The sequence below is a fragment of the Lynx canadensis genome, chromosome F1, assembly GCF_007474595.2.
Source record: "Lynx canadensis isolate LIC74 chromosome F1, mLynCan4.pri.v2, whole genome shotgun sequence".
NCBI classification, from domain to species: domain Eukaryota; kingdom Metazoa; phylum Chordata; class Mammalia; order Carnivora; family Felidae; genus Lynx; species Lynx canadensis.
Window position 1 is genome coordinate 65,268,384 of NC_044319.2, and position 71,439 is coordinate 65,339,822.

A 71,439-nucleotide genomic window follows, 5' to 3' on the forward strand; every position below is an offset into this window, starting at 1 on the left:
TATCTCTGTCTATCTATCTCTATATATACTTTTGTTGTACTTATATTTTATCTCCATAAACATCATTGTTAATGGCATCCAGGTTTTTAAAGGACAGCCTAGTGTGGTTTCCATGTACAAGTAAGGATTGAGTGGTTGTTTCTTGCTCTTCCTGGGCTTGATGACCTTGAAGAAGAAAGAGGTGAATAGAGGACACTTGAGTTGCAGCTGATTTTACCTTTCTCCTTGCACTGACACGGTCTCCCAGCCACCAGCCACCTCCCCATGAGCACTCTATTGTCACTGCCATCTCACATATGAGATTACTGAAGCTCATAGGGTTTAAGTCTTCCTCAAGACCACAAACTTAGTGAGAGAGCCCTTAAAACCCAGCCTCGATGACCTCTAAAACATGAGCATTTGGTGGGCATACAACGCTTCAGCACCAAAGTTGCAATTGTTACAAGGGCTGCAAGTTGTTCTGAAAACAATTCACAGTCCAATGATCTGGTTGTTTTCCTTTTTTGATTTTCCTTAGCTCGGTGTCTGCAAGTCTAAAGAGGAAGACGTGCTTGACGTGGTTCACAGATATTTTAATCATTCCACCCACAGGGATTTCCAGTAGCCACCTCCTATCTCTCTGTCAATAGGTGGCATTATATGAATTAGATTACTGAACGCCAGATGGTAACTCAGTGGCAAATTAACCTCAAAATACGAATGTTAGAGAAAGGCTTTCATTAGTGATATTGAAGGTAATCGATACAATATGAGATTGCTCACACGTGGTATAAAAATCAATGTAATGGCAATGACCTTGAATTGTGTTGACTATAGTTGACACAGCTAAAGGATTCTATCTGTTGGATGCAGACTGCAAGGACCCCAGAATCTTTTCTCTGAAATTTTGGCTTCTAGCAAATTCCTCCAACAGGGTGATGATAAGATCGCACCAAAGATTGGGGAGCTATTATTTCCTGATAACTGAAGATCAGAGGACAGAACTAATTTGAGCATTTGGTTAATGGGCAATATATAGTTAATGAATGTCCATGAGTGTGGAAGTTTGTGTTCTGAGACTTTTTCTTTATAACCTGGGAGGACTGTCAACTAAATAATACCCTTGAGAATTCTGTCTGTCCCAGTAGCTCAGGCCACTTTTAATCTCAAGTAGAGCAGGACCCATCTCAGACCAATGAAGTTTCAATCATGTGGTCCTTTGACACCTCGGAGGGAAGTATTCGATAATGGGGGAGGGGGTGAGAGCGGAGGAGACGGTGAGTGCATCTGAAAACGTGCTATTATTGCTGAGAAAACGGCAGAGTTAAGATTCTGTTTTCATTTTCATTTTTTTAATGTTTATTTCTTTTTGAGACGGAAGGAGACAGAGTGCGAGTGGGGGAGGGGCAGAGAGCGAGAGGGAGACACAGAATCCGAGGCAGGCTCCAGGCTCCGAGTCGTCGGCACAGAGCCCGACGCGGGACTTGAACTCACGGACCGCGAGATCGTGACCTGAGCCGAAGTCGGACCCTCCACTGACTGAGCCACCCGGGCGCCCCCGAAATATTTTTTTACTTGACCACCAGACGTGAGGTTAGATAAAAAAAATTTTCTAATACTTAGGAAATTCTCAAACCTACGTTGAAATCTTCACATTCCTCTGGAGCGCATGACATGTGCTTGTATACCAGGCTCTGTAGAAAGACTAAAGCATTTCACAAGGTAGGTAACCGATTAGACTCCAGCCCTTCCTTCCTAGAAACGTTCATCACCAAATTTGCCTGAGCCTTTGATTAAGGCGGGCAGGGGGACCAGGAAAGCCTGGGATGCAGTCGTGCCCCCATAGTGGCACAGAGCTAGGACACTTAGGGATGTGCTAAGGTGCCCTGTACCCTTGGAGTGCCCTTGTGACCCTGAGAAATGTTCTACTCCCTGTGTGTGTGTCCTCATGTTTCGTGAGGTGGGGCTAATACCATAGAATACGGTTCTATGTCCAGATGCGTGTTGTTTTTATCTTTTTATTATCAGTGCATAATGCTTTTTCCCTCCCACTGTCCTGTCTCCTACCCAGGCCCCCACCACAGCCACCAAGCCTCCAGGCAAGAAAGCCAAAGCCTTCGTCTAACTATACTCCTGTTGTAAACGCCCCCCGAGTGAATTTTAGAAGCTGCAACAGTCAAATGCTGTGTTCAGGCCTCAGTTTTAGGAGAATACAAGATGTCTACTCTCTCCCCAGGTAAGTGAAGGATTAGAGGCCACTGAGGGTTTCAGGTTTCTTAGCACAGTTGATTCCGGCTTCCCTTCCCCATCCTCGCACCCCCACCTCGCACTCGGCTGATTCCGCATGAGGCTTGGTTTGGGCCTTGTTAGGATGCGTCTAGAGCTGTCCTCAGTCCACTCGTCGTCCCATATGGACTCCTAACGTGCAGCCTCCCTGCTTCGTCAGGGCGTTGTCCGGGTCGGGAAGATGCGTCTCTATTTCAGCAGCCTCCACCTTGCCAGCTCCCTGCGCTCTCTCGCACTTCTGCCCTGCGCTCGACCCCCGGCAGCTGGAGGCCTCACTGGTCTCACCCCCAAGTGCGAGCCAGGACTCAGCCAGTGAATGCCGCCCCCCCACCACCCGGATCGCTCTCTTCTCTCTACGTTCCCGCTATCGAGACGCCGTGAAAACTGATGTTTACCGTCCTGGGCAGTGCGACTGCCAGGCTCTGCACGGACACCTGCTCCCTAGGCGCCGTCGGGAAACCCTCCCAGGGGAGACCCGGGCGACTGTGGAACCTGCCTGCGGAGTCTGCTTTCTGGCAGGGATCCTACCCTTGTGCTGCCTATTGTTCAAAGCCTGAAACTGTCATGTCCTGATTGCGTCCTAGCATGGCCTATGGGGGGAGGCTACTCTGCTCTCTCCGGGAACGGAAGTCACCCGGTATGCCTCAAATACTGACTTTAGAGATTTCATCTCGTTAAGTGTTATTTCCCGTCATTTGGAGTAGATTTCATTCACTATTCGTGACTCTGTGCTCTTGACATGTCCCTCCGTGGGTAACACGGCTCAGGAATCTGCACATTTGAGATATGACAACAGGAAAATACAGTTGAAGAATAAATCATGCGATGTACCAGTAAATCAGAGGATGGGACTAAATATTTCATAGCACTAAGGGTAGGGATCCTTCCTGAGAGTATTTGTACCTTTGCATAAACCCCCAATTGTGCTTCCTCCAGAGACCCCAGTTAAACAAATGCTCCCCTTTGGTGGGGGGGTTCATTGCAGAAAAGGGTTATTTTTGTGGACCGAATAAACCTTTTCCCAGGGCACAGGACCCACTGAGTTTTATATTGTTGTAGGACTAACGTACATAACCTGAGACTGACTCCAGTTAGGGCCTTGCCCTCTGGAAGTCACAGAAGGTAGCCCCCCATATTGGTGAGGCCCGGTGTACCCCATCCTGTGTGGCTCACAGTGCACAAGTCAACCGCCCCCATGCAGCTCACTCCTGGATGAAAGAGACCACATCTGGCACTTTGGCAGAGGATGCCTTTTGAAAAAGCAAATTTTAGGGGCGCCTGGGTGGCGCAGTCGGTTAAGCGTCCGACTTCAGCCAGGTCACGATCTCGCGGTCGGTGAGTTCGAGCCCCGCGTCAGGCTCTGGGCTGATGGCTCAGAGCCTGGAGCCTGTTTCCGATTCTGCGTCTCCCTCTCTCTCTGCCCCTCCCCCGTTCGTGCTCTGTCTCTCTCTGTCCCCAAAATAAATAAACGTTGAAAAAAAAATTTTTTTTAAAAGAAAAAGCAAATTTTATTTTATTTTTTTTTGTCCTACAAATGTGTTAGACGTGAAATCTAATCTGTTTGGTAAGTGCATAAAAACATGTTAATCTAACGCTTTTTTGAAGGAAGTAATGAAATCTATCATGCAGATAGAAGGAGCTCTTAATGTGCTGGACCACTTTCCACCGAGACTATTCTTCATTGATATTCTCCACTTTGACAATACAATTAACGCCACTCGATGGATTCAGAGGAGAGTTCTTCACTGCAATGTCCAGCTTGAAAGTTACACTGCGTGGTTGCTGTTTGCGTCTGTTCCTCTTGACGACCTTCAAGGAGAGATAAGAAAGACACGATGAGACCCTAAGGGTCTACAAGAGGGTCTCCTGTGTGGCCCACCCCCAGCCCCCTGCAGCCATTGTCTCCTGCTCCCTAGCATCCCCTGTCCTGTCTCAGAGGCTGCTCATTCTCTGTTTCCCATCTCCCCCAGCGCATGTTCTCTCTCCTCATGCCCTGGCGCCCGAATCTTTCCTGGTGCCCCGCCTAAGTGTCCACCGGGGTGGGGAGGAGGAACCAGGAAAGAAAGGGTGGAGCTGGTGCTCGCAGTGCTGAGTGCCGAGTCCTCAGGGAGCACAGAAGCGACGGGAAGCTTCCGCGGGTAAGTATGTTTCTCTGTGCAGTTGCTCTAGAGGAGAGGAACGTTGATGAGCGCATCCACAATTCCTACGTGGACTTTGTGAGTATGTGTGTATGTTCCTATGTGCATGGGAAAGAGTGTGGTGTCATATGGGTCAGGATGTGCACTGCACGACAGTGTGGTACCTTTGTCTCTAAGATACAGTTAGTGATTCAAGATCTTGGGGCTCCATGGGTCATTAGTGTCTGGTGTGAGTTCTATTGACCCTCTTTCTCCTTACACTTCTCTGTGACGCTTATTAGACACACTTTCTGTTTTCCCCTTGACCCCTGTGCTCACTTGTTTTCCTTCTCAGGTGTGAAGTATTTCACCCCCAAGAATCAGTTCTTCTCAACGCTTCACCCTTATGTGTCTGGGCTTTTCAGTGAGCGTGCCCGCGAATCTGACTCTGGAACCCAAGCACTGGGGCCAGTGTAGGAATGGCGGGTCGACCACAGACAGGCAGTGCCAATTAGGGCAAGGGCCTACCTTTCTCTGATGATGATCATCAGTATGTCTATTAATGACGGTGTCTGCATCCCTGTTTCAGTTCCCAGCACACAAGAAGCACTCAGGGTTTTCTTATTGGGCCGCCTGGGTGGCTCAGTCGGTTAAGCGTCCGACTTCGGCTCAGGTCACGATCTCACAGTTCGTGGGCCTGAGCCCCGCATCAGGTTCTGTGCTGATAGCTCAGAGCCTTGAGCCTGCTTTGGATTCTGTGTCCTCTCTCTCTCTCTCTCTGCCTCTCCCCCGCTCATGCTCTGTCTCTCTCTCTCAAGAATAAACATTAAAAAAATTTTTTTAAAAAGTTTTCTTATTATATCAATATACATGTTATCACCTTGAGATTTCTCACAAGCAGCATCGTTACACCCATGACTTTAAGGAAGATCTCTAACTGACAAATATTGCCGCTTCTGCTTTGGTATCTTTGTCCCTGAACCTCGCCCCTCTCCCTAATGCATCTGTCCAGGTAGTCACTACAATATGTTTTGCTAAAATCTCAAAGAGATCAAGCATTCTTCTGCTCCCCCAACAATTTTTCAAGTTGTCACCTATCTTCACAGGGATTTTTCCACTGGTTTCTCAAACAACGCTATACTACCTGCTCGGCTGACTCCTCCGTGTACCTTTCTGGCCTCCTCTTCCCACTGTGTTGACACCTGCTGTATTTTTCGCTTGTACAGAAGTCATGTTGTCTCTCACACTCTTGAGGAAATGCCTGAATCATTTCCTCTGCCTGGAGCGCTTTCCAACGTCCTCTTTGCTAAGAAAAATACTGCCGACTACAGTTTGATTTCCCTTTTCTGCCAGGCAGTGAGATAACGTATATGTACGTTTTCACTGAACCAGGCAGGGTCTTCCGTTCACCCGTGAGGCAGAGACTTTGACCATTTCAGACGACTGATCAGGGCAGATTGCCAACATCAGGCAAGCGGTGAGTGCTGGAACCAGGACTCAAAGCACGACTGTCCTATTCAAAGCCTTGCTCTCAGCCACCATGAGAAATTCCTTTCTTTCCCGCCTTCCTAATTTCTCCCAGTGTTTGCTTGTTTCACGTATCGTATCCTTTTGAAATCTGTGTGAATGTCATTTCCTCAGAGCCTCTTGAAACTCCTCCACTTAGACATGAATGCCAGGTATGGTTCTGTTCTCCTCCCACCGGCTGCACCCCGTGTGTAAGAAGACAGGAGTCTGGTGCTCTCAAAACCCAGGCCAAACGAATTGCCTCCTGGGCAAACGAATGTTGTTCTACCAAGGTCTCACCTCCATGAAGCTGTACTTTCCACTTGTCAGTTTTAGCTTCTCCTTAATTTTTTTCAGATAAAAGCAGAAGAGTCGAACTGTGTCTCCTTCCGCACACTCGATGCCGTAGCATATTTCACTCCCCACGACCTCCATGGCTCCTGTATCGTCTTGTATTATATAGACTGTTGTCTTCTTGTTATCTTTTTTCTGTAACAGAAATTGAACATCCCGTTTCTCTTTCGGCTTTGTTCAATGTTTTATTATTTATTTTTGAGAGAGAGAGAGAGAGACAGAGACAGAGCACGAGCAATGGAGGATCAGAGAGAGAGGGTGACACAGAATCCGAAGCAGGCTCCGAGCTCTGAGCCGTCAGCACAGCGCCTGACGCGGGGCTCGATCTCACGAACCGTGAGGTGGTGACCTGAGCCGAAGTCGGACGCTTAACCAACTGAGCCACCCAGCCGCCCCCAACATCCTGTTTCTGAAGACATCATAACGTTGATATTTGAAGGAAGACCCCGGGGACACAGTGAATACAAGACATAAAAAAGCAATTAGAGGAACAGATACACATACAGCTTCGGCAAGGTCTTCTCCAAGAACTTTCGGCTTATGATCTTGCTTTGATAGTTTCCCCTTTCTTGTTCTAGATATTTTCTATCTGGCAGTCCTAGAACAATGAATTTTCTTCCTATTTCCTACTGCTTCACCACCAGGGAAGCTTTGATTCCTTCAAACACTGGAATCAGAGGAACCCGAGGGCTTTCACGGACTCCTTTACCTCCTGTCGTTCTGCAGAATGGAATGGACATGACTGCAAGTCTTGATTCAGTAGATTATACAGAACCAACAGAACAAGTAAGGTTCCAGTAACTCACTCTTCTCCAAGTCTTATCTCCACTGACCTGGATCTTGCAGTTCACAAACGACAGTTCTCACTTCCTTAAGTTGTAACTCATCCATTCTAGAAATGCATTTCTCTTAAAGACAGAGTTGGAGGGTAATGTAGGTAACTTAAGGGGCTCTCCCAGAAGACAGATGTGTAAGATTATGAAGCAGTCAATCCTACAAGATGCCAGGTAAGTTCATGAAAGTTTGTGAATTCTGGGGAGACCTGAACACATCATACTAACTATTAACCTGAATTTGGACGTGCCGTACAAGTAAACTTCTCTGACACACGCACCCCCTTTTGGGGGATATAATGGAGTTGGACTGCCGTGTTTTCAACATATCTTGCGATGTCAAACCTTAGTCTTCAATAAACTGTTTAAATAACGTGTTAAATAAATAAGCTAGAGGAGACAGCCTTGCCCATGTCTATCGTTTGCCTATGTGGTAAAGGTATTCATATTCAGGAGGACATGAGCCGATATATTTATTACTCCGATTATGTGTCCCAACCAGAATGAACCTTTGGGAGGCTGATGGATTATTCAAAGATTTAAAAAAAGAGAAAGATAGATTTATACAGTTTTGGAGGAGCTCAGAGATAAGCACATGCATACTGATTCATGCCCTGATAACAGAGGCTGAAAATAATCCTGACCGGGGACACGACAAGATTTCTGGTGACATTTTTTCAAAGAACTTGCATGAAGGTATCTTGAGTACAAGACTACCAGGTCACTAGTCCCATTTCCTGTCACGTGGCTCTCTTGACCACCTGCCCGTGGTCAAGAGACAGGCCTGAGAACTGGGCTCACCCGTCAGTCACCACACACAGAACCTGGCGATCAAAAACAGTTAATTTCAGGTGTGGGTGGAGAACATGAAAACGAATGTGAAGAGATTACCTTCTGCAGGAGAAACAATCCAGACACGATTGTTGGAAGATTACCCGGATCTTCCTGGCAAAGATCTCTGATCTTGGGAGGGGTTTTTGCTCTTATCCAGATGTCGTCTGGGACCGCAATCCTCCGGTCATCAGGAGCGTTCTGCACAACCGACCTTTCGTTTATCTCCAGGACATTTTTGTATCGAATGTATCCTGACATGGTAATGACATTCTTTTGTTTGAATTCCTTTTTCAGCTTGATGTTTAAAACCTTCACTTGGAAAACTTGATTGGAAGTAGCCACCGTAGCAAGAAACACTTTTTTTTTCCTCTGCCCTGGGAATTCATACTCAATTGGATCTGTTGCCTTCAGCACCACCACTGTTATGGGGTCCTTTTGAAGGGTAGGCCTCCTAGGAGCCACCTGATTTGGGGCTTGCATAGCTGGGTTCTGTGTTGGACAGAAATAGGAGAACAAAGGTAGAAGTTTGAGCATGGAATACCAGGTCATTTACTCGTGAGTGACACTTCGCTTATGACACTGGGGCCACAACAACCCTCGAAGATCGTTGGAGCTGGGGCCAGGTGAAAGGAGTCGCCTAACAGAAAGGAAAGGCTAATGAACTGAGAGCTTAGATAGTAAAAGTGTAAGGCAGCAGACTGGGATGAGAGTCCAAACACCCTCAGTTGAACAGAAGAGCCTTTCCGAATTCAAGCACGATCCTGAGCCCGAGACATGCACAGAACTGTGGATGATAAGAGCATTGGCCTGAGCTAATGAGGGACAGATTCAAATATTTCTTTGACAGAGCAGATTCAGAACGAGCAAATAGAAAATGAATGTCAGGCATGTCTGGGCACAGCTCAGACTGCCAATGTGCACATGCTGTCAGTGGTAAAAAAGAAAAAAATTGACATGTAGCGTGAAAAGGAGAAAACATTTGAGGAAATAATGAGAAATGTTGAGACCCCGGAAAATACCTAAAACAGCCAGGAAAGTTTGATTCCCAGAGAAAAAGTACAGATCACTTAACAAAGTTGCAGAACCAGATTCTCAACAGCAAAACTACACTGCAGGACCTTTGTACAGCATTCTACCCAAATTCCATATCTGCGGTTTGGAAATCCCCCAAAAAAGGGAATCCAAAAGGGGTGTGTGTGTGTGTGTGTGTGCGCGCGCGTGTGCGCGTGTTAGTTAGGTGACAAAACTTATTAGGAAAATATCTGATGTGAGGTCTCAGGAGCCTATGTATATATTTTTTAAAAATCCACATTAGTGTGAGGGCACATACGTCTTGCTACATAAACATGACTGCATGTGAGCTGAGAGACAGGACTCAGATCTTCCTAGATCGTCAGTATAGTACATGATAGATAGTGTGTGCATTTGTTAACCTTTCCTAGGTCACTCAAATTCTGAATTCCACAACATATGTGAACCCAAAGGCCTCAGAGCGAGGTTGTGAACAGGTATTGAAGGGAAAAACTAATTCTGAGACAAAAATTTTGTAGCAAACTGAAAATGGCATTTAAATGTGATGTCCTATAGGTGAATCTCTGATGTTGACCAACATGATGAACAGTCAGAAGATTTAGCAACACAAAGATACCTATCAAGCACTCTTTTGGAGATAATATTCCCCAAGAGATTAAAGGAGGTTAACATAAAAACTAAAAAGGAAGTGAGGACAAGACCTCGGTTGAGTCTTTCAAAGTTGTAAAAATCAATAAAGCCCCAACAGAAGAGAAAGAAAACAGAAAGTAGGTCAACACAGTGGGATGAATAGAGGAAGGAGAGATGGTATCTGTTCACTGAGCTGCTTGCCCGGGAAGAGGAGTCAGAGACATTAACTTAAAACTATTGTTGAGGGGCGCCTGGGGGGCTCAGTCCGCTGAGCATCCGACTTGGGCTCAGGTCATGATCCCATGATCTCGCAGTCTGTGAGTTCGAGCCCCGTGTCGGGCTCTGTGCTGACAGCTCAGAGCCTGGAGCCTGCTTCCGATTCTGTGTCTCCCTCTCTCTCTGCCCCTCCCCCACTCATTCTCTCTCTCTCTCTCTCTCTCTCTCTCTCTCTCTCTCTCCCCCCTCTCTCTCCCTCCCTCTCTCTCTCTCTCAAAGGCAAATAAACACTAAAAAAAAAAAAAACCTGTTGGTGAAGAAGACAGCAAGACAACATAGAATAAGCACTCCAGAAAAGTGCTCTGAATTAATCAAAATGGAGTATTTCACCGAATGGACATAAAGTGATAAACCCATTAAAAGACAAGATTTCAATGTTCAAGTAGCTTTACTATTTTTTTTCTTTTTTTTAAATTTATTTTTCAATATATGAATTTTATTGTCAAATTGGTTTCCATATAACACCCAGTGCTCATCCCAAAAGGTGCCCTCCTCAATACCCATCACCCACCCTCCCCTCCCTCCCACCCCCCATCAACCCTCAGTTTGTTCTCAGTTTTTAAGAGTCTCTTATGCTTTGGCTCTCTTCCACTCTAACTTCTTTTCAAGTAGCTTTAGATGGTCCTTAAGTCAAAGACTAATCTGAACTGAGCTTCACTGCCCAATGATAAAAGTTTTCAATTCCAGACAGATGCAACAGTTTAATTACATATTTGCCTAATAGTTATAGGTACAGATTATTTATTATTAGTTTATATTATCCTCATTATTATGAATAGTGTTATGACACGAGCACATTCCCCTCTCTCTCACTGTATATTCATATATGTGTTAACAGCTGAGAGAACCACAGGGAAAAATGGACAAAATCATGATTATACGTTGGTGCTCCCCTATGTCAACTACTGAAAAAAGCAAGAAAAAAAACCACTTAGAAAAGTTGACCATCACTGTTCAACTTAAGTAAAAGCTTGATGTAATATTTAGAAATTTCTGAAACCAATATTTGAAACATAACATTTCTCTCAAAAGCACACGACATGTTTGAGTACCAGGCTCTACAGAAGGACAAGCATTCCCCAGATTTGTCTCCAACCACCTCTTTTCTGCAAACTGCACTACCCCATTTGCCTGAGCCTTGGAGGGAGGCTCGGAGGGGGTCCTGGGGGACCCGGATGCAGCCCCGCCCCTAGAAGTGGCAGGGGACTAGGACAGGTAGGAAAGTGCTAAGGTGCCTTGTACCCCTGTGAGTGCCCTGATGAACCCGATCGATGCTCTATTCCGTGTGTGCGCGCGCGTGTGTGTGTGTGTGTGTGTGTGTGTGTGTGTTTGTTCCCAGGTTTTGTGAAACATATCCAGACATGGTTTCTATTGAGTATCATCGCATACTACTTTTTCCCCACCCTGTCCTGTGTCCTGTCTCCTCTACCCCGGCCCCCACCGCAGCCGCGAAGCTTCCAGGCAAGAAAGCCAAGGCCGTCTTCTGAATAGTTACTTTTGTTAGGAACAACCGCAGCATGGATTTTAGAATCTACAACAGTCAACATGTATTTCCCTTCCTTCAGGCCTCAGTCAGATGGAACGAAAGATGTCTGGCATCTTCCCCTAGCAGAGAAGGCTTAGAAGGAGCCACTATGGTTTTCAGTCTTCAGAACACAGCTGATGGCAACCCCCCTCCCCTGCGCACTACACACGAGGCTCAGACACTCACCCTTCCCCCGTACCTTGTGGTATCATCGAGCTGCCCAGACGTCCCCCACAGAAGTCCTGGCCAGACTCACCTCACTGACGACTCGCCACAGTCGTCCAGCTATGGAGATTTTCTTCCGAAATACAGCGATCGATGTAGGTTTGGTTTGAGTAGGAAGATATCACAGCAAAGCTCTCACAAACTGAACTGCAGGATTCTGCAATCTGAAATGCTCTAAAAAAAATGGAATCCTTCCAAGATAACTTGGGAAATTGCCATTGGTAAACGTCACAGAAGAGCTAAAGCCTGGAGCCCGCCCAGTGTTAGGAAACTTTTCCTGAGGCTCCTCCCATCCATGCCTTTAGCTTTGTCTTTTCTTAGTGAGAGAATGTGAGTCAGAGAAGCTTTCTCTTAAACATTTCAGTGACCATGAAAAGAGCTAAATTATCACTTTTTTATTTTATTTTATTTTGTAAGAATGTCTGAAAGGAGTTTCAACTTAGAACTTTCTTATCCTAGCGGACTTTACTGTTGGTCAGTGGACCCTGGAGCCCCTTCAGTGAGGCTCAACTGTCAAAGAGGAGAAGTGAGTCACCCACCCACAACTTCCTGTTTTCCTGCTTACATGGCACTCGATGGGAGGGAGGAGATCTTAGGGAAATTATTTCCAAATAAACCTAAGTGACTAACAGGTTCATATCCTTGCTGCAATGAATCATCAAATCCCGGCAGATCAGGAAGATTCTAGAAGAGAGGAGGGCCTACTAAAAAGGTTGTCTGCAATGTTGTGATCTGTATAGGACTGCGGGTACAATTTGGAAAATTGTAACCCTGAGAGGTCAACTAGATGGAACCAGGCAGCATCATTGTATGGCGATTACACACCATCTGACTTGCAGGAAGGCAGAGTCAGTGAAATGTAAAGGGGTCCCAAAAGCAGGGCACGTGAAGGGAGGGAGAAGAAAACTGATGGAGACAATTGAGGCAATTGGAACTAGGTTTGTGGAGGAGAGAGTTGTAGTCTGTGTCTGAAAAACATCTGCAATCAGTGAGTGAGGCAGGGATGCAGGGTGGGGGCTGGCAGGAGTCCCCAAGGCTCTAGTGGGTTGTCACAATTCTTTATTCCAGACTTAAGTGCTGCTTATATGGATGCATTGAGCTCTCTTCACATTAAGAGTGGAGGGACTTCAGGGAGACCAGAGGGTCCCCGACCAGAGACCAGGAGGCAGAGGACAGGAATATGGACGACTCAGGACATTTTCTTCCTGTTGAACTGGAAACTACCTTATGTGGAGCGATGCCCTCTGATGCTTCCCCCTAAGAGAACACACACATTACTGGCCCACACAACGGGGAGTCAGGACAATGCTCCGACATGCATGTGTGCGCTTAGGGTCGTAGAAGATGAACCAAAGCGACCAAAAACAAATGTGCCTTTTCCCTGACTCTTAATCAGTGGTCAAACATCAGCGACCGGGGCCATTACAGAGATAGATACAAGGTGATCGATCTGGCCCTCCACCCACTAAAAGATCAGTGTTCCCTAATTCGCAAAGCTTCATCAATGTAATGATAAGAGCCACCTGGGAACGGAGAGAACCTTCAACATGGGGCAAAAGCCTGGAAAACGCTTGTGGACCTGCTGTCATCTCTAGTTCTGGTCTCACGTACTATTTTAGAAGATCGCTGAAAACCCCCAGTCAAGAGTCACCACCAGGTTGATGTGCTAAGTAGGTCTCGCTGTTAGGAGATGCTTCCTACGGAGAGGAGCTCGAGCAGACGCAAGAGCACCCGCCCCAAGAAATCACGGGAAGGTCCTTAAAATTCCATATTCAATCTTGGGTTAAAGGTATAGGGTAAGTGCTGTACCTCAGAGAAGAATATGGGAGGGGACGATGTGCTGGATGTAGTCCAACCACCTCCTACTCTTCAGGGCCAGAATAAACCCTTTTACTGTGTGAGCCTGAGCCGGCCAACGTGATTCACCCATTTACCAAGTTGTCAGCCACCTGAATTTATATTCTGTAAGAACCTACCCTTGCCTGTATTAAAGTTATGTATGGTTTTTGTTTATTTTCCTGTTCGTTTGCTGTTTACTCTTCTTTTTTGTCTGTGTAGCTGCATTTTACAATATACAAAATCAATTCATGTATCGATCTCTTCTTATAGCTCTGTTATTTCTAAATACCATTTATTGTTTGCTTTGCTCCATTTTTTTCCTAGTGGTAGGAGACATAAATTTATATGAATTATATTAGTACTCTCCTCTTTTAAATGAAAACACTTAAAGTAACATTCTTTTCTGGTCAGGACTACTTTTGCTTTGTTCCCTAGGTCCTATGGAGTCTGGTCGTATTGCCCCTCGTGATCCTTGGCATGTATTAAGAAATGGCTTATTTTAAAATTTGTTATGTCATTTGAAGAAAGTTGTACCTTTTCTAGATATCTTATTGTTAACTTCCAATTGGGGTGGTCATTAAAGACACTGTAAGATTTCAGATGTGAATTTTACTGAGGCCAACTTAAGTCCCTGCACGTACTTACTTTGGTGAGCATTCCATGTACACTTGAAGAGACAATGCGGAGAATTCAGTTGTTTTTACGGCGTCCTTTAAATGAAAATTAGATCACACTGGTTGAATTTGGGGCTACATTTTGCAGTATGATCCTGGTGTTTTTCTTCTTCTTCTATCACATATTGCATTGGAGGCTTAAATACCTATCTGTGATTGTCGATTTATCTTGGACCACATCAGTGCTGTTAGGTTTTATTTTGCAATGTGAAGGTTTCATTAAATGGGTTGCTAACATTGTTACGCCTTTCGGAAAAGTTCGCCAAGCTCTTTCCCGAGCTTCTCTTCTTACCACACCTGTAACCAGCTTTCTCTGTATTGCGTCAGAGTTTGGCTCAGGCTTTATTTAGGTGGATTTGCGTGAATCTCACCATGTTTCCCTCGTCCTTCTGATTCGTTAGAACTCAAAGTCTGAGTCAAGTCAGGGATCCGTTTTGGGCTTTGCTAGTGTGTGTTTCATACCCGTCCCTTTTCTGGTAGTTGGGCCTTCTTCCTAGGATTCAGTCTTACTGGTGTCAAGCTGGATGGCAATGGCAGTGAGCTTACATCTCTACCTAAGCAATCGGCACAGGCCCCAGCGCTGTGTGCTCTCTTGCCCCTATGTTGTTTTTCAGCCTTGTTGAGATAGAATTGACATATAACACTGGGTACCTTTAGGGCATGTGTGTTGATTTGTTACCCTTATATGTCGCAAAGAGCAAGATTTCCTTCTTTCTTATGGTTGATTAAACTTCTATTGTGTATTTACATTGCGTTTTCTTCATCCATGCATCCCTTGACGGACACTTAAGTTGTTTCATATCTTGGGTACTGTGACTGGGTCTGCATTCACGTGGAGATACAAGCATAGCCCTTTGATATCCTGTTAATACTTTCGGACGTACACCCAAAAGCGCGATTGCTGGATCATACCGTAATTCTATTTTTAATTTTTTGAGGAATTTCCAATCTGTTTTCCAAAATGGATCACCTGTTTGCATTCCCGCCAACAGTGCATGAGGGTTCTCTTCTTTTCCACATCTTCACCAGCTTTGGTTATCTCTTGCATTTTTAAAGAAAATTCTCTGTATTTATTTTGAGAGAGAGAGAGAGAGAGTGAGAGCACACTAGCAGGGGAAGGGGCAGACAGAGGGAGACGGAGGGAGTGGGAGAATCCCACGTGGGCTTCACACTGTCAGTGTAGACAAGCCTGACGTGGGGCTTGATCTCAATCTTGACCTGAGCTGAAATCAAAAGATACGTGCTTAATGGAATGAACCACCCAGGCCCCCTTGTTTCTTGATCATGGCCGTTCTAACAGGTGTGAGGTGATATCTCACTGTGGTTTTGATTTGCATCTTCCTGAGGATGACTGATGTTGGGCACCTTTTCATATACCTGTTGGCCATTTGTATGTCTTCCTTGGAAACAGTCAGGTTAGTTCCTCTGCCTGTTTTTTTTTTTAATTGGATGGTCTATCGTGGGGTTTTTGTTTTTGTATTGCTGTTGATTTGTATGAGTCTGCATACATTTTGGATACCAATTCCTCATCAGACATACGGCTTCAAATATTTCCTCCAATCCCCTAGGTTACTTTTTCGTTATGCTGATTGTTTCTTTTGCTGTGTTTTCATTGGAGGCAGTCCCGCTTACTGAGTTTCTGCTTTTGCCGCATATTCTTTGGTGTCATATCAAAAATTATTAAGGGTCTCTTCTGTGTTTTCATCTTGGATTTTCATGGTTTCAGGTCTCTTGTTTAAGTCGATACTCCTTTTCAAGTTCTTTTTTTTTTTTTTTTTTTTTTTTTGAGTGGAGTAAGATAGGAGTCTAGTTTCATTCTTCTGCATGTGGTGATCCAGTTTTCCCACAGCTGGGTTTTTTTTTTTTTTTCTTTTTTTACTTGTGAAGTTTTATTTTTCTTTTTTGTTCCTTTGTGACCTTCTGGCAGACAAAGATTTCTTTTCTTTTTTTTTAAATATGAAATTGAGGGGCGCCTGGGTGGCGCAGTCGGTTAAGCGTCCGACTTCAGCCAGGTCACGATCTCGCGGTCCGTGAGTTCGAGCCCCGCGTCAGGCTCTGGGCTGATGGCTCAGAGCCTGGAGCCTGCTTCCGATTCTGTGTCTCCCTCTCTCTCTGCCCCTCCCCCGTTCATGCTCTGTCTCTCTCTGTCCCAAAAATAAATAAATGTTGAAAAAAAAAATTAAATATGAAATTGATTGTCAAATTGGTTTCCATACAACACCCAGTGCTCATCCCAACAGGTGCCCCCCTCAATACCCATCACCCACCCTACAGCTGTTTATTGAAAAGACTACCCTTTCTCCAATCAGACAAGGTACCCTTGCCTCTCTTGCCAAATATTCGTTAACAGGGGTTTATTATTGGGTCTTGATTCTGTCCCATTGATTTCTGTGTCTATTTTTACGCCAGTTCCATACTATTTTGGTTACTACAGTGTTGTAGTATAGTTTGATCGGGAAGTGTGATCCTCCAGCTTTGTTCTCCCAACTCAAGATTACTTTGGCTATTTGGGGTCTTTGTGGTTCCATTAAAAAAATTAGGGTTTCAAAAATTTTATCTGTGTGAAAACACCATTGTAATGTTGATAGGAATCTATAAATCGCCTTGGGTGGTATGGACGCACTAAAACTATCGATTCTCCTGCTCCATGAACACTGAGTTTCTTCCCATTGGCCTGTGTCTTCAATTTCTTTCACCAAAGTCACAATCATGTACAGGTCTTTCACCTTCTGGATTACATTTATCCCTAAATATTTTGGTATTGGATACTATTTGAATGGGATTGTTTTCTTTATTTCTCATTTAGATAGTTTGTTGGTAGCATAGAGAAATGTGACTAATTTCTGTGTTAATAGTGTAACCTGCGATCTTACTGAATTCCTTGATTAGTTCTAATAAGTTTTTGGTGAAGTTTTTAGGATTTTTCTCTAGAAGACCATTCTTTGCAAAAAAGACAAGTTTACTTCTTTCGTTCTGATTTGCACGTCTTTTATTTCTTTGTCTTGCCCGCTCACTCTGGCTGGGAGTCCCAGGACTGTATGAATAAAAGTGGACACCCTTGTCCTGTCCTCATCTTAGAGCAAGGTTTTCAACTTTTGACCAGTGAGTGTTTGTTACAGGATACAAACTTGTGGGTCGAAGACAAATAAGTTCCGGGATCTAATGCACAGCATGGCCACTGTAGTTAACAGTACTGCATTGTATACTTGAGAGTCGCTAAGAGAGTAAATATTTAATGTTATCAACACACACACACACACACACACACACACAGAATTATGGGAGGTGATGGAGGAGTTAACTAATCTTATTTTGGTAATAAATTCCCACTATACACATGTATCAAATACTTGTATCAAACACTTCAAAATTACATAATGCTGGGGCACCTGGGTGGCTCAGTCGGTTGAGCGTCCGACTTCAGCTCAGGTCACGATCTCACGGTTTGTGGGTTCGAGCCCCGCGGCGGGCTCTGTGCTGACAGCTCAGAGCCTGGAGCCTGAATTGGATTCTGTGTCTCCCTCTCTCTCTGCCCCTCCCCCCACTCATGCTCTGTCTCTCTCTCTCTGTCTAAAATAAACATTAAAAAAATTTAAAATTAAATAATGTCATATATCAATTATATCCAGAGGGAAGTGGAAACCCCTCCCCACAATTCAGACTCATTTCTTTTTTGTGATTCCGCATGAGGCTTGGTTTGGGCCTTGTTAGGATGCGTCTAGAGCTGTCCTCAGTCCACTCGTCGTCCCATATGGACTCCTAACGTGCAGCCTCCCTGCTTCGTCAGGGCGTTGTCCGGGTCGGGAAGACGCGTCTCTATTTCAGCAGCCTCCATCCACCTTGCCAGCTCCCTGCGCTCTCTCGCACTTCTGCCCTGCGCTCGACCCCCGGCAGCTGGAGGCCTCACTGGTCTCACCCCCAAGTGCGGGCCAGGACTCAGCCAGTGAATGCCGCCCCCCCACCACCCGGATCGCTCTCTTCTCTCTACGTTCCCGCTATCGAGACGCCGTGAAAACTGACGTTTACCGTCCTGGGCAGTGCGACTGCCGGGCTCTGCACGGACACCTGCTCCCTAGGCGCCGTCGGGAAACCCTCCCAGGGGAGACCCGGGCGACTGTGGAACCTGCCTGCGGAGTCTGCTTTCTGGCAGGGATCCTACCCTTGTGCTGCCTGTTGTTCAAAGCCTGAAACTGTCGTGTCCTGATTGCGTCCTAGCATGGCCTATGGGGGGAGGCTACTCTGCTCTCTCCGGGAACGGAAGTCACCCGGTATGCCTCAAATACTGACTTTAGAGATTTCATCTCGTTAAGTGTTATTTCCCGTCATTTGGAGTAGATTTCATCCTCTATTCGTGACTCTGTGCTCTTGACATGTCCCTCCGTGGGTAACACGGTTCAGGAATCCGCACACTTGAGATATGACAACAGGAAAATACAGTTGAAGAATAAATCATGCGATGTACCAGTAAATCAGAGGATGGGACTAAATATTTCATAGCACTAAGGGTAGGGATCCTTCCTGAGAGTATTTGTACCTTTGCATAAACCCCCAATTGTGCTTCCTCCAGAGACCCCAGTTAAACAAATGCTCCCCTTTGGTGGGGGGGTTCATTGCAGAAAAGGGTTATTTTTGTGGACCGAATAAACCTTTTCCCAGGGCACAGGACCCACTGAGTTTTATATTGTTGTAGGACTAACGTACATAACCTGAGACTGACTCCAGTTAGGGCCTTGCCCTCTGGAAGTCACAGAAGGTAGCCCCCCATATTGGTGAGGCCCGGTGTACCCCATCCTGTGTGGCTCACAGTGCACAAGTCAACCGCCCTCATGCTGACATATCTTTTTGAATTAGTGTTTTCATTTTCTCTGGGTAAATACTCAGCAGTGGAATGACTGGATTATACTGTATTTCTATTTTTAGTTTTTTGAGGAAACCCCATATTGCTTTCCACAGTGGCTGCACCAATTTACATTCCCATCAACAGTGTACAGGGTTCCTTTTTCTCCACATCCTCAGCAACACTTGTTTTGTCTATAACATAGAATGTAAGAATATACAATGGAGAAAAGACCGTCTTCAACAAATGGCGTTGGGAAAACTGGACAGCTACATGAGAAAGAATGAAACTGGACCACTTCCTTATACCATACACAAAAATAAACTCAAAATGGATTAAAGACCCAAATGTGAGACGTGCAACCATAAAACTCCTAAAAATTATACAGGCAATCGTCTCTTGGACATTGGCCTTAGCAACACATTTATAAATATGTCTCCTCAGAGAAGGGAAACAAAAGTCCAATGAACTCTTGGAACTACACCAAAACAAAAAGCTTCTGCAAAGTAAGGGAAATAACTGACAAAACAAAAAAGCAACCTACTAAATGGGAGAAGACATTTGCAAATGATTTATCCAATAAGAGGTTAATATACAAAATATATAAAGAACTCATACAGCGCAACACTAAAATGGCAAATAATCTGATTAAAAATTGGCAGAGAACCTAAATAGGCATTCTTCCAAAGGAGAAATCCAGATGGCCAACAGACACATACAAAGATGCTCAACATCATCAACCATCAGAAAAATGCAAATCAAAACCACAATGAGATATCACCTCACACCAGTCAGAATGGCTGGTTAAGTGATTTTTGACCCGGGTACCAAGACCTTTTGACTGATAAAGGACAGTTTTTGGTGTTAGTTTCTTCCCCAAAATGATGGTGGGCCTGGGGCCCCTGGGTGGCTCAGTGGGTTAAGCGTCTGACCTCGGCTCAGGTCATGATCTTACGGTTCATGGGTTCAAGCCCCACACTGGGATCTGTACTCACAGCTCGCAGCCTGGAGCCTGCTTTGAATTCTGTGTCTCCCTCTCTCTCTGCCCCTCCCCTGTTCACACTCTGTTTCTCTGTCTCTCTCAAAAATAAGTAATAAACATTTAAAAAAACTTGTAAAAATGACGTTGGGCAGTCAGGATATTCATATGCAAATGAATGAAATCGGACTTACGCCATATACCAAAATTAACTCAAATGTATGAAAGAACTAGACATAAGGGATAAAATGGTAAAACACTCAGAAAATATTAGAGAAAAGGTTTATGACAGTGGACTTGGCAATGGTTTCCTCAATGTGGCTCCCAGCGTACAGTCAAGAAAAGATAAACACAGAAATCTGACCACATCAAATTGAAAAACTGTGCATCAAGCTACAAAATCTACAGAGTGAGGAGGAAACCTTTTCCTTTGGAATGACAGAAGCCATTTGCAAAATATATATATCTGCTAAGGGGTTAATATCTAGGCTATAAAAAACCCTTACAACTCAGAGAATAACAACCTGATGTAAAAATGAGCAAAGAACTTGAATAGACTTTTTTTTTAAATGCTATACAAATGGACAATAAGCATATGAGAAAATGCTCAATGGTAATCCATACTCATTATAGAATAGTCATCGTGGAAACTGAAGTAAAACACAATGAGATACCATACCACATCGACTAAGATGGCTACTCTCATACAGAAAAGAACAAGTATCAGTGAGGATGTAGAGAAGTCAGGACGCTTGTTGTGCCGCTGTTCGAAATGTAAAATGGTGCCATGGTTGTGAAAACAATATGGAGGACCCTCAAAAAATTACAAACAGCATTATTATGATCCGGGAATTCCACTCCTAGGCATACACCCACAAAGAAGTGAAAACCGTACCTCAAAGAAATATCTACACACCCATGTGTATTGCAGCCTTATTCACAACAACCAAAACATTGAAGCAATGTGAGTGGTCGTTAGTGGGTGAGTGAATAAATAAAACGTGGTATATGATACAATGGAATATTATTTCACTTTAAAAAGGAAGGGAATTCTCATCACAATAAGTGCATTCTTTTGCTGTGGCTTTAATTTCTTAATTTTCATTTATTTTTTTTGAAAGACAGAAAGAGAGAGAGAGTGCACATACACAAGTGAGAGGCACAGAGGGAGAGAGGGAATCTTAAGGAAGCTCCTCGCTCAGCACAGAGCCCAATGTGGGGCTTGATCTCATGGCCATGAGATCATGACCTGGGGTGAAATCAAGAATTGGACACTTAACCAACTGAGCCACCCAGGCGCCCCAATAAGTGCATTCTTAACCCCTATCACCCATTTCATCCATTTCCTTCCTGACCTCCCCTCTGGCAACCACTAGTTGGGTGTTTATATTTAAGAGTCTGTTTTTTATTGTACATCTGAAACGCATATAGCACTATATGTTAATTATACTTGAATTAAAATAAATGACTAAATGATTGAATAAATAATAAATAAATATGTTCATTTATAGCAAAAAGAAAATCAAAGGAGGGAAATTCTGACACCTGCTGCAGCATGGATAAACTTTGAGAACATTATGCTAAGTGAAGTAAGACAGTCACAAAAAGACAAATACTTACATGATTACACTTGTATGAGGTACCAAGAGTATTCAAATTCATGAGGAACGAAAGTCATATTTCTGGTGTTTGCCAGGGCCTGGGGGAGGGAGAATTGGGAAAATGTTGTTAGATGGGGACAGAGTTTCAGTTTTGCAAGATGAAAAGAGGTCTGGAGATTGGTCACATGACCATGTAAATGTTCTTAACACTACTGAACGGTATAGTTAACAATGGTTAAGATGGTACATTTTATGTTACATGTATTTTACCACAATTAAAGCAAAATAATTCTCAGATTCAAAGCTTCAGAAATTTTGCGTAACAAAGACCCATGCCAACAACTCATTGGCAAGAACTATTTAATAGAAAAGAATAAATCTACGAAATGTTGGAGGTCAGAAGGGAAGTAAGCATTAACAAATATCTTCATCAGCAGTCTTACAAATAAGTGAAGCCGGAATGAAAGAGAAGAAAACAGGAAGTATATCAACATAGTAACCGGAGGTCAGGAACCAGAGGATACGGGAGTGTCCTAAGGCATTTGTATTTGAGAGAAGATATATTAAAAAAATAAAATAAAATAAAAAGGAAAACAAACTTCTTTCCAGTAGATTAAAAAAAATTTTAAGGGGACTTGGCAAGAAGGGAGAAAAAGAAAGCAAATTGAAATAAACTAAGATGGCAGAATCAAATTAAAACATCGTCATATACCATATGTTTTCACTTTTATGTGGATCCTGAGAAACTTAACAGAAACCCATGGGGGAGGGGAAGGAAAAAAAAAAGAGGTTAGAGTGGGAGAGAGCCAAAGCATAAGAGACCCTTAAAAACTGAGAACAAACGGAGGGTTGATGGGGGTGGGAGGGAGGGAGTGTAGGTGATGGGCATTGAAGAGGGCATCTTTTGGGATGAGCACTGGGTGTTGAATGGAAACCAATTTGACAATAAATTTCATATATTAAAAAAATAAGTAAATAAAATAAAATAAAGCTAAACTTGGAAAATATAAAAAAATCGTCATAAATACATACATACGTGAACTGAAGTCAGCAGCTCAGAGACCAATGTTTTCCATTTGGATTAAAAAACAAATCCAGCTACGCATCATTGACAAAATGCACATAAAGCATTAAGTCACTTCACAAAAACTTAGAAAAACTTATATTATTCAAGCCTTACCTTGAAGAAAGCCAGGTTAGTAGGGTAGCTTAAAATAAAGATTTACAAAAAAAAAAAAAATGTCAGTACAGGTAGTTTCACTACAGAAGGACAAAATATTCAACTCTCAAAATTAAATTATGTTCTAATATAATAAATAAATATATATATAATTTATCACTTTACATTTATGGCAGCATTAGTCAATTTGTTTCCTTTATTTTCACATATGCACACGTGGTGTATACACTTGTATAGGTATGCAAGCTATATATAAAAACATATGGTTGAAATCAAGAGAATGACAATGAGAAACTGACAAAATCACCATTAGAGGTTGAGATTTTATCATCTCTCAACTGTTGAAAGAGCAAATTAAAAAAAAATAGTTGAGATTTAGATTTAGAAGATTTGACCAACACAATTAACAAGCTTAAGAAACTTTAACCTACAGGATTCTGAATCCCACACTTATAAACTCTTCTCAAGCACACATGAAATAATTCGAAAATATTCATCATGTACCTGACCATAACAGACACTTTCCTGAGGAAGACATCCAGATGGCCAACAGACGCATGAAAAGATGCTCAATATCTCTCATCATCAGGGAAATAGAAATCACAACCACAATGAGATACCACCTAACACCTGTCAGAGTGGCTAAAATTAACAACCCAGAAAACAACAGGGGTTGGTGAGGATGCAGACTGCTGGTGGGGATGCAAACTGGTGCAGCCACTCTGGAAAACAGTATGGAGGTTCCCCAAAAAGCTAAGACTACAACTACCTTACAGTCCAACGATTGCACTGTTGGTATTTACCAAAAGGATACAGAAATACTGATTCGAAGGGGCACGTGCACCCCAATGTTTATAGCAGCACCATCAACAATGGCCAAAGTATGGAAAGAGCCCAAGTGTCCATCAGCTGATGAATGGATAAAGAGGAGGTGTTATGTCTACACTATGGAATACTACTTAGCCATCAAAAAGAATGAAATCTGGCCCTTTGAAATGACGTGGATGGAACTAGAGTGCATCACACTAAGCAAAATAAGTGGGTGAGAGAAAGACAAATACCGTATGATTTCACTCATATGTGGAATCAAAGTACCCAAACAGATGAACATAGGGGAAAGGAAAAATAGGGAAGCAAACTAGAAGAGACTCTTAATGACAGAGAACAAACCGAGGGTTGATGGAGGGAGGTGGGGGTGGGAGTGGCTAAGCGGGCGATGGGCTTTAAGGAGGGCACTTGTGGTGAGCCCTGGGTGTTACACGTCAGTGATGAATCACTAAATTTTACTCCTGAAACCAAGACTATCTATATGTTAACTAACTTGGATTTAAATAGAAGCTTGGAGAAAACAAAAAAGGCAAAATATATACCAAAGCTAAGTGACGCACTTAAAATTCTCCCTTATCCATTGGCACCACTGAAAGTTGTCCATGACTAAGTAAAGGAGTTCCAAAAGTGTTGAAATAATGCCTCTGGCCCTTGTCATAGAATAAACCTCAGAATAAATTAAACAGACTCGTGACAAAGAAAAGAAGCCCCATTTTGGTGCAAGCTTGTTTGTAGAACTGAGAAAGTATCTCCTCATGCGTACTCTAAATTCCAGATAATACCACAGTGTTAATACCGCAGAATAGAGCTTTTACGTCCTGATTCTTCTTTTGCTTAATATTAGCTCATGCTGATTTTCTCGTGCTAATGTCCTGTCTTTTACACAGGTCCAACACCAGTCCCCAAGTTTCCTACTCATCCTCCGGTGGACAAAACAAAACTTTCCTCTAAATGCCAACGTATGTCAGTACACACGTGAGAATGAATTTTCAATTTGTTATAGACAAAACACATTTTCCTTTGTTCAGGCCTCAGGGGCGGTAGAATAAAGGATGTCTATTTTCCACCTACATAGGGGAAGGATTTGAATCCATTTTCACTTACCTGCATATTGTTGACACAGCCCTTATGCTCCCAGACAATCTTATGATTAATTCTCCACTGTGATCTTGTGGTTTCTGACTCTACCCCCCGGGGCTTTTCTGGAGAAATTTTCGCAGACCGCACCTCACTGGATGCATCCTCCACCCCAGTGCTCAGAAATGCAGACACCACCCTCTTGACTGAATGAATAAAATGTCAGAGAACCCCTGCAGAGCACCTTCAGGATGCGATCATCTCAGGAAGGGCGGAGAAAATGAAGCTTTCTGAGAGATAGCAAGGAAAAATGAAACCAGCCAGAAAAAACCTGGCGAAAAACCTGGTTGTTGACATCTGTTTCACACCGTGCTCACTTCTAAGGGGAAAGAAGTTACATGTTTAGGGAGCGATTTTGAGGCTCCACATCTCAGGCTTGTAGATTTCTATCTCAGCAGCCAGAGAAATCGAAGTTTCCTGTCTGTAAATAGTAATTTCGCCACAAGGAGAAACAATAGCTAAGTAGTTCCTCTTTTGCTTTTTTGACCTAAAAATATCAGGGGCTGAAAGGATTTTGAACATTAGATTTTTCTTTTTCACCTCACTTACATGTGGGTCCTGAGAAACCCATAGGCCCTAGAATGAGACCCAGCCTATTGTCGGGGAAAGGCGTGCCACCCAGCTACGTCCCCGTATGTTCCCGTTCAAGGACCAGCAGTGACAGGAGACACTGGTTGAGGCACCTATATCTACTAGTACTTGACTGCATCTTCTGGAAAGGGGGCGGGCCATCTGTGACATTGTTTTGGTTCAAATGGTACCTATGCATTCACCCCGTTTTTAATAATTGGCAGGCCGGAAACTTCAAAGACATAGAAGGTCATTATAAATGGAAGTTCTTACTCAAACATATCAAAGGAGTTTGGCACTAGCTGCCTCTTGACTAGGCTGCCTTATCGCAATGATTAAAATCTCGATCACACACGCTTTCTGCATTCATCGTGAGTAAATACAATTTCTCTTTCCCAGGGAGCTTCTTGAAGTTTCGGGGGCCTGATGAACCCTTTGTTCTGTAGTGTTTTTTTTCTGCGACACAGTGGATGCATTCTGGAGTACCATAAACCCTGACATGGCAAATAAATGGCACCAGCTCACCGACGGTATTGTGGCAAGCCCCCACCTGATCCGCAAGACGGATGAGGCTTCCCAAGAGCTAATGTGGGCAAACGTTCTGAGGCTGTCTGCAGAAAAGAAAGCTGACTGTCTTAGCCCAAACTAACATCACACATACATTCAGACAACGGACCGTTATAAACAGCGATGAGCTGTGAAGCCCTGGAAGGATCTGGAGGTGACTTAACTGCATATTATTAAATGGCAGGAGCCAACCTGCAAAGCCTACATACTGAAAAATTCCAACCGTGGGACATTCTGGAGAAGACCAAGGTGCGGAGCCAGTAAAAAGATCCGTGATTGCTAGGGAGTAGGGGAGAAATGTGGAACACAGCGAAACCACAGCGAATGAGACTGTAATGGATACATGTCATTGTACACATGTCCAGACCCACGGATGTGCACCACCAAGACTGAGCCCTAATGCAAACTATGGGCTTTGGGTGATAATGACGCGTCATTATCAATTGTCATAAACAGGCCACTCTGGTGCAGGATGCTGACGGTAGGGGAAGCTATGCATGTGTGGGGCAGGGGGTATAATGGAGATCTGTAATTTCTGCTCAGTTTTGCTGTGAACCTAAAACCTCCCTGAAAAAAATAAAGTCTCTTTCTTTTTTTAAAGAAAAGGCTGTGCTATGTTATTCAAAGGCAGCTGAAGATTTCTTTGCAACAGAACACACAGGAAGACCAGAGCTAATGTGAAACCCTGTGGGCAAGCTGAGAAGTGATCGAACTGTGGTGAGGGGGGCGGGGGGTGGGGAGGGCGGATTTCAGCAGCCTGGGCATTTCTAAAAGGGGAAGAGACAGGGCCTTAATACTGACTGAACTTCAGCTTTGGTCAGGGTCCTTTCTCACGCCCCTTGATTCCTCCCGATAACTCATGAAGGCTGACGCGTTAGTTGTGATGCCCTATGTTCTACGTGGGATCTCCTAGAAAACATTCTGGTGTGCTTGCCTCTTGTCCGGAGCAGGTAGGATCCTAGAAGGGAACAGTCTGGCTCAGTGTCACAAGTGGTTCTGACCGCTTTTAACTAATCTCTGTGTGATCGTAGGACTTGGGAAGGGACACGCTGACTCCACAGACCTAACACTCGTTTGGATTTATGCCCTTTGTCAAACGCTTCAAAGGACGGCTACTCAACAGATGTCAAGAGTCATCTCTTTGGTTCTGTTAGGAATTGGGTGCGTAAGTACAATGCGGATAATAACAGCAATCGACCAAGTTCGATGTTGTTCTTGCAGCACCTAGGGCAGGCCAACGTAAATGATCCCAGTTCCTGCGACAACCTTCGAGGTAGGCGTCATTGACATTAACAGTTTTCAAAACGAGGCCAAAAGGGGTTCGCTAAATTGCACAACATTTCATAACTGCTGATTTGTGCACAGTGGAATTCAAACACAAGGTTTTCTCGACTGCGTGTTCTTCCCTATGATTGCCAACACCGAACGCTGCCTTTGTGGTTCTGATGGCTGAGTCGCCCGGAGAGCCGGGAGACTCAGTGCTGTGTATGTGTGAATAGGTACACAGACAAGCAGGCATGTGCTGACAGGCAGGGGACAGGTAGGGGACCAGACCATTTCATTTTTTTCTAGAAGGAAATTATAATCTTTTTTTTTTTTTTCTTAAAAAGGAAGTGAGAGTTTAAAAAACTCTCTGAAAGGGCAAACAAGTGTTAGCAATTCCTTCCTTTGAGCTCAGATGGTATACGCCCCTCTTTTGGGGGGAGCGGGGCACACATTTGTCTATCATATGCCCTGTGTCTCTTTCACTTCCCCCACCCTCAAGAAACTTCTTTTTTTTTTTTTTTTTTTAAAGCATAAGTTAGTCTACTACTCTTGATTCTTGATGCTGTTTTCCTGGGTATCAGAACAAAAAAACACATTTATCATGGTTGCTAAAATTAGAGTTCAAAGAAGCCACGCAAAAATCATAAAATCCGACCTCCACGTTTCAGGTGCTATGAAAATATAGGTCAGGGAACATGTGTGGCCGACTCTGAATCTGTTAGGCAGAGTCCGAGCCTAGATTACAACTCAGGCCTGCGGAAGCCACACCGCATGCACAGTGCCTCGTGTGACGGGAGGGACAGTTCGGTGTGGCTCAGGCGAAGCTGGGACCCTGGTGTCTCCTGACCGGGCCTGGGGAAAAGTCTCTCCGAAGTATGGTGTTCTGAGGCTGTCTTTTTGACATCCTGGGTCTGCGTTCCCATGTTCCCAATTAGTGTTAATTGAGGGAGGCAAGCAGAAAAGAGTCCGCCGCTCACAACTCCGGCAGGGGGCGGGGGGGGGGGGGGTGTGTAGCAGGATGGAGGCAAAATGCTGATAATTACCAAGTTCAGACCGTGCATCATTAAGCAGGCAGAGGCCCCTCCGGGGAACAGGACTCTTGCCTCACCCTCTGGCTTCCCCAGCTCAATTAAACAGCTCGTTTGTCTTCTTATTAGCAAACTTGTTAGCCCCTTACTCTGTCCCCTGAGGTGCTCAGAAGAAAAGTGTCGTGGGAGGGATTCCTTGGCTGGATGGGGCTGGCTGTCAGGCTTCCCTGGGGGAATCCTAGGTACCCAGCTCCTTCTGACAGGATGCCTGTGGCAGGGGACCATTCAGCGGTGGCCCCAAGGTGCCTCTGCTGGACCAAAGTGGGCTGGTTAAGGATATGGAAGGTCAGCAAAACTGCGTGAGATCTAACCGAGAAGCAGGGCAGTGTCTGAGGCTTGTTCCGGACACACTGCTCCAAGATCGCCAGGGCCATCTCACGCTGCCGGCGTGAGCAGAGAGGCTATTGACACGCCCCGGGATCTGTGTCAGAAGTGGCAGAAACAAGACCTGCACTAGTATATCGGAGGCCTCAGTTTCCCCCTCCTCTCTGCCCTCTGCCATTAATAGGCGTTTTTAACTGACTTAGGCCATCATCCAGCCCTTGGATGCTGGTCCTTCCTAGGGAAGGATTCCCTTAGGCCCCACATGTGGGCACAGCTCTGTGCTGCCCAGCAAACACTCTCCTGCCTCTGGAGTGCTTCTGCACCGAGGCGAGGAGGACAGGACACGCGTGGCCTCCCCATCTCGCAAGTAGAGGCCTGAGCCTCTGGGGGCTTTCCCAGAACAGACACTATGTGGGTTTATTCTTTGAGGTCTGTTGAAATGACATTCAGAGTTCCCGATCTCTCAGCCCATTCAGACCAACCATCAGTAATTTTTAGTCCGTACCTACATATTTACCGCCGACAAACTAGTTGTAATAGATAGCAGAAATATTACTTACTGAGTGCCCCCTCAAGTGGGGATATAACCTTATACGTGAGGAAACTGAGGTTCAGAATGTTTTCACTAGTCTAGGCTACTAGAAAAAGGACGGATCTGGTGTTCATGCCTGGGGTGGGGGTGTGTGTGGGGGGGAGGACATTGTTTGAAAAGGACCCATATAGGTAGGTAGGGAGATGGTTTGCTGATTTGGGACAGTCTAGAATGGATGGAGAGGAAGGGCATATAAGCAGGGGGTAAGTGGGAGACGTAATTCAAGACAACAGATTCAGAAAATGTCAGAGCTCATCGCTACCCCAATTCTCCCTTCCCTGGCCTATGGCTCCCAGATATACTAACAGACTCATCCCTAGTTTCTTAGTGCACCCAGTTTCTCAGAAACAGAGGAGTCATGAGTATATACCAGAGGGCTCAGACCTGCCTCAGTTTCTCCATCCTCAATGCACCTCTCCCCCTGGCCTTTAGTAGGGATTTTTAACTAAGTTAGGCCATCATCTAGGCCCTGGTTCCCAGACCCCAACCCATACGCCCGAGGCCCTACTCTTGTTGACTCTTTGCGTGAGGACGCTGCATTGTGTTACCTGTTCAGAATGTATACTTGTCTGTGTCCGCCGTGGGTGGGCGGGCAGCCGGGGATCGGGGACGCTTTCCTGCTTCATGTCCTTTCCACATCCTGTGGCCTAGCCTGATGAGAAGCAGACACTCTTCAAGAAACAGCAGAGACACCCAGGAAATCGTCTGATCTCCCGTTTTCAAACAAACGGCCTTAGAACATAATACACGAAGCAGACACGCACCAAAGTGGAAAACAGACTGAAAGGGAAAGTAGAGATGGGGACCGGAAGCCCAGGCCTCTCCCTACACCCTGGTTTCTCCCCTGGCTCCCAACTGCTTCCTTGGCTGAGATCATCTAGGTCAGTCTTTTCACTTTTCAGACCAGTGAATTGAGGGTCAGGGAGGTGATAGGCCCCGCTGTTCGTGACAAAGACATGGCAGACAGGTCACTGTCCTCGTAAACTTGTTTTTAATAGTTTTGCTGTAAAAATTGAAAACAAAAACAAAAACAAAAACAAAAACCCAGAACAAAACGCCACAAAGGTTCCGGGACTTGCTGTGAAAAGACACGGACCCAATCCCGGGTCAGCAGTTCACCGGGCGGGCATGACCTTGGCAAGACCTGCGGCCTTGTCCTCCCTGCAGCGCGTGGCCGGTCACATCGCCTCCTGCTTGCGGAGCTTTGATTCCACGACTGCAACACTGCTTACAGAAAGCAGTGCCCAAACGAGGCCCCTGTGGGTCAGATCTGGACATCCAGCACGGAGAGGGGAAGGTGCTGGCCCAAACCCCATTTCTTTCACTTTCATTGATGTCGGTAAAACACACAACCTCTCTGCAAACATCCATTTTTCTCACCTTTCACATATATATCATTTCCACCACACAGTTCTATCACCATGAAAGGAAACAAAACATGCAAGGTGCCGAACACTTCAGTGCTCCCGATGGCTAAGAGGTGTTCCACATGTAATGAAGAAGCCTCACTATCCTGGAGGCAGGGCAGGGTCATGGTTAGAGAAGGGCCTTTGAGCCCGTGTCCCTGATTCAATTGATCATTGTCTCTACCACTTTCCTGCTCGGACCAGGCACTCAGTCCCATCTGGAAAATGGGTTGCACAGTGGAATCTTATTTAAGTAATTCTTGGGAGGGTTAAATTATTTTGTACTTTCAAAACAAACACTACGTAAGCAACGGTCATTATTCCAATTTGCCATATAGGTTTCTGCAGGGGGATTCCTTTCCTTGGAGAGGGCCCAGTGTTTGTTTTGTTTGTTTGTTTGTTTTTAATGTTTATTTATGTTGAGAGAGAATGCAAGTGGGGAGGGGCAGAGAGAGAGAGGGGGACAGAATCCGAAGCAGGCTCCAGGCTCCGAGCTGTCAGCATAGAGCCCGATGCGGGGCTTGAACTCACGAATGGTGAGATCATGGCCTGAACCGAAGTTGGAAGGTTAACCGCCTGAGTCCCCCGGGCACCCCAGAGCACGCCCAGTTTTTTCCGTATTTCTCTTTGCTGTCCCGTGTGAGTCAGTGGACCTGTTAAGACTCCAAAGCAAGTGTTTTCTCCTGGCCTAGGTTCCCAAATCAGCCTGGAACCTTCTGTGTGCTTCTCCCTGCCCTTGCAGAATCTACACTTTGCCCTCAATGCCTGGATTGGGGGTCTTCACCCTTTTTTTCTTCTCCTGCACGGTGCTCTCTCAGTTCTTCTTCCTGAGGGGTGGTCATGGGCCAACGCATTTCCCCAGCGATGGTCTGAAGGCATTGCTGGCCATTGTCCAGGTCCTTGCAGGGAGCCCTGGGGCCTGTAGTCCTCTTGTGGGGACATGCATGCCTACCTGACAACCCAGAGGAGCCCAAAAGTCACCGCTACCTTCTAGCACGGGGTCTGCGTGTCTGCCCACTGCTGAGTAAAAAAGGAATGTGTGATTGGATCCTAAGGATCGAGCCAGGGTGACAGGGACCAGGTCCCCTTCCCAAAGCCCGGCCAGCAGCCATCCCTCTCACCCACATCAGTCTAGAAGGAAAGAAATAAGAATATACACCTATTTCTATGCACTATCTATGTATATTTATTTCTACATATACTCTATATGTATACCTATTTCTATAGACTAAACTATTTATATACTTATATATAAATATATATATATACTCATGTCTATATACTATATCCTATATACATCTTTTTCTGTATACTATATATATACACTAGATACAGATAGATATGTCTATACAGTAAAACCTTGGATTGGGAGTAACTTGCTCTGCGGGTGTTCTGCAAGACGAGCAAACATTTCTAACAAATTTTAACTCGATAACGAGCGATGCCGTGCAATATGACATGATGTGCGTGATGTCAAATGTCACGTGATCACAACTGAGCCAATGGTTCTTCTCTCTTGCTGAGGGATTGTGGGTGATCGTCTCCCATGCTCACATGCTCGGTCTCAGGCCACGGTGTTTGGCAGAAATCGCTGATTTTTTCAGAACGTTGGAAGGTGCCCACACTGGCACTCGTGTATTTTTTTGTCACTTCAAAGCACGTAGGGACAGTCCTTTGCTTTTCCGTACGAGAGTAAGCTTAGGAATGTTTTGCTTCCTTCTAGGTCAGGCTGCCTGCGGATATAGACCTTTTCTCTGATGCCTTATTGCCAGTTACGTTAAATACAGCCTATGACAAGAGTTTATTGCTATTGTATTGTAACCAACATCTGTTAGTGATAGTGAAAGTCCTACACAATAACCCTCCTCTCTCTTGTCTCCCCCACACATTCACAAAGGTTTTCAATGGTAAGTGCAGGTTAACTTGTTTATTTTTTTAATAGTTTGTATTTTCTTTATTATTTTGTATTATAATCATTTTAATATGAATATTTTGGGGTTTGGAATGAACTCTCTGAGGTTCCATTATTTCTCATGGGGAAATTCACTTTGATACACAAATGCTTTGGATCGCAAGCATGTTTTCGGGACGAATTATGCTCGTAAACCGAGGTTGTACAGTATTTTATTGACTTATTTCTCTCATCTGTAGTGATAGACTGTTGTCAGCACAGAAGAAGGAAGGAGCCAAAGCATGATGTGTACAGGCACACATACATATTCAGACCACAAACTCTGTGGTAGCATTAAAGCTAACACTCCATCACCCAGATGCTTATATAGTTTCCAGTTAAATAAACCCAAGCACTTTTCAGAACGAAGTGGGGCTCTATGGATAATTATCCCTGACAAAAAGGCATTGACTGGAACTCACCTGGGCAAACCAGGATACATGATTGCACTGTGTCGCTATAATGACATGTCTTGGTATTACAAACAGAATCACAATGAAAACCTCTGTGTCCATGTCATTTCACATATGTGCGCACGCATATCTGTAAGACAGATTCTTAGAGGTGGGATTGCTATGCGGAAGTGAATGTGTCGTGTACGAAAGCATTGCTAAATTTTCCTTCAAATTTCTTAACTATTCTGTCCTCCTGGAAGCAATGCGTGAGAATGTTTCCCTGCAGCCTTGACAGCAAAGGGTATTTTTAAACTTTTGAATCGTTGTCAAAACCGATGGTGAGGAAAGTACCTCGATGTATGTAAATTTCTATGACTCTTATGATGAGTCAGGTTGAATACCTCTTCATACACTTAAGTGCCCATGTTCTTTTATAAATGCCCATTTTGGGGTCTGTCTCCCTCACTCCAAATCAAGCATCTTGAAGAAAGGGATGTTTTATACACCTCATACTTTCCCTAATAGGCAGTGTGGAAAATAAAGAGCATTCAATAACTTAAATATACCTAATGAATAACAGAATCACTGTGATTTTTCCTCTCTTCATATAATTTCAGCTGCTTTTGATGAAACTTTTCTAACCTTTGGATCACTTTTTTCTCTTGGAGAACAATATTACATCTACTTATGTCCATGATACAGAATATTTATGAATAAAAATAAAAAATCACTTATAAAATGATTTTATTTATTATTATTATTTTTTACTATTTATTTTTTATGAGAGAGAGAGACAGAGACAGAGAACAAGCAGGGGAGGGGCAGAGAGAGAGACACACACACAGAACCTGAAGAAGGCCCCAGGGCCCGAGCTGTCAACACAGAGCCTGATAGGGGGCTCGAACTCAGGAACTGCGAGATCATGACCTGAGCCTAAGTTGGATGCTCAGCCAACTGAGCCACCCAGGTGCCCCATTATAAAATCATTTTAAACACTTACTATCTGTTATTTTTCATCTTTCCCTGCCCAAAGGCTTTTTAAGAAATATTAACACTCATATTGTAAAATGTCGGCACTTTGGAAATCCTTTCTTCCCTTAACACCGTAATAGGGTTCTCAGTAGTCTTTTTTGCTACATTATAAATTTCTTAATGGAGGCATCGGAAGTTGCTCTTTACTCTTGCTCAGTTTCTAACGCAGAAAAAATATTAGGTGAGCCCACCCTGCTGGTGGAGGATGACCCGAGAAGAAAATAAATACATTTCTGAGCCAAGCAACCCTCCAATTTTTATTTTCTCTGTTTTTTTTGCAATTAGGTCAAACACCTCACTTCTTATTCATATAAACTGCCAAGACTTTGGCATATATTATTGGATTGATCTGGGTTTGTTTCTTATAAACACATGTGTGTGTCACATTGATAGGTTTCTGAAGGCAAGCGCACAGTTATTATAATACACTTATTGCCAGACCAGGTGATATCCAGCTGGGCTCTACAAAGCATGGGGGAAGTCTGTCTCAGAATCCTACAGATCTATAAATAAGACTGCAAATCAGGGGTATTTTGGTGTTTGGGACTATGGAGAATGCAGAAATTTTGTCAAATGTCAGTTGCAAGCATCCATCCTGGAGGAAAGTCAGGTGTTCAGATGATGTGGAATATAGGCTCAACACCTCACGCCAGTCAGAGTGACTAAAATGAACAAATCAGGAGACTGTAGATGCTGGAGAGGATGTGGAGAAATGGGAACCCGCTGTTGGTGGGAATGCAAACTGGGGCAGCCAGTCTGAAAAACAGTGTGGAGGTTCCTCAAAAAATTAAAAATAGATCTATCCTATGACCCAGCAATAGCACTGCTAGGAATTTACCCAAGGGATACAGGAGTGCTGATGCATAGGGGCACATGTACCCCAACGTTTATAGCAGACTTTCAACAATAGCCAAATTATGGAAAGAGCCCAAATGTCCACCAACTGATGAACGGAGAAAGAAGTTGTGGTTTATATATACAATGGGATACTGCCTGGCAATGAGAAAGAATGAAATCTGGCCTTTTGTAGCAACATGGATGGAACTGGAGAGTGTTTTGCTAAGTGAAATAAGTCATACAGAGAAAGACAGATACCCTATGTTTTCACTCTTTTTTTTTTCAATGTTTATTTATTTTTGGGACAGAGAGAGACAGAGCATGAACGGGGGAGGGGCAGAGAGAGAGGGAGACACAGAATCGGAAACAGGCTCCAGGCTCTGAGCCTGTTCGACGCGGGGCTCGAACTCACGGACCGCGAGATTGTGACCTGGCTGAAGTCAGACGCTTAACCGACTGCGCCACCCAGGCGCCCCCTATGTTTTCACTCTTATGCAGATCCTGAGAAACTTAACAGAAGACCATGGGGGAGGGGAAGGGGAGAAAAAGTTACAGAGAGGGAAGGAGGCAAACCATAAGAGACTCTTAAACACTGAGAATAAGGGGTGCCTGGGTGGCTTAGTCGGTTGAGTGTCCAACTTTGGCTCAGGTCATGATCTCAAGTGAGTTCAAGCCCCGAGTCGGGCTCTGTGCTCTCAGCTCAGAGCCTGGGGTCTGCTTCGGATTCTGTGTCTTCTTCTCTCTCTGTCCCTCCCCCACTTGCGCTGTCTCTCTCTCTCTCTCTCAAAAATAAATAAATGTAATAAAAAATTTAGAAAAAAAACTTAGAATAAACTGAGGGTTGATGAGGGGTGGGAGGGAGGGGAAAGAGGGTGATGGGCATTGAGGAGGGCACCTGTTGGGATGAGCACGGGGGGTTGTATGGAAACCAATTTGACGATAAATTTCATATTAAAAAAAAAAAGAGAGGTTACATAATTTTCTAAAGAAACTTCTCAAAACCAACTAAACAACTCCAGCTCTCTCAAGATTTTCTAGGTTGACCTGAAGAGAGTTTGTTCTGCGTTTATGTGGTCTATGCGCAAATCTTTCATGGTGAATGTCCTGATAGCCGGGTTACTTTTGCTATTATCTTGTCCTTTGCTTCTGATTCCTAGATGTTAAACCACATTTGAATCCACAGACGTAGGTGGTGGACATCCAGTAGTCTCCAGTGGATTAATGCTTTCAGTCTACTATTTATATGGCCTCTCTACCCGTCCAGTGCAGGCACGTGCATGGTGTCCAGTTGAGGTCAGGGTGCCACAGCTGACTGCAGGACCTTTACGACGATGATCCCGGTGGTTATAAATGGAGCGTGATGGTGGGAAGCGGGGTCAGCAGCACGTGGGCGTCCCGTGTCGTAGTCACGATGGTGGCGGTGGCAGCGATGGCCGTGTCTGCGATGGTGCTGGGCACACAGTAGACACGCAGTGCTGGGGGGCTCAGTGAATGAGTAGTAGCATATGTGCTCAGGAAGGAGCGGTGATGCTTGTCATGGACAAGAAGAGAATCGTGTGCAGCTGATCTTCCTCAAACCAGGGCAAAGCTAGTTGCGGGCAAATTCATGGCTCAGTCCTCCGGGGTCACCCAGCCCTTGTCTTTGGTGCAAATGAAGCTGATAGAGAAGTCTCTTACCAAGGCAGTTTTTAGGAAGGAGACACTTCTGGGGTCCCCAAGGTGTTACTGTCCGTGTGTGCCCGAGATTATGGGAGGTGGGCTCTCTCTCCTTGGAGAAAGCTCTCTGGAACTTGAAGACACGGGACTCCAGAACCCAACAATCAGGGTTGCAGGGCTGAGAAAAGGTGTTTGAGAAACAGAGTGGATCTGCTTCACTTTTCCCGTGCCCCACTTCCTGCCCCAGAGGAACCCCTTGGAGACGGCTAGTCACCCCGGCAACCCCAGGGAGCACGCAGCAAGGAGCCCCAGAGAGACCAGTGTGTCCCGGAGCATGAGATATAAGTAGGGCAGAGTCTTGGGGGGCAAGCGATGTTGAGGAGGGTGCCATGAGTGTTAATGTCATCCACACGGTCAGGTAACGGGCAGGGACAGGGCAGCAGAGGTGAGTGTAGTAGAAGCAGAGGACCAGGGAGGGCGTCCATCTTTCCTAGGGGAGGTTCGTTAGGGTGAAGGGTGTGGGAGGAGAACTCTGGGCATGTTAGTGTAGATCGCCTCCCTCCCCCCTCCCCCCAAACCATTTTTCGGGGACTTTAGGGGACCATAAATGCTCTGTGTTGTAAGAGTCTTAGAAAACATCTGTTCAACACTGATTTTTGTTTATTTTAGGGAAGCTGAGGGTATGTGAGGAGAAGTTGCTCAGCTCAGGGTGCCCTGCCGGTCAGTGACAGAGCAGGTGCTAAAACCAAATCGCTGATTCAGAGAAGGCTCTTCTTTTTATGCTATAGGACTTCTTGCTTGGGACTTTTGACCTTATGGTTTTCCTCTCTAAGAGATCCCAGTGCATGTCTCCTGTGGAGATCATACTTCAAAAGACACGGTGAGTCTACTAAGGGAGGTACCGTCGGGCACCGCGGACCTCAGATGTCAGGGACTGTTGTCAGAGTGCCCCCATCTCTGCCATTTCCCACCTCTCCTTCCAGCCCTTATGGGCACGGTCTATAAACTCCAGTGGGGCTTCCTCAAAGAGGCCCTGGAAGTCACCTTTAGGGGATGACTTCATTCTTCTCCACAGCCCAGATTTGCTGGTTGTTTCATCATCGGAAACTATAGGAAGGATAGAGGTAGGAATTTTCTTGCCTCTCCTATTTGCTGATGGGGGACTGGAGACAAGATCCAGATGCCCAAGTATCTAGAACCCAATATTATAAATTAGAGAGGATTCAACTGGGACCAGGAGCCTTGGTTTCTAGTTCCAGCCCTGTCAACAGCAGATTCTATGATGTGGGTCCGTCCACTTCCGCCCTTGGGAGTGCAATTCCTCTATTGTGAAGGGACTGGCATTGGTTAGACAATGTCAGGTTGCTGCTAGGTGCTCACACTTCGTGTTCTTGGCACCAGGAAGACTTTTCCAAAGAAAGGAAGATCCTGCAGTACTTCCTAGGTATCATGGATCCGCTCAACCACACGTGGACCCAGAGTTTCATCCTCTCTGGTTTCAGTGTCCCCGGAACCCTGCGACCTCTTGCCTTCTTGGGGACCCTGTGCCTCTATCTCCTCACACTGTCCGGGAACCTGTTCATCGTTGTCCTGGTCCAGGTGGATGCTGGACTGTCCACGCCCATGTACTTCTTCATCGGTGTCCTCTCCTTCCTGGAGCTCGGGTACGTCAGCGCCACGGTGCCCACGCTGCTGCACACGTGGCTCCGTGGGCGCTCAGCCATCTCGGCAGCAGTGTGCTTCATCCAGCTGTACGTCTTCCACTCCCTGGGCATGACCGAGTGCCATCTGCTGGGCGTCATGGCGCTGGACCGCTACCTGGCCATCTGCCGCCCGCTCCACTACCGGGCACTCATGACCAGAAAGGTCCGGTTCTGGCTGGCAGGGGCCGCGTGGGTGGCTGGCTTCTCAGCGGCACTGGTGCCAGCCAGCCTCACGGCCACCCTGCCCTTCTGTCTGAAAGAGGTGGCCCACTACTTCTGTGACCTGGCACCGCTGATGCGGTTGGCGTGCGTGGACGCAGGCTGGCACGCTCGAGTGCACGGGGCGGTGATTGGTGTGGCCACTGGCTGCAACTTCGTGCTCATTTGGGGACTCTACGGGGGCATCCTGAGGGCCGTGCTGAAGCTGCCCTCGGCTGCCAGCCGGGTCAAGGCCTTCTCCACCTGCTCCTCCCACATGATCGTGGTGGCCCTCTTTTATGCCTCCGCCTTCACGGTCTATGTGGGGCCACCTGGGAACCGCTCTGAGGGCACAGACAAGTGTATCGCCTTGGTGTATGCCCTTCTCACTCCTCTCCTCAACCCCATCGTCTATACCCTTCGCAACAAGGAAGTGAGGGAGGCCGTGAAGAGGGTCACTGTCAGGGTCAGGACTATTCTGAAGGGACCCTGACGGGCTGTATTGGTCACAGCTCAGCTGCTTGGCCGCAGTGGGAACCGGCCCGTTGGTTGGTCAATCATCTGGTCAGGGTTGAAGTCCACACCAGTGAACGAATCCATCAGATTATTTGTCGAACGTGCTGCAGACGCGCACTCAGGGGGACGTACCTGGGTTCATCAGACGTGAACATGTAGGGAGAAGGGAGGTGTGTGTTCGATTCCATTCCAATCTAACGGGGGGAAAATGCCACAGAGGAGAAAGGAAAAAACCAGGGACCCCATGCAAATGCTTCTGCTGAACTTCCAACCTGGGGAGACAGAGCAACGCTGAGCAGATGAAGATAATCTAAAGCTAAGGTGGGGGCGGAGCGTTGCCCAGACGAAAGGGTGGGAGAGTGGAAAACAGGAGCCCAAAGCTATGGCTCCCAGGTGTGAGCACAGGCAGAGCCAGGGGTGGTGGGCTATTGGGTGGGGGAGGGCAGCTCCGTGGGGGGAGAACACCCCCCCCCCCACCACGGGAGCAGGAGGCCAGAGGCTGCATTTTACAGTGTGCTCTCTACTGGGGCAAGAGGGAGATGGTGACGACGGGGGGTGTTGTCTGAGTTCTCGCCCAATGTCACGGACCATTCCAGAGAAGGGATCCGCAGCCGTGCTAAGGAAACAGCAACAGAAACAAAACCTGAGCAGCAAACAAAGAGCTTTGCAAATCTTGCGTACTAAGCACTCACCTGCGAAGTAGAAAACAGGTTGAAAGAGAAAGCAGAGTCACGTTCTGTGCCTTCCTCCCCTCAGCTCTTCCTCCTGCCCCCCCCCCCCCCAAACCACGTCCTCTGTTGAGCAAAGTCTGAAAGTTAATGCTCAGGTTCAACCTCCGGACTCTGGTGACATGTGGACTGAAGGTCAAATGCCTGCCAAAGCCTGTCACAGGGTGAGAGACAGGACCCAAATTTTGGCAGAGCCGAGGCCGCTGTATGGCTCTTGAATACCCTATCTATTTTCATTTTTATACAAGTAACTGCTAAAAAACTCAAACCAATTATGTTTGGTATGTCTGCCCTATTTCGGAACACAGTGCTAGCTTCTCTCAAATGTATGCCTTTAACCTTCAAAATATCCCTCGGAAGAAGGAAGAAGCATCCGAATATCTATGTGAGGAAAATAGTACGATTTCTGGGCTGTAGTGAAGAGACACGGACAAGACCGGGATCCGTGGGGCCACGGGTCTGAGGGTCAGTGGGTTCACCCTCATGGGCATGACCTTGGTGAGTCGCACGGTCTTGTCCTCTCTGCGTGAGCGCGTGGCCATTCATATCCCTTCCTGCTTACGGAGCTTTGATTCCATGATTGCAACTCTGCTTAGAGAAAGCAGGGCCCGAAGGAGGCCCCCGTGGGTCAGATCTGGACATCCAACACAGAGAGAGGAAGGTGTCGGTCCAAACCCCTGGTTTTGCTGCTTTTCGACTATGTCAAAAAAAGACAGACCAAAAAAAAAAAAAGTAACTTCTTTTTTACTTCTTTTTTGTTTTCCTTAAAAAATTCTATAACCAACAGTTCTAAAAATTAAGTGAAAGGACGCATCCTAAGTGTTCAATATATAAGTTAGCCATATTAGTCTAGAGGCAGGGCAGGGTAGTGATTTAGAGCGTGGGCTTTACTGGCTATCTGCCTGGGCTCGGACATTAATTCTACCATTTACTTGCTGTGTGACCTCAGCAACGCACTTAACTCCCTGTGCCTCAGTTTCCTGATCTGCAAAATGAAGACAATACTAGAACTTTTAAGCACTGTGTAAACACTTACTGTTCCCCCACATACAGTTCTGCAGTGGAAATTTCTTTCTGTGAGGATGCTTCGTCTCACACAGAGCTCACATTTTTATTATGGGTGACGTCAGTAGAATTGGTAACATGCCGAGCGAGGCATCTTCTTTGGACCTAAGCATCCGACGTCAGCGCTGCAGGAAGTCTGTGCCGCCTCCCTAAATGCAAGGTGCAGCACTCCGTTCTGCTGGCCGGTTATGTCTTACTTTTCTGCTCTGGTCTTGTCTCTCCTCTGTACCTCTTTTCACTCAGACAGCTCTTGTCGCAGGTGCGGTTACGAGCACAATGGAAACAGCTTTGTTCTCTGCGGGGGCAGCACCAGAGAGCGGCTGGGGCCGCTTGCCCTTGCAGTGGCTTGGGTCATGTTCGTTAAGAGCCCTGGGGATCCCGTCCCTGTGTCTACACTCTGCAGTGTGCCTGGGGGCTCACAATCCTGTTTTGGAGACAAGCAGTTAACAACTCAAGGCAGCATCATTGATTTCTAGCACAGGGCTTGGTGTTCGATGATTTATGAACAAATCAATGAATAAACGGATGAGAGTCCCAGGAGCGTCATGGAGATTGAGCGCCCCTCTTTGAACCGCAGACGGAGACAGGGCCTTACTTAGTCTCTCCACAGCTCCAAACTCACCTCGCCTTCATTTTATCATCTTTCCCCTCTTGCAACCTCGGGTCCTTCCTTCTGCAACCTGCAGTTTGGATCATCCCTAGTGCCCTTTCCCCACTGATACAAAGAACTGGGGTGCTGAGTTGCTGACTCCTACCTCTAAAACCTGCCCTTTGAGTGGTCCTGTGGGGCCCGAAGGGGCTGGAGTCCCGGCCTGGCTGCCTCTGGCAGAAACCCAAGGGTTTTCTACAGATAGCATCACTTTTAATGTGTGCTATGACGTGAGAAAAATGTTTGAGAAGCAATGCCTGGTTGGGGTGAGCGCTGAAGGCAAGACCCGACTTTGTCGACTTCTCCCTCGGTGACCTCCGGAGAAGACTGTAGCAGGAGAGGCGGTGAGAACAAGTCAGCGCTTATGATACCAGAACCAGGCTAGCCGGTCTGCACGGGCGTCAAGGCTAACATTCTGGCATGCAAAGGGCTTGCCACACCGGCTGAATGCATCTGACAGCAAAGGAGGTGTTACTAGTAACTACTCTGGAATATCAGGTGTAATAAACCAGAGATGTCTGGGGGCAAACAAGGACATATGACCAAAGCATATCATTGACGTAACAAGTTTTTTTAATATATACTTTTTTTTTGCTTCAACAGATAATATTCCTGAAGGGCTTGTAACATTTGCCCTGCAGGATTAGCGTTTCTATGGGCAACACTCAGAAGATGACTATATTTCATAGTCCCCGATTCTTAGGCGTAAGGCCCCACGCCATACATTTCATTCCACCCTTCCTTTCCTTTTTCTTAATGAGAAATCTCAGAGATCTTTCCATCTCCTTGTAGAGAATGCTTTCCATTTTTTTAAAAAATATTTGTTTTTGAGAGAGAGAGAGGGAGAGAGAGAGAGAATGGGGGAGGGGGAGAGAAAGAGACAGAGAAACCCAAGCAGGCTCCGCACTGTCCGTGCCGAGCCCGCGCTCGGGGCTCAAACCCACGAACCATGAGATCATGACCTGAGCTGAAACCAAGAGTCAGACACTCAACTGACTGAGCCCCCCAGGCGCTCCTGCTTTCCCATTTTAAAATTAATCCCATCGTACTCCATTGTGTGTTTAATCTGACTGGTACTCTATTGGAGGACCCTTGAGTTCTTCCAATCTCTGCCTATTTAGTACAGACCTACAGGGACAATCTTGTGTATATTTCACTTCCCATATGTGCACACACATTCCCGGGAATGCGGCTCCTGGGCCATAGTGAGGCTGCACAGAGTATGGGTAAATATTCCTAAATTTTCCTTAAAAGGGATTATGCCCTTAGTTCTTTCTCCAAAAGTGGATGAAGTCTTTTTTCCCCACAGCAACATCTATAAAGTGTGCTTCTAATCGTTGGACCTTCATAAATATGAAAATTTAAAAATAGCATCTCATTGTAGGTTTTGTTTTTATTTTTGTTTTGGTTTTTTTGAAAGAGGGAGAGAGAGGGAGCGTGTGTTGGGGAGGGGCAGAGAAAGAGGGAGACACGGAATCCAAAGCAGGCTCCAGGCTCCGAGCTGTCAGCACTGAGCCCGATGTGGGGCTTGAACCCATGAACAGTGAGATCATGACCTGAGCCAGAATCAAGTCGGATGCTTAATCGACTGAGCCACCCAGGTGCCCCTGTTTACTTCTAATTTCTAATAAATATGTACTGTTTCCAAATACAAACAATGATGCCATGAATCTTTGAACACATTGAATCCTACTTTTTTCACTTATGTGTTAAGCATAAATCATTTTAGATGTCATCGTCCTTCCCAAATCATGAATGACTCAGTAGAGGCATGAGGTCTTGTGCCTTTCTCTTGTTCCATTCCTGATACAGAATAAATGCCAGGGAAGCACTCTCTACAAAAAGGGGATGACATACGGAGACGAAACAGCTTTCTTGGGTTGGCCTGTATTTAGAAGCCTTTGGCCCTTTAATATATATTTTTATTTCTACATGACTGATTCCAGGTAATGTGTACAAGTCTTTGTTCAGTCATTTGTATCACACTGACAGCCTGCTAATCTACTCAGTTAATGCCAAGACAGCCGGGGGTACAATTGGACACAGCAAACAAGGAAGGAAGTCTGTTTCAGAGTCTGGCTCATAAAAGGGGATGTAGGAATATCAATGTGATGTGATACAGAGACAACAAAAAATAAGAATTAGCGTGACCACTCTGGGTCCAGCCTGATTATTCATTTGAAGAGTCTAGACAGGTGGATAATCTGTATAGACTCATGAAATGAAGGTAAAACGGAAGAGTCTTTTGGTATTTGGGACTGTGGAGGGTGCAGTGATTTAGGAAGAGGGCAGTTGTAGCTCCCTACCCTGTAGAAAGTTCCATATTTCACAGGAAGTGGGATATGGGCTCACTGCTGGCAGAGCCTGACCAGGACTCTCTGTCCAAATACTTGAGATTTCCGCCCCTGCCCCGCCCCCTGCCCCAAAGGGACTCTTCCAGTCCTGGAATTACATTAGCATTCTCAAAGGCCTCAAATGCATTCTCAAAGCATTTTCTTTTTGCTCAAAACTCTTCAGCTCCCGTAGGAAGCTTCTCCGCTTGGGTCTTAGAACATTCAATGATTCCCTCCATTTCAGTGTTGATGTACTTGTTCATCTTCTACGGTTACCTCTTTACCTTAAATTTAAGTTAGCATTTATTTTGTCCCCTCCTTTGATTTAAAAAAAATAAGTACACTTGGATTGATGAATGATTCACGTGCATTACTTTCAACAGATAAATGCTTTTATTCTATCATTGTTCTGAATTCCATATTTATTCAAGTATATACCCACAAGTAGTGCCCAAATGAGATCAGAGCTCAGATGCTAATCCCAGGGCTTTTGATGAAAATATTGGGGATATGAATATAAGCGAAAGTAATCGTGAATGAGTAGATAAGCCTCATGAGGAAGTCCGGGGTAATCATAATGGAGACCGTGTAAGTAATGGCAGCCATACTGGTAATGGAGATTTGGAACATGTGATTAGAGCAGTGTATTAGGTGTTTAATAAACCATGACTGAAACAATGAATGACGACAGGGGGCACAACAAATGTGACAATAAGGAGGTGGTGACGTTGGACACAGAAGTGATAGTGGTGGCTAAATGGACTGTGCTCATATGGTGCTGAGGTTAGGGGTGGTCAGAAAGAGCAGCTGCTTGAGGAATCTCTTTGCAAGGAGAATTTTGAAAAGATAAAACTTCTGGGATGCTCAAGGTGTTACTGTCCGTGTGTGCCCGAGATTATGGGGGGTGGGCTCCCTCTCCTTGGAGAAAGCTCTCTGGAACTTGAAGACACTGGACTCCAGAATCCAACAATCAGGGTTGCAGGGCTGAGAAAAGGTGTTTGAGAAACAGAGTGGATCTGCTTCACTTTTCCCGTGCCCCACTTCCTGCCCCAGAGGAACCCCTTGGAGACGGCTAGTCACACCCGGCAACCCCAGGGAGCACGCAGCAAGGAGCCCCAGGGAGACCAGTGTGTCCCGGAGCATGAGATATAAGTAGGGCAGAGTCTTGGGGGGCAAGCGATGTTGAGGAGGGTGCCATGAGTGTTAATGTCATCCACACGGTCAGGTAACGGGCAGGGACAGGGCAGCAGGGGTGAGTGTAGTAGAAGCAGAGGACCAGGGGAGGGCGTCGATCTTTCCTAGGGGAGGTTCGTTAGGGTGAAGGGTGTGGGAGGAGAACTCTGGGCATGTTAGTGTAGATCGCCTCCCTCCCCCCTCCCCCCAAACCATTTTTCAGTAGGTTTAGAGGACTGCGGTAGTCCAAGGCTACCAAGACATCTACTTAAACTTTTTCATTTTAGAGAAGAGGAAGTTGAGGCAAAGAAAGCAGAAATGGCCAGCTCGATGTTCATTTTGAGTTAACGGCAACACAAGTTCAGAAAGCCAATTCCAAAGGAGAATGAGTTTTCTCTTATGCCACCACCCTTCTAGAACCCTACCATAGAGTCCTGACTTCATCGGTTCATAAGCGCCTGCCTTAGGGACTTCCCAGTGCAGAATTCTCCCTGGGGACCCTTTCTCAAAATGCACCGTCTCTACTCACTGATTCCTCTTCTGGCCTTACCATTCTGAGCTCTGTGGGGCTCTTCTGAGAGGACTCACATTTCCCTCTTCTTTCACTGCGTCTTCCTCCAGCTTTTACTGAGAACATTCTGGAATTCCAGAGGGGCTCCTCCAGGGAGACTCAGCAGGCGCCTTTGAGAATGCGGGTGTTTCCTTCTTCCACAGTTCCGCACAACTGACTGTTGGATATGGGGACTAAGGTGTGGAGGCCCTAATGAATTGAGGGATGTTTCCTTTGGACTGTAAGGGGGTGAGTATGAGGATTCCTGATGGGGAATGTGGGAGAAAACACTGGAACCTGACTCTAGGGTCACATTCCATCCCCCCAGAAAAGCACTGGCTGTGCGTCAAGAAGCTGGACTCCACTCCAACTGTCAGCAAGACTGAGATGCAAACCTCTTGTGCCTTCCGAAAAGTGAGGGCTTGAAGAGTGATTTTATAACATTTATGTCATTTTCAGGTTTATTCCTTCTATACTTTTGGCTCTGGGGAAATTTTTCAAGAAGCAAAGTTCTGAAGCAGTTAATCTTCTGTCTCTGCCCCAAAGAACCATTCTCCACCTGCTCCTCCCACATGACCGTGGTGGCGCTATTCTTTGGCTCTGCCTTTGTTGTTTATGTGGGGCTGCATGGGAGCCGCTCTGAGGGCACAGACAAGCATATCGCCTTGGGGTACGCCCTTCTCACTCCTCTCCTCAACCCCATTATTTATAGTCTTCATAACAAGGAGGTGAAGGAGGTTGTCAGGAGGGTTATGCCGAGGATCAGGGCTCTGTTGAAGGGACCCTGAGGGTCTATGGAGTCATTTGGTGACCGTAGGGTTCAGTTTGTTAGTCGCTCAAACAATCCATCAAATAATTTTTTCAAATGCACTGTGTATTCTAATGTATATAAATAAATTCCAGTAGATGTTCAAACACCCTGCATATTCCAACAGACAGCAAGCAAACTGAGAGTTGTAGAGGTCAAGCCAACATGGCCTCTGAACCCTTTCCTGTCCAATACGGGTGAAAAGACACATCTTATAAAAAATAACCAAAAGTAAGGAGGTGGGTGCAGATCTTTAGACAGACTTAGAACTTAGGGAGAAATGGAACTATGTTTGAAAAGATTTGGAAGACCAAAGTCTGACTGTGGGATTATGTCCAAGATGGGGTCCTGGAAAAGCATGGAGAAAGGAGAAAAACAAGGCTAGCAGAAGAAAAGGGAACGAGCTTCTCGGGCACGTGTTCCGATGTGGATCGGGAAACCATGGGAAGGGGGCTGATACAAGTATGGGGTTCCACGTCCCCAGGAAATCCCGCAGTCCAAGAGACTTTGACGCTGGAGCTGGGAATTTATTCTCCAAAAGGGAAGATCGAAGATGGGAGATGAGGGTTCTGGGGGTGCTGGTGGTTAAAAGCGAGTTAGAGGAATATGCCCTGCGGTGTGAATTGGGAATCATCAGTTAGGCATCTGGGCAACCCCACTGACCGAGTCCCGTGAGTGCAGAACTAGCTCTGGGAACCAAGAGGAGGTAATCAAAAGGAGGCATCATTTATGCTTCCAGAGAGTTTACCGTTTTGTGTTGAAGAGTCAGTCCTCCTTCCCCCCCCCCGTCTTTCCCCCTCTCTCACTCTCTCTCTCACACACAGCGCCACCACCATAAGCGACATAATGACTGATATCAAGAAATGGATGTTTCCTTTGTGCTTTTCGCTCCATGCGTATGTGTGGTGGTGGGAGGTCATGAAGGTAGAGGGAAGTGGCGGCAGGATTGGCAGAAAAGGGCTGAGGGAAAAATAAAGCAGCTTCACAGTTGTTGATTTTGATAAATCCCCCCAAGTCTCAGACTGTGGAATCCTAACCTCCTGGGTGCCTAGTTGGGACTTCTCTGGAAGTTCCCTTCAGACCAGACACGGAACTGTGGGATCCGCAGAGGGGACGCCTTGTCTGAAGAGAACAGGGCAGCATCTCTACTGAAAATACGTAAAGGAAACTTGCTTTCAAAAGAATTCTTCTGGGCAGCGTTTAAAACAATGGTAGAATGAATGATTTGGGGGGTTTCTTGTTTTTTCCTAATGATGTTGAGACACTTTCTTTCTAAGGCAAAGATGACTTGGTGTTTATTTTAACTTATTTTTAGTGGAAGGAAAAGGTATGTGGGGTGATGTACAGTGACACTGCCCTCCTTCCCAAATCAGTAATCCTCACTAGAGCCATAGAATGTTCTGGAATCTCCACTTATTTCTTTAATATTTATCTATTTATTTTGAGAGATGGAGAGAGAGAGAATCTCAAGCAGGTTCCACACTGTCAGCACAGAGCCACACACAGGGCTTGATCTCATGAACCGTGAGATCGTGACCTGAGCCGAAACCAAGAGTCGGATGCTCGAGGAATTGAGCCACCCAGGCACCTCTGGAATCTCCATTCATTAAATGGAGATGGGCTGTCGACCTTGAGGTTTTTCTGACAGCAATGTAGCCTTGGCTTCAGGTCAGCTCCCTGACCATCCAGCCCAGATCTGGACTACATTCTCTGCTCTGACCTTTGTGGGGGTCCTGAGCGAAGAGAAACCCATTTTAATACTATTAAAGCATGAAAGCTAATCTTATGTGTGGTAACAACAACAACAACAACAGTGGAACAGTGGCAGAACTCAAAGTGTCCCAAGGGTCCCCGGGCAATGTGATTGTTGTTTTCTTGTGGGAGTGGGGTGGGGTGGGGAGAGGCCTGTCCTGGTAAGACAAGCCGACCAGGTTCAAGTCCAGATTAAGCCAGCACAGGATTTACGAAGACTTACTTGGAGCAGACACCATCTGCCGCCAGGAAGTCCCTGAATCACTGAACTTCTGAGTTGGGTGGGGCCTAGGCAGCCACGTGGCCCAAACTCCTCTGTCTTTATGGAAGATAAAAGTGAAGTCAGTGGGTGGGAAACGCCCTGCCCACGGTTACATGGGAATTGAGAAGTCGTCTGGGGATGGAACAGTACCAAGGGTTTCTAACTCTTCCCACTGTACCACTAGGCCACGTGGCCTCTAAGTGGCCTTGACCTGAAGCAGAAAGTCCGTGGCCCTGATTGAGCTCCACACAGCAGGAGAAGGGGCAGTGGTGCAAAGCTGGTGTGTCACGGGTGGTCTGTGGCGGGGTGGGGGGAGGGCCTGCTTGTCACCTCCCACATACAAAGAACGTGGCCTGCCACGGGGTATATACAAGGCTTTCTGTGGCCAGCACTAGGGGCCCGGCCTCCTGCCGTTTCTACTTTGCCTTCCAGAGGTAGGAGTAGGTTCCACCCTTCCCGAAGCCTTCCTGAGCTCCTGCCCAGCTCCATAGTCTCTTATGCAGACCAACCATTTATACTGGGCTATTTGGTGTCCGTTTTCTCACCGAATTTCCCACAGTGGGAAAATGGGTGAATGACTTAGCAAAATCAGTTAGTAGGTGAAGAGTCTGAACTCATTTCAAAAATGTGAACTTTCCTGAGCAAGAGGGAAGAACAACAGTTAACAAAACAGAGTCTGGTTGTGCTGAGTTTTCACTTTCTCTGCCACCCCTGCCATCTGTGGACCTTTCCGAGCCTGTGGGAACCCAGAAGGGACTTTTCCTTAAATGTAGGCTAATTGCAGAACAGACTTTTAAACATGATTCACATGAAACTGCAGAGTCATTACTGGCAAAGTGTTTTGCTCTCTACAATCATAAGGTCTAAAAATAAGAAATTATAGGTAACAACTCCAGGTCTCTGCCTCACTTAGTGAACAAGTCACAACACGTTTGAGTTTTCCCAAACACGGGGCATTGATTAGCCGTGGCATAGATGAGGCTCAACAGCTCGCCTGGAATCTTCGCAGGTAAACCGTAACCACAAGTAATGAATTTTATCCTAGTGAGGACGTGCGTCCAAGAACTACCTAAACGACAAAGCTTGAGGGCAGGACCTGGCAGTTTGCGTTTCAACAAGCCTCAAGATGCTTTGGAGCAAAGTCAAATCAGAACCACTGATCTGATCTGATTGGTGAAATTGGGAGATGTTGTGGGAATGTGTGGCCCACCCGTTCGCTCTGCTCCCGTCCTGGGTCCCCCCCCCCCACCACCACCACCACCAGTTTGCATGTTCTCTCTGCCAGGGAGTGGAAGGGAACTGTCCTCATGGATGACGTCCAGTAATCAGACGGGGAAACCATAAGCAAACTAATCATAGCCACTGTCAAAGTAAGATATTCGAAAGCCCTCTCCTGAGTAAATAATGCATCAGGCTGATAAATCATAAGTAAGGATATAAAACATTTCATGAGAGTAATTAACACAACCCACCCACTGAAGGCACATGAAATCCAGATCAACTTTAAGCACGCACGAATTAAACTCATTCCAGGCTGTAAAATAAGGCACACTAAAGTTGTGTGCCCTTTGTTCTGGAGATCTACTGCACAGCACGGGGACCGTACTTAACGATACTTTATTGTATATTTGAAATTTGCTAAGAGAGATCTCCAGAGTTCGCTCCACAAAAAAAAAAAAAAAAAAAAAAAAAGGAAAAAGAAAGAAAGAAAATAGTAAGTATGTGAGCTGATGGATATTTAATTAGCTTGATTGTGGCCATCATTTCACAGTGACTTCCTTATCCGTGATTCCAGGAAGCCGTGGTCAGCCATGGTCTGGAAATAGAGGATCCTCTCTCTGACGGATCATCAGATGGCCACTAGTAGACTGACGCTGTGTCACAACGCCTCCACCCTTCACCTCCTCCATCTCATCACGTAGGCATTTTATCATCTGACATCCATCCTCACAAGAAGGAGGGAGAGTGCAAGATAGTCAGGTGTTTTGAGACAGAGAGAGATAGAAACCATACTCATATAACTTCTAGCCCAGTATATTCTCATAATTGTCCTATTTTATCATTAGCTATGGTTGCTAATCTCTTACCATGCTTAATTTATAAATCAAACTTGATCCTAGGTATTATGTACAAGAATAAATATAATAATGTATTTGCAATTTCAGGCATCCACTGGGGTCTTGCAACATATTACCTACAGATCAGAAGGGGCTATTGCACTTGTAAACTGAAACATCAAGTTGTACACCTAAATACACGCAATTTCTACTTGTCAATCATATGTCAATAAAGCTGAAAATAAGTTAAAGTAAGCCTCAACACAGTTAAGAGAGTTAATATTATATAGATATTTTTTATAAATTTTTATTTTATTTTATTTTTTAACTTTTAATATTTTTAATTTGAGAGAGAGAGAGAGAGAGAGAGAATGTGCATCAGAGTGAGGGAGGGGACAGGGAGAGAGAGAAAGAAACTTAAGCAGACCCCATGCTCAGGGCAGAGCCCAATGCAGGGTTCCATCCCATGACCGTGGGATTCTGAACTGAGTCAAAATCAAGAATGGGACATTCAACCAAATGAGCCACCCAGGTGCCCAATAGATGGGTTTTTAAATTATAACATAGTTTAGTTTGTAATAAATAACTATATGATAAATTTTAAATGTCCATATGTTTGACATTTTAAAGGGCACTTCTAAACAACCTATGAATCTAAGAAGAAATTGTAAAAGAAAGTGGAAAACTTTCAGACCCAAGGGATAATAAAATTAATCATACTTTCAAAACTTCAGGATGAACTTATAGTGCTTCTTGGAGAGAAATTCATAACCTTAAGTGTTTACATTGTAAGAGAAGGAATGTGCAAAATTGATCTAAAATAGGAACTTAGAAAACTAATATCAGGAGAAAAAAAAACAAGGAAAAGAAGAAAAAGATAAATATGGGAACAGAAATTAATACATAAAGAATAAACAAAGAGGATATATAAATTAAAGAGTTGGTTCTACAGGGTGCCTGGGTGGCTCAGGTCATGATCTCATGGTTTGTGAGTTTGAGCCCCAAGTGGACATTCTCTCTGTTTGGGATTCTCTCCCCATTTCTCTCTGCCCCTGCCCTGCTCACCGTCTCTCTCTTTCTCAAAGTAAATAAATAAACCTAAAAAAATAAAGAGTTGGTTCTAGGAAAAAAAATACAACAATTAAAATAATATAAGGGGAAAAACAAGTAAAGAAGAAAAAGATAAATATGGGAGCAGAAATTAATATAATAAAAATACAACACAGAGGATATATAAATTAAAGAGTTGGTTCTAGGAAAAATAATAAAATAATTAAAATAATATCAGGAGGAAAAAAAACAAGGGGAGAAAGAGAAAGATAAATACAGGAGCAGAAATAATAATATAAAAAAATACAACAAAGATATATAAATTAAAGAATTGGTTATAGGGAAAATGTAATGAAACAATTAAACTCCTGATAAGACTAACAAACAATAAAAGGGAGAGGGGGTAAGAATATGGATATTAAAAATGAAAAATGGATAAACTGCAGGTTTAAACCACAAAGTTTAAGTTGATAACTATTGTTTAAAGTATTTTTTTAAGTTTATTTATTTTGAAAGAGAGAGAGAGAGAGAGAGAGAGAGAGTGCATGGGAGGGGTAGGGTCAGAGGGAGGGAGGGAGAGAGAAAGAGAGACAATCCCAAGCAGGCTCTGCACTGTCAACACAGAGCCCAAGGCAGCTCAATCCCACGAACCATGAGATCATGACCTGAGCCAAAATCGAGGGCTGGACTATGAACCAACTGAGCCACTCAGGCGCCCCCCAGATGATAAGTATTAACAATATATGCCAATTAATTAAAACGTAATTAGCTAGACCCATTTTCGGGAAATTTAAAATCACCAATGTCAAGTTCGGAAGCACTAGAAACTCTTAACAGTGAATTAGTTAAAAATATTACTGTAAAAGAAAATGTCAAGCCCAGATAGCTTAACAAGTGAGTTCCACCAAATATTGAAGAAAACGGTAACTCCTACTTTTAACCCCTGCAGAGAACAGAAACCTGGAAATTCCACTCAGCGATGCATTTTATGAAGCTCGCCTGATGCCTGATGCTGATTCCAAAATAAACAAAACCAGTGGAAGAAGGAGACTCAGAGGCCGACTCACTCGTGAACATCAGTGCAAAATTCTCCCTCCACGTACTCCTGAGCCAGATTCAGTCCTGTGCACTAAGTGGTTACGGCTGAGTTTGGTTTATCTCAGGAATTCAAGATTGATCTAACATTTGAAAAAGTGAACAATGTAATTTATCATATTAACAGATTGAAAGAGAAAGAATGATTATCTCTTTGATGCGGCAATAAGGAAACCATAATCACTCATAAATGTAAAAATAAGAGACAACAGTAAAGCTACAAATAGAAAATACAGTTCTTGATAAAGGCACTTTAAAAAAGTCACGCCGTGGATCTGAGAGTGAACTGTGAAAAGCATTTCCTTTTAAGGAACATTTAAGATCAAGAGCAAAACACGATTAATGGCTAACACAACTTCCATTCAGCGTTGGAGGAGATAGTGGCTATTGCAGCAAATAAACAAAAAAGGTTAAAGAAATTAAAAGAATAAATACTGGGAAAAGCTGTAACTATTGGTAGATGTACTCTTACTTGTGTTGAAGCATCATAACCACAGATAAATTATTAAAATTAGTATGGAGTGTCGACCAGCTTTGCTGGATACAATTCAATTCAAAAAGCCAATGTCATTATTGCATAATGACAACAATCGTAACATATAATTAAAGAGAATTCACAACAGCAATAAAAAATATATAAAGTACTTAACAAAAGATGTTCAAGACTTTTGGAGAAATTCTTGTGAATTTGTATTCAACATCATTACCTAACACTTCTATGTAAATGATGAGACTGAACACATTTGTGTGAAGGGAAATCAATATTAGGAAAACCTCTCCTTACCCTGTATTGGCCTTTTGATAAGACAAAATCTCATACAAGTTCCGGAAGTGGTGTTCATGGAATTTGACAACCTTCCCCAAGGTCATTCTCCAAGGTCAAGAGTAATCATGACATTCAAGAAGAAAAAGGGTGACCTTTTTCTTGTTTTGTCACGTGGGGTGACAGGGATCCCATTGTAGATCAGGTGAGTCAGGTTTATAAGATAATTTAGTTATACTCAGTGGTCTAGGAAAGTGACAGTACTAAAAGAAATTGTAACTTAAACTTTGTTTTGTACGATAAAGAGCCATTTTGAATGTAAATCTTTTCTCTAATGGCTTTTTAGACACAGAACTAAAATAGACCATGTGGGAGAGTATGAAATCCACATGAGGAGCTGAACCATGTTCGGCATCTGGAATCCTCAACAGGAGGTTGTAAGGTGTCCGCCATAGTTTATAAAAAACTCCACATAATTTCAGCTCAAAAATTGCCAAAAGATGGGGCGCCTGGGTGGCTCAGTCGGTTAAGCTCAGGTCATGAGCCGATTTCGGCTCAGGTCATGATCTCACAGTCTGTGAGTTCGAGCCCCGCATCGGGCTCTGTGCTGATGGCTCAGAGCCTGGAGCCTGCTTCCGATTCTGTGTCTCCCTCTCTCTTTGCCCCTTCCCTACTCATGCTCTGTCTCTCTCTGTCTCAAAAATAAATAAACATTAAAAAAAATTGCCAAAAGAACTTTTATTTTTATTTCTTTTAGACTCCTACAAGTGTGAACAGAAGGGAGGAAGAGAGTGAACGTGATTACCACGTTAGAAATCAAGTGATTACCACTTTAGAAATCAAGAGCTGTTACGAATTTTCATAATTTTTTTTACCTTGGAAAACAAAGGCTATTTTTTGTTTGGTTTGGTGGGGAAATACCCCCTTCAGATATAGCTGAAATGATTAACCACCCTTACAGGTCATGAGCCAATCCTAATTCTTCATGGTGGACACACTTTACGATGCCCTCAGATCTATGAAATAATGTGGCTGATGCAAACAAACATCTGTGATTCCTATGCACAGTGGTCTAGTTTCCAGGGACTTACATCTTATATACTTTACACACACACACACACACACACAGTTTTTTTTTAAGTTTGTTTGTTTGCTTATTTATTTATTTATTTATATTGAGAGAGAGAGAGAGAGACAGGGAGAGAGTGCACATGTTGGGGAGGGGCAGAGAGAGAGAGAGAGAGAGAGAGAGAGAGAGAATCCCAAGCAGGCTCTTGGTCTCTCTGATGCGGTCTCAATCTCATGGATTGTGAGATCCTGACCTGAGCCGAAACCAAGAGTTGGACACTTAACTGTCTGCACCACACAGGCAACCCTTATATCATTATGTCTTTATGCTTCTCTTATTAATGATCATCAGGAGATTTATTAAAAAGTTTCTAAACAAACTTTGAGGTCCAAGCGATGGTTTTGTAGTTTCAACTCTAGCTAATTTCCTTCCTCGTGGGCTGGCTACTCTGAAATTTTCATTTTTCTTCTTCGAAAGGGGGCTAATGCGACAGGCCCACTGTGACCCTTGCTCTCATTAGGGCTTGTGAGTGCATCTCTGCCATCAGCAAGCCACACAAAGGGCTCTGCCTACGAGCTCTAAGTGACAGGGTGCAGGGTGGGTGTGGGCTCTCCAAGTTGTGACAGGTGACCTGAAATGGGGTCATTTATGTCAGGGGGTTTACAATGGAGCTGGGGGGCCACTGGGGAAGTGGGCTTCATGCACGTCCTCACCGAGTGGAACCACGAACATTTGAACTGGGCCAAACCACAAATATTCCAAGACTCTGTGTGAACATCTACAACCTGCTACATATCGGATTTGCTTGGTGAGAGCCCTCACGACCAATTAGGCTCAGCCAAGGTGACTTTCCTGCTGCCAACACCGATCCAAATTCTTTGTAAACAACACACACACACACACACACACACACACACACACATTTCTCAATTTTCCTTAAAAGTCCCTCCTGTTTTTTTCCCTAGGATGACACAATCTCGGTTGCTACCTGAGTCTGTGCTCTCCAAATCACTATTGTGAGACCCCAAATAAATGCTTTCACTTGTTTTATTTCAGCTCTGCCTCTTTTTTTAATTTTTTTAAACATTTACTTATTTTTGAGACAGAGCATGAATGGGGGAGCGTCAGAGAGAGAGGGGGACACAGAATCTGAAGCAGGCTCCAGGCTCTGAGCTGTCAACACAGAGCCCGACAAGGGGCTCGAACTCACAGACCACGAGATCATGACCTGAGCTGGAGTCGGACGCTCAACCGACTGAGCCGCCCAGACGCCCCAATTTCAGCTCTGTCTCTGTTCTCGGTGGGCGACGTTTATATTTATAGATTGCGTTGAAGTTCACGGAAGAGAAAACTTGTAGAAGAATATCTGCTCTACATACACTTGAGGATTTTAGGCTGTATAAAGGCTTTCTGGGATTGGGTGAGATACCTTTTCAGGGGCGATGGCAAATAGAAGCAGCATCCAAACACTGGAGTCAGAGAAATATTATTCAATATAAAGTGTGTGCGCGTGCGCGAACGTGGAAAGGGTTTCCAAACTACAGCTCCAGATCCATCTATGCTTCATGGACCCAATGGGATCCCTAGCCTGTTTGTGGAAATAAACTTTGGTTGGAACACAGCCGCTTACATTCATCTGGGTATTGTCTATGGCTACTTGTGTCCTACAAGTGCAGACTGAGTGGCTGTGTCGGAACCCAAAAGGCCTGCAGAGCCTCAAGTATTTACCGTGTGGCTCAATAAAAAGTTTGCCCATGCCTTTGTACAGTATTTACATGTTATCCTATAAAGTATAGACTGGGAAACTTTAACAGGTTACATCATAGTTCTAGGGAAAATTATATTCTTAGCACAAATTAATGAAGTGTTTGCTTATCGTTTTTATATTTGTTCGCAATTTGGCATCTCACCACTGGTGGCTCTGGTGCGGAGACAGCATCTTTAGACGTGTTGCGGAACACTTTTATTATTATTATTATCATTATTATTATTATTATTATTTTAAATATTTTTAATTTTTTTAACGTTTACTCATTTTGGAGAGAGACACAGAGCATGAGTGGGGGAGGGGCAGAGAGAGTGAGAGAGAGAGAATCCCAAGCAGGCTCCACGCTGTCAGCACAGAGCCCATCGTGGGGCTCAATCTCACGACCCTGAGATCACGATCTGAGCCGAAATCAAGAGTCAGATGCTTAACCAGCTGAGCCACCCAGGCACCCCAAGAATGTGTTTTACATAACTTTGAAGAAAAGGATCCAGGGCTTTGTCACAGGGATCTCTACTCAGTCAGCAGTGACACTCAGAAGTTGTCCTAATAACCTCAAAGGGAAACCTAAAGAGTATATTCATCAAGTTTGTAGCTCACATGAAGTTGGCAGATGACAGAGTCAGGATCTAATAGTGTCCGAAACCACTTGGGAAACAGATGAGTGACACAAGATAGACTGTAATGGAGGTAAGGAAGGGACTTGTGTCTGGGCAGCAAAACAAAACAGAAAGTACAATAACCACAACAAACCCTCCAAACAAATATGGATAGGAAAAAAAAAATCTTTGTATCCATTCATTAAGGCATTATTAGGGTCTTCTCTATGCCAGGCACTGTGTTAGAAAGAGGGATTTAACGTGGAACAGACAAATATGGGATAGACAAACATGATCTCTGCCTTAATGAAGCTTACAGTTCCATTTGGAAATAGATAGTGGATGTAAGTTACTAGAAATGAGATGAATTCATAAATACAGAGTTTTCTGGAAACATATAACAGAAGAATCTGGCCTACTCTGGTTGTAAACGTTGAGTACATTTATGGAGGGTGGATGGGGGGGACAATTATCCGGGAACCCTTTTTAGAAATTCTTATTTGTTTTATTTTTGAGAGAGAGAGAGAGAGAGAGAGAGAGAGAGAAAGAGAGGGAGCAGGAAGGCATAGATAGAGAGGGTGAGAGAGAATCCCAAGCAGACTCCACACCATCAGTGCACAGCCCAACATGGGGCTTGAATTCACAAACCATGAGATCATGACCTGAACCAAACTCAAGAGTCAGACGCCCAACGTACTGAGTCACCCAGGTGTCCCAGGGAACCCTTTCCTTAATTCATACAATGAACAGTAATTGAATATCTACTTGGTCTCTGTCTTCACTGACTTTGTAATTTAATGGTAAATAGCGAGAAATAAGCATATAAATCAATAATTAAAATGTGTGCTATGAAAAGAATCTCCTAGTTGCAATGACAAAATAAAGGTTGGAAGATAGGGTGTTTACGTAATGTGGTCAGGTAGGACGTCTTTGAAGAAGAGACATTAAGGTGGACACCAAAGAATGAGGAGGGGCTACCCTGGAGGAGGAGACAGAGGTACACAACAATGGGGTTTTGTTGTAGAATGTTCCAAGCAGAGCGGAGTGTGATTCCAAAACTTAGGGGATGTAGCTGATTTCTCTTTTTATGTGAAATCTTTGTAGCCTTGTTGCTGTTTTCAGTGCCAAGGCAGTGACAAACTCAAGCCCATCTGGGATAGGGTGACTGGTATGCTGAAGGACTTTGAGGTGGGACAGTCGGAGGTCCTTCCACTAGAAGCAAAGATAATCAAGTCAGGACATGAAAGCCGTGCTCTAGCGTTGGTGAAACGAGAGTCGTATGGGGTCCAGAAGGTCACTTCAGGACCAATGTGTGAGAGTGACAAAGAGATGAGTTTCAGTTCCTGGAAACTCCCATTTCAACAATTCAGATTGGTACTTTTATTTTGTAACAAGTCAACTCCTCAATCGGGAAACTATAAATTAATGCTGGACACAATAGACAGGAAAATGGTATAATGGCAGGGAGGGGAAGAAACTTAAAGTATATGGATCACCTAGTGTGTACTTTTATGCACTGCCTTTTATGTATTTTATCGGAGAAATGGAAGACATTGAAAGGCAGCTATGGTGTTCTCACAGGAGACCACCATCAGACTAAGCCACTCTGTGATCGTGATGATATGAGGAAAAAAAAAAGGAGGCCACTTAATAATCTTGTAGAAGTATGTATAAAAATGAGATCCCATACAAACTATAAAAAATAATCTCCCTCTCCTAGCTAATATGAATGACTGCTGCTTCTCTATCAGTTACAGCTTTTGCCTGACTTCTAGATAAGATTCATTAAGATGCCCGCTCATAGATTTATGTCCAGTAACTGACGGGGTTCACTCAAGATGAGGCCCTGCTTCCAGGAGCCTGACCCCAGATCACCTAACACGAATCCATGAATCCTTTGGAAATTCCACCGTGTGACCCCCCTCATGGCGGTGAGTCAGTAGAACCCATTCCATTAAACAACAGGTAGGTGGACACATTTTTAGAACGAATGTAGTTTCTTTTTACAGTCCTCTCACGTAACCCTCACCACATACATTTATACACAAGAAAATACAGACTCAAGGACACAAATGACTCCCTAAGGGCAGGCAGGCAAAGAGCGGGGGTCAGGAGTACAAGCCTTGAGACAGTCACCACTTGGGACTTTGGTTATGTCTCTTCAACCGCTACCAACATTCCTGAGCTCAGAAGCGATGAACAACGGTTCTGAGGCCAGAGCGTGGGCGCTTATAGCTGTGTGACCTGGGGCACATCATGAGAGTCTCTGTGCCTTGGTTTCCTCAAACGTGAAACGGAGTAGCCACGGCACCAACCTCACCGGGTAACTGCGACGGTTAGTGCAAGGACCGTGCCGAGCAAGATACGTGTGACCTAGCAGAGGCTCAGTAAATGGGTATTTTATTAGAGCTGCGGTTGAGGTGAACGTATCTGAGGCTCCAAAACCCATGCTTCCTCTGAACCCCAGAACAGGCAGCTCCAATCAGAGAGGCATCTCAAAGGAAGAGAGATGTAGGGTTGAATCAGGCACACGATCGGGGAAGTGATTGCTCAGAAAGAGGTGGGGAAATGCGGTCTCTTCGGGCCTGTGAGGTGAGACAGGAAATGCAAGGGTGCATTGGTTATGGGAAGGGGGGTGATAGGATGGGGCTGTGTTTTTCAGAGCCAGAGTCCAAGAGTCTGTGTGCAGAAGTCAGTGGTGATGGGAGTGGGGTGCGCATGGAGGAAGCGGTGACAAGATAGGGAGTGTTTGGGGACAGCCTCTTGGAGCCCAGGTGGTGGAAGGCAACATGGCATCTGTCCGAGTGCCTCCCAGGAGGCTGGCATGAGCCAGATTCTCACCTGCCTCTGGGGCTGGAGGTCTCTCCCTTGCCTGCGCCCCTTGTGGCCTGAAACAGTCAGAGTGGGCTCAGGGGACCCTGACCCATGGGGATAGGACTCTCTGAAGAGGAGAAAAGGCTCCTGGATCCAGTCTTGGTCTCCCACGTATGTCTGAGCCAGGAAAGACGGAAGCAGATGTGGGCGATGTTCAGCTGCTGGTAGGTGAGCCGACCGCCACACTAGCTATGCGATTCTGGGACCCAGAACACGGGATTTGAAAACAGCTAATATTTTGAAATCAGAGAGTTGGCTTAGTGGAAAGATGACTGAAATAAGGACTTGGAATGTCCTGTTGTGAGAATCGTAGACTACCACATTGGAAGAGACTTTGAAGGCATCCTGTCCATAGTCCTCCCCATTCGATACTTAAATTCACTCTATAACCAAGAGAGTGGCTAACTGTGCTAACACCTGCTTTGAAAATGTTGAGAGACAGGAAGCTGCCTTGTGTGTGCTGCACGGAGGGCAGAACGTGGGGGCTCCTGTGAAAATTATTCATGACACAGGAATGGTGAATACAAAGATCATGAGGTGTTTTATCATCTCGGAAGCAGACGTATTTGAAAAGACTTCACCCAGAGGTGCTTGGGTGGCTCCGTCAGTTGAGCGTCCAACTCTTGATTGAGGTTCAGGTCATGATCTCAGGGTCTGTGGGTTTAAGCCCTGAGTCGGGCTGTGAGTTGCCAGCATGGAGCCTGCTTGGGATTCTCTGCCCAACCACCACCCCTCTCAAAATAAATAAACATTAAAAAAAAAAGAAAAAGACGGGGCGCCTGGGTGGCGCAGTCGGTTAAGCGTCCGACTTCAGCCAGGTCACGATCTCGCGGTCCGTGAGTTCGAGCCCCGCGTCGGGCTCTGGGCTGATGGCTCAGAGCCTGGAGCCTGTTTCCGATTCTGTGTCTCCCTCTCTCTCTGCCCCTCCCCCGTTCATGCTCTGTCTCTCTCTGTCCCAAAAATAAATAAATGTTGAAAAAAAAAAAAAAGAAAAAGAAGGACAAAACTTCACCTAGAGAGGGGCGTATGCAGTGTCTCTAACTGGGGGGTTAAAGACACTTGCTGACATAAGAATTTTAGATCCAGAAGGTGGGTGCTTCTGGAATTATTCCATGTTTGCAAGACCTTACCGATCTACACAAACAGTTGGTTTCAGAAAAGCTAATTGGCAGAAGGATAAAACATCATCAATAACAATTACACACAAAAGATGATAAAGAATACTTGTTGAATTTAACTTCTCTGGGTGGACAAGGGTAATGGGTTCTTCAACAGGGTTACAGGAAGTGATGCAAGAAAAAATTATGATGCTAACTTCCTGTAGAAAAAAAATTAATGTTTATTTATTTTTGAGAGAGAGAGAGAGGGAGAGAGAGAAAGGGAAAGAGCACGAGCAGGGGAGGGTCAGAGAGAGAGGGAGACAAGAATCCAAAGCAGGCTCCAGGCTCTGAGCTGTCAGCACAGAGCCTGATGCGGGGCTCGAACCCACGAACCGCGAGATCATGACCTGAGCCGAAGTCTGCCCCCTACCGACTGAGCCACCCACGTGACCCATTAAGTTCCTTTAGATATATGGAGCCCATGATGCCATGGGGACAACAAGAAGGATGTGTTCAGGGGCAATTAAAAAATGTAAGTTAAATTCAGGCTACAAAAACATTCAAGCACATTAGAAAAACATTAACGAGTTCATAGGTTTGTGCTTTGTTATTCTGGGCATTGGTGCGGATACACAGCAGTTAATTAAGTACTACCTTTACTCTCAAGGATCTTGCCAATTCATGGGGAAGAGCACACTCATTATAAAGGTACTACAGCGTGTTTAGCAGGCACTGTAAACATTACGAGGACATAGAAGAAGGAACAAGGGAGTCAGGAAAGGCTTCACTGAGGAGTTGACACTTGACCTAATATTGAAGGATGAGAAACAGTGGCCAGGTGGAGGAAAAAAAGAGAGAGGGGCAAACCAGAAGCGCACGGTTAGGAGGGGCACAGATGTCAGAAATGCAATGAAGCAAAGATTTATGTGTTAACATTATTTGTCTCCTATAATTAGAGAGGTGAATGCGCGTTCTCTGCAGATCCAAGAGGTCCAAGAGAAGTGCCTTAAACACCGATTGCTTTGAACCAATTGAGCATTTTAAAATCTCAAACTCAGAAGTTTATTTGCACCGCGGGGCACTTGGGTTTAGGAGTAACATTTGAGTTTGAGTGAGTGGTATGGGCTGAAGGCAAAGCGTATGGGCTGCGTTAATTGTTATATTAACTAGTTTGATTTAAAAAATGGTTTCATTGAATACCTTGAATGTGAAAACCATTGTCCCAAGTATTAGGACTACAAAAAGAAGACACAGCAGCTTGTCAATATGGAAGCTAGAGTTTGGACCGCCCTCTCCAGAGGCACTGTGACCTCTACCGGGCATGACATGGCTGACACTGGCCACCATTTTTATGCATTTGTAGTCACATTGCGATGTTTTGTGTCGGTGGTTTCTTTTCTCTCTCTCCCTCCCCCTCTCCCTCTCCCTCTGTCTCTCTCCCTCCCTGTCTCTCTGTATCTGCTGCACACTGTGCTTGAAAACAATTAGAATGCACCACACTTTTTTGGCATGAAATTTCACCAAGCCAGCTCTGTATCCCCAACCTCTAGTCATGCAATCAGTTTTGTGAAAATGCAGGATGTATGTTTCCTGCCACCTGATCGGTTCTTTTGGAGTCCGCAGTCTCACCAGATTTGTGAACCACCCCACTCCTCTTTCCGCCAGAAACACCCACAAGGCAAATTCACACCTTCACCTCTGAGGTTGAGGTTAGAAGAGTTAAACATCAGTGATGCTTTAAAAACTGCATCTGATGATGCCAGCCATCTGGCTGGCATTCTTCCTAAGGGGGTAAAGTCCCAGGTCACTGGGGAACCTCCCCCGTTGCCTCACCATAGAGGAGAGCACGCATTTCCCTAAGTCTGGCTCTCTCCCGCTCAGCATTTGCCCATGTACTTCTTGTCTGAACTGTCTATTTTCTTCATTTCTCTAACTAACTGCTACTGTGCCTGGAAAGTTCTGGAGCTTCCTCCTCTGAGAAGCCTCTCAGTCACCCTGGTCTGAGAAACGAGGGGTTCTGTGTCTCCCTCTCTCACTGCCCCTCCCCTCTCACTCTCAAAAAGAAATACACATTAAAAAAAATTTAATGAAAAAAAGAGTAATAAAAGGCGGCCTTTAAATAAATTTAAAAACACAATAAAGAGAAATGAAGTGTTGAGTTGGGCTTGGCGGTCACCTCCACTCAGTTTCTTCTCCTTCCCTTCCCCACCCCAGCCTCCCATGGAACAGAGAAACCATTCGAGCCTGGCCGAGTTTGTGTTCCTTGGTTTCCCCAAAATGGGACATGTCAGGGGCTGGCTTTTTGCCCTGTTGCTGTTGGCATATCTGTTCACTTTCTGCGGCAACTTGCTCACCTTCTTGGCCATACGACTGAATGCAGCCCTGCACACACCCATGTACCACTTTGTCAGTATACTCTCCTTATTGGAACTGTGGTATACAGCCACCACCATCCCCAACATGCTAGCCAATCTTCTCCGTGAGAAGAAGACCATTTCTTTTGCCGGATGCCTCCTTCAGACCTACTTCTTCCACTCTCTAGGGGCCTCTGAATGCTACCTTCTTACAGCCATGGCCTATGACCGATACCTGGCCATCTGCCGGCCCCTCCACTACCCTGCAGTTATGACCCCGACACTCTGTGGCAAGTTGGCTGCTGGTTGTTGGACTTGTGGCTTCCTGTGTCCCATTTCTGAAGTCATCCTGGTCTCCCAGCTCCCCTTTTGTGGCTATAATGAAATTCAACACATCTTCTGTGACTTTCCACCTCTGCTGAGCCTGGCCTGCAAGGACACATCCACGAATGTCCTTGTGGACTTTGCTATCAATGCCTTTATCATTCTCATCACCTTCCTCTTTATTATGGTTTCTTATGGAAGAATCATCAGTGCTGTACTGAAGATAAAAACAGCAGAAGGAAGAAAGAAGGCCTTCTCTACCTGTGCCTCACATCTCACTGTGGTTCTCATCTTTTTTGGGAGTATCATTTTCATGTATGTGCGCCTAAAGAAGAGCTATTCCCTGACCCTTGACCGCACACTTGCTGTAGTCTACTCTGTACTAACACCACTCGTCAACCCAATTATCTACAGTCTTCGTAACAAGGAACTCATTAAGGCCATCAAGAGGACCATCTGCCGGAAGTCAGGAAGGGCTCACCATTGACTCTCTACCAAGGTCCTTCTTCCATTTTAGAGTTGGCCTCAGAAACGTTCTATGTACCTTGGTCCTGGCCTTGAATAATCTTCCCATTACCACACATGCTATGGATCCCATCTCCTCTTGCCTTCTCAAAGTATGTTTTTCTTTTATTTCCTATGTCTTTATGTTTTGCATTTTTCACTTGATCAGTGCTTTTAGCATTTAAGAATACTTTAGAATCTTCCTTCTTAGAAACAAGCACCCATATTTCCCTGGGCACACATTCCCAGCCAGCTACAGGTCTATTTCTTATGCTCTCATTTCCAATTAAACTTCTCAACGTGATTAATGACACAGTCTACCTCCTCGTCTTCACTCCCTACACATTTTGAAACCCACTGCCATCTGGCTTTGGCTCAGAGCTTTCAAAAAATATTTTGTCAAGCTCATTAATAACCTCCATGCTGCCTTATCCATTAGACTCGTCTTTCCTCTTATATATTTTTATTTATTTATTCATTTTAAATTTCAATCCAAATTAGTTAGCATATAGTGTGATAATGATTTCAGGAATAGAATTTAGTGACTCATCACTTACATATAACACCCTTGCTCATCCCAACAAGGGCCGGCCCGTTTAACCCGTCCCCCCACCCCCAACGCCCCTCCGGCAACGCTTGGTTTGTTCTCTGTATTTAGGAGTCTCTTGTGGTTTGTCTCCCTCTCTGTTATCTTATTTTTGCTTCCCTTCCCCTATGTTCATCTGTTTTGTTTCATAAATTCCATATATAAGTGAAATCGTATGATATTCATCTTTCTTGAGCTCTTGATATACATGACCAGTTCTTTTTAAATTTTTTTTTTCAACGTTTTATTTATTTATTTTGGGACAGAGAGAGACAGAGCATGAACGGGGGAGGGGCAGAGAGAGAGGGAGACACAGAATCGGAAACAGGCTCCAGGCTCTGAGCCATCAGCCCAGAGCCCAACGCGGGGCTCGAACTCACGGACCGCGAGATCGTGACCTGGCTGAAGTCGGACGCTTAACCGACTGCGCCACCCAGGCGCCCCTGACCAGTTCTTTTTAAAAAAGTTGGTCTCTTCGCTTTGATTGCATCATTATCTCTTGATTTTCTCCTTCTTCATTGAATCCATCTTTCTGTCTTTTTTTTGTCCTATCTTACTTGATGCTTCCTCAAGCATCAAGTAAGATAGGAAAGCCTTATGGGTTTCAATTTCATACCTATGCCAGAACTCTTTGAATTCTTCAAATGCATTAAGACTTGAATGGATCCGAGAATTTGCACTGATTTCCCACCAGACCTTCATTTGGTTCAATCCTTCTCATTGTGTGAGTTTCTGCTCAACTGTCACTTTCAAGTGACATTAACTTCTAGAGGACTTCTTGAACGCCCACCTAATGTATGTCACTCATTTTTTTTCTCTTTTGAATTATGTTTGCTTTCTTCAAAATGTGTTCTACAACTTATATGTGTATATGTATTAGATAGGTATAGATATTGGTATTATATAGATATTATATGTCATTCTTTCCTACAAGTCCATAAACGGCATTTGGTCTGAAATCATGTCAGTTTTGTTACTCAATGTATGTCCAGAATTTAACGAGTGTTTAAACGTGCTGAGTATCAATAAAAATGCCAAGAATGAAAAATGTAATGAATCTTACCTACTCCTATCACTCACACATTTTGATCCCTACTTTGATCACTACTGGAACCCACTCTTTTCTAGAATGCTTTGATCCACACCAGTTGAACTCACCCGTGTTTCCTACACAACCAGCCTCAACTTGTCCGTAACCATGTAACACTTTGCCATTTAACACTTTTTGGCTAATAACTGACAACTAACCCTTATTAACCACTAACTGTATGCTGCTCTCAGTGATTTTTCTGGATCTCTATTTCTTTATTCACAAACGGTGGTGGGTGAGTAAACCAGCATTAGGTGACGTTCCCTGCTAACATGATACAGTTCTAAGACCCCATTTAACCCTTTACTTTCTTAGATGTTCTTTGGGGGGCCTGGAATTCCAAGGCTAGTAATTTATCACAAACATAAGAGTTTTTTTCTGAGTCACAAATTTCCCAGAATCTTTTAAGATTCCTCATACATTTATTACATTTTCTATGTGTTCAAACAATTACCTCAAATATAAGACCTTTCTTAGCCATGCAGATTAATTGAACATTGAAACTATTTTTCTTATGTATAGCATATGGATATGAAGTTATAAAAATTCTCTCCCTCTCTCTCTCTCTCTCTCTCTCTCTATATATATATATATATAGTATGCAAACATATTAACACACATATATATGTAACTTTCAAAACTCCTTGGAACAAAGAGGGAAGAAATCATGATCCTCATTTATAGATGAGACTGCTTTAGTATTTCTTTGCCTATATTTTAATGCCTCACCTTTCTTATTTCTGTATCCATTTTTCTCTCTATATTATTGTGTATTGCAACTATTACTTCTCTATATGGTCCTTAGACATGTATGGGGAGTGGGAAGCTTTCACTCTATCCCTTCCTACTTCCTACTTCTGAGAAAGCCATCATCTTCCTTTCTCATCCAGCTCCTCCACGCTTACGTTAAATATAGCAGAACCAAAATTTCCATGGAAAACAGAAAGCAAAGCATTCAGAAATGATAGAAGAGAACATTCTCCTTTCTTCTGGCCTGTTTCCTAGTTTGTTTTACACCCACTCTGATTTTTTTTTTTTGTTCTGCTACACTCGAGTAAGTTATGACCCACGTGCAGCTACTGTTTTTGGAACCACAACCCTTGTATTACATGGAATCTACAACTTGGCAAAGAAGCGAAAACGTGCAAGCTAGATGGTAGACCACTGATATTCAAAGGCATTGAAATTTACATGCAGAGAACCGTGCAGGACATAAGTGTGCCACGCCGTGAACTTCCACAGGTTAATAAACTTTTATGTAAGGGACATTCAGAACAGAACTTTGGAGACATCTCCAAAAGTTCCCCCACACTCCTTCACATCCGACACAACTCCTCTCCTGCCCCAGGACATCTAACCCGACATCTAACATTGAAGGTGGATTTTACATGTTCTGGTATTTTATAGAAATTGGTTCTGATCATTTCCAGCCTTTTGTTTCTGCTTCCTTTCACTCAGCATCATGTTTACGCGATTCACCTCTACTGTCTTATTTTGCTGTAGTTCTTTTACTTTCTCGGCTGCTATAGAATACACCGCAATTTGATGCTAGTTATTTGCCTTATGCTTTTTCTTGTGCTCTTACATTTCTTTGTGTGGTTTGAAATTTCTATCTAGTATTGTTTTCCTTCTGCGTGAAGAGTTTTATTTACTATTTCGTGTAATGCATGCCTACGGACAGTAATTTCTTTCACTCTTTTCCTGAAAATGTCTTTATTTCACCTCTTTAAAAATGTTTATTTTCTTTATTGTGCTATAGCCTGCATGCCATACGGTTCACCTATTAAACTGCGCAACTCAGTGATTTGTAGTGCATTTTCAGACTTGTGCAACAATCATAGCAATCTAATTGTAGAATATTTGCCTCACCCTATCCTCCCCCGGCCCCCTACCCCAGGCATTTGTCCGTTCTGGCCATTGCACAGCAATGGAATCATATGATATGTGTTCTTCTTTCAATCAGCTTCTGTCACTTAGCGTAATGTTTTCAGAGTTCATGCATGCTGTAACATAGATTTTAATCCAGCCACATCGATACTTAAGTTAAATGCTAACATACATTTAATGCTAAATAATCTTCCGTTGTGTGGATATACCATATTCTATTTGTCCATCCATCATTTGATGGGCATTTAGATCATTCCCACTTTTTGACTATTGTGGACAGTGCTTCTGTGTACGAGTTCTGTTTCCGTTCTCTTGGGTAGATGTGCCTAGAAGTGGAATGACTGGGTCATACGGTGGCGGCAGGTTTAAATTTTTGAGAAACCGTTCAACTGCTTTCCAAGGTGACAGCGCCATTTTACATTCTCACAGCGGTACCGAGGGTCCTAATTTTTATATCCTCACCCCCACTTGTTACTGTCTGTCTTTTGCTCATGGTCATCTCAGTGAGTGTCATATGAGGCAAGTTGTGGCCTCTCCCTACGAAATACAGGAAATCAAACCCTCGTTGAGCAGCCAATGCCACATAAATAGCCGGAAGAACAACTGAGATTTAAATCCAATATTCCGAAGCAAGGCTCGTTTCCGGGCAAGGTAACAGGAGAGTAGAGGGGTGGCTCCCGTGTGCAAGCGAAGATAAAGCCACTGCAGGTAGGAACAAAGGGCAGGATCAAGGGTCTGCTTCGAGTGTCGTGTCCTCAGCCCATCCCTGCCCTCACTCAGGGTCCAAGAAGCCAGTCACATTTTAGAAAGACCCTGTTATGATTGGAAGGTATGTGCTTTCTCGCAGGTCCCACAAGAGAAAGAGGTTCTCGCAGGACCCTGTTTGCCGCCCATACCCCCACCCCAATGACTGTATTGTGTCGAAGAAAATCATCTCCCTGAGAGATGTTCTATCTCAAGCCGGGCGGGTAGTTCCTATTACTGAGGTGAACTCACAGGTGATGAAGGACCACTGGTTAGTGAACTTCCTGTGTCTCAGTTCCCTCCCTGAGAGAGAACTTTGAAAACCCCAGGAGGGCTGCTCCGAAGGCCCAGGGGCTTCTGTCTCTATGAGGACCTATCAAGGACACGGTCACGAGAGAGGAGTCCCTCATGCTGGGACGGACTCCCACGGGCCCCATCAAAGTGCTTCACTCCCTTCCAGCCCCAGGAGTGCCCCATGTGACCATAAACGAGAGGGGAAAAAGTGAGCAGAGAGCTTTCTCCCAGCTCCAGACTCTGAGCCATGACTGGACTGCCCGTGGCAAGACGTGCAGAGTGCTCCCCACCATTGGGCTCTGGGTAAGGATGCTGTCGCTCAGGCACATTTGCCCCCAGGTCCTTTTCTGGTTGGGGCACTGGGAAGAAACTGAGGGAATTCAGAAATAAGGAGAAGTATCGGATAATTAGGGTCCACAGACATATCATTCAGAACACGAAACCTATTTAAAATAAAACACACACAGATATTCTGCCTTCCTAATGCTGTCGTTCAGTCTGCGCGCAGAATGAGCAAATAGGGCTCTTTTAAAACTAGCATGATCCTGCGCAAGCCATCTCCCTTGTCTGGGTCCCAGTTTCCTCTCTTGCGCCATGAAGACGCAGAATGAGATCATCTAAAATGGAATCCCCTCCTGACCCAGCGCTTTGGCCCTATGCGTAAATAATTAGATACTATGGAGAATGCAATGGTGAGAACTAGAGCATAGAATGAAAAAGATTTGTTCTAAAAGCATTTTGGAGTAAGAGGAACACAGTATGTTTGAAAAGGACCCGCGTAAGATAACTGCTAATTCATACATGAGATGCACGTGTTAGGTTTCTCCTCCAATATCAGGAGACCGAAGGGAGGAGACGAGTAGTTGTGAGCTAAGGGTCTGGACAAATCACCCTGGCTGCCATCGATTCTTTCATTTCCCACCACAACTGAGACATCGGTCGCTGTGCCAAATCCTCCAGGAGGTAGGGCGTAAAGTGAGACATCTTTAATTTCAAAATCCTCACGGAAAGTTGCTTTGGAATAAAATAATGAATGGAAAACACTGCAGCATTTGACGGGGTATAGTTGGAGGCAAAGTGAGGAAGGACTACTGGGAATTCAGCAGGGGAGATTGGTGGGGCAGACTGGTGTTCACCGTAGACACTCAAGGAAAAACAGTGGTGGACTTGAACCCCCAAATGGTTAGATGTCTACAGACTGACTCGGGAAGAAGTGTGGTCTTGGGGGGATGCATTGCAAACAAAAAGATTAAAACGAAGTACAGGTACCCATTTGGCAAACGGTGAAATTTCTATGATGATGGTGAAAACAGTGTCTAAAGCACGAATCTGGACCAGAACGACAGGGATTTTCCGTAAGCAGAACTAGGGATAATGGGTGGATCTCAGACTTCAGGTCACTGGAAGGACTCAGTTTACAGACTGAAGTTCTTTGACAACAGACAGAATTGTCTTATGGGGCAAGAAACTTCAGCCTCCTTATTATTCTTTTTTTGTGGTAGTGTTAAAAGATCTTTTATTTTTATGAATTGATGGGAATGTCTGATACAGTTAAGATATTTTTTATGATCCACAATTTCTGACAACTGATGAATGGATAAAGAAATTGTGGTTGATATATACAATGGAATACTACTTGGCAATGAGAAAGAATGAAATCTGGCCTTTTGTAGCAACATGGATGGAACTGGAGAGTGTTATGCTAAGTGGAATAAGTCAGACAAAGAAAGACAGATAACATATGTTTTCACTCTTATGTGGATCCTGAGAAACTTAACAGAAGACCATGGGGGAGAGGGAGGAAGGAAAAAAAAAGTTAGAGAAGCAGAGAGCCAAACCATAAGAGACTCTTAAAAACTGAGAATAAACTGAGGGTTGATGGTGGGTGGGAGGGAAGGGAAACTGGGTGATGGGCACTGAGGAGGGCACCCGTTGGGATGACCACTGGGTGTCGCATGGAAACAAATTTGACAATAAATTTCATATTAAAAAAAGATATTTTTCATGATCCAATGAAACCCAAGATTATGGGAGCTCCAAAGAGAATTGGTATTTCCTCAAGTTTCTTCCAACACTGACTCAATATCTCTCAGTTTTGGAAACTGAATTAAAACAGTAATTAGAAATATTAAAAGAAAATTAAATAATAATTTAAAAAAGACAATGTAAGGAGAAACCATCAGGGTTTTGTTGTTGTTGTTGTTGTTGTTGTTGTTTGTTTTTTGTTTTTTTGCTATATTGGGTGGGGTGTGAGGGAGAGAGATGAGTAGCCAGAATCTCTGTGAATTGTGACCTGGGGATTGAAGCAGGTGTGGGGAACTAGTTTCAGGGAGAAATAATGCTTGGCCTGGTTATGCTGACTTTGATTTCCCAGGTGGGATATCCAGGGAGTGAATGTCAACAGGACATCAGCGAGCAGAGAAACAAGGTCCTTTATCTCTAGGGGATACGTTCCAAGACCCCGAGTGATGCCTGAAACAACAAATAGTCCTAAATCCTATATATGCTATGTTTTTTCCAATACATACATACCTATGATAAAGTTTAATTTATAAATAGAATTAAATTTGTAATTAACAAACAATAGAGTTACCAACAACAGTAATCAAACAATTATGACAATATATGGTAATAACAGTGACGTGCATGTGGCTTTTTTCTCTCTCAAAATATCTTACCGTACTGTACCCACCCTTCTTGTGATGATGTGAGATGACAAAATGCCTAGGTGATGAGATGGAGGAGGTGAATGATGTAGGCGTTGTGACACAGCGTTAGTCTACTAGTGGCCTTCTGATGATAGGTCAGAAGGAGGACCGTCTGCTTTCAGACGGCAGTTGACCACAGGTAACTGAAACTGTGGAAAGGCAAACCGTGGATAAGGGGGACTATTCTGTAGCTCGAGACTAAGTCTTTGGAGTCATGTGGAAACCTTACCCTCTGAGGAAGGAAGGGCAAGACGTTGCCTTCCATTATTCAACCTTGAGGCCAGCCCCCATATATCTGAAAGTTTAGCTAAGGTCACTAAACAATTCATCTTGAGTGTGGTTGGGAGGCCGGAGATGGAGCAGAAACTTTATATTTATACTTGGAGGGGAAGGAATGTAAAAAGCCTAGAATAAATATGATCTGAGCTGGATAGAAATGTTGGGATAATGTTTTATAGGAGGCACATCTGCACCTAAGATTTG

The 71,439-nt window shown here is 44.7% G+C and overlaps 3 protein-coding genes across 7 annotated transcripts; 2 read left to right on the top strand and 1 right to left on the bottom strand.

Annotated features, from left to right (window-relative positions):
* Positions 1–3,756: 3,756 nt before the first annotated feature.
* LOC115505443 (myeloid cell nuclear differentiation antigen-like) lies at positions 3,757–29,704 on the bottom strand. Of its 2 annotated transcripts, XM_030303081.1 has the most exons (6): positions 29,628–29,704; positions 22,708–22,735; positions 21,547–21,625; positions 7,967–8,398; positions 6,189–6,377; positions 3,757–4,074 (listed from the first exon to the last, which is right to left on the bottom strand). In XM_030303081.1, exons 3-6 carry the CDS (start codon positions 21,586–21,588, stop codon positions 3,937–3,939), a joined length of 801 nt encoding a protein of 266 aa, XP_030158941.1. In that variant the 5' UTR covers positions 21,589–21,625; positions 22,708–22,735; positions 29,628–29,704; the 3' UTR covers positions 3,757–3,936. The 2 variants fall into 2 exon arrangements, with proteins under 2 accessions (XP_030158941.1, XP_030158942.1); XM_030303082.1 differs by lacking the exons at positions 21,547–21,625; positions 22,708–22,735; positions 29,628–29,704 and adding an exon at positions 11,629–11,782.
* Positions 26,572–52,949, top strand: LOC115505442 (olfactory receptor 10C1-like). 4 transcript variants are annotated; one of them, XR_004343118.1, is made up of 4 exons: positions 26,572–26,759; positions 26,841–26,970; positions 45,436–45,520; positions 52,150–52,949. XR_004343118.1 is itself a non-coding variant. In XM_032591796.1 (1 exon), the coding sequence occupies exon 1, from the start codon at positions 37,806–37,808 to the stop codon at positions 38,748–38,750; it is 945 nt and encodes a 314-aa protein (XP_032447687.1). In that variant the 5' UTR covers positions 37,149–37,805; the 3' UTR covers positions 38,751–42,061. The 4 variants fall into 4 exon arrangements, 1 of the variants encoding a protein (XP_032447687.1); XR_004343117.1 differs by lacking the exon at positions 45,436–45,520 and having other exon boundaries at positions 26,573–26,759; positions 26,841–27,082; XR_004343119.1 differs by lacking the exon at positions 45,436–45,520 and having other exon boundaries at positions 26,574–26,759.
* A 9,638-nt stretch (positions 52,950–62,587) lies between these two features.
* Positions 62,588–63,630, top strand: LOC115504872 (olfactory receptor 6N2). Its single transcript, XM_030302069.1, has one exon. It carries the CDS (start codon positions 62,686–62,688, stop codon positions 63,628–63,630), a length of 945 nt encoding a protein of 314 aa, XP_030157929.1. The 5' UTR covers positions 62,588–62,685.
* The last annotated feature ends 7,809 nt before the right edge of the window (positions 63,631–71,439 follow it).

Coding starts and splice junctions, on each gene's coding strand:
- LOC115505442 (XM_032591796.1), top strand. CDS start 37,806: ATGGATCCGCTCAACCACACGTGGACCCAGAGTTTCATCCTCTCTGGT.
- LOC115504872 (XM_030302069.1), top strand. CDS start 62,686: ATGGAACAGAGAAACCATTCGAGCCTGGCCGAGTTTGTGTTCCTTGGT.
- LOC115505443 (XM_030303081.1), bottom strand. CDS start 21,588: ATGAATTTGAATACTCTTGGTACCTCATACAAGTGTAATCAT. Junction 8,399..21,546: donor CCTCATACAAGTGTAATCAT/GTAAGTATTTGT, acceptor TGTCCAACACAG/AACCCAGCTATGCAAGCCCC. Junction 6,378..7,966: donor GATTGTTTCTCCTGCAGAAG/GTAATCTCTTCA, acceptor TTTCTGTTACAG/AAAAAAGATAACAAGAAGAC.